The 72,089-nt window shown below is 34.6% G+C and overlaps 1 long non-coding RNA gene across 1 annotated transcript; it reads right to left on the bottom strand.

The window, feature by feature from the left end:
* Positions 1–28,508: 28,508 nt before the first annotated feature.
* LOC112625085 lies at positions 28,509–50,364 on the bottom strand. The gene is made up of 3 exons (XR_003119517.1): positions 50,165–50,364; positions 40,591–40,649; positions 28,509–30,013 (listed from the first exon to the last, which is right to left on the bottom strand). It is a non-coding gene; the product is annotated as an uncharacterized LOC112625085 (long non-coding RNA).
* Positions 50,365–72,089: the final 21,725 nt, after the last annotated feature.

Genomic DNA, 72,089 nt, shown 5'->3' with positions numbered 1-72,089 from the left:
ATATTAACGAGAAAGATGTATTAATGTCCATCTCTATTTACAGATATTCCCCTTGAGAGTTTAGAAGAAAACAGAATTATGGAACACTAGTCTCTCCCTTGGCGTGAAATCACAGAGCAACGTTCAGATAGTTACCCACAGCTTTTTAGCAAGCGTGGAACATTAGTTCTTCTGACAGTCCTTGTTTTACCATTTCTACTTGTGTCTCTTCCTAGGCTTTCAATTCTAAGGATCAGAGAATCTTTTGTTTTTTGTTTTGTTTTGAGAGCTGGTGGTTCTATCTAGCTGGTAGCCATAACTGATTTTAATTTTTAGCTTGTTTACTTTCTATGGCTCAATGAAAATATTAGCAGATGCTGGATTGCATCTAGCAGTTTCCTACTATAATTTTAGATGTAAACCTTGTTATTAAAAAAAAAAAACCCTCCATTTCCTTTTCATCTACTTCAGAATATTATCTGAAAATTTATCATCAAAACTTTCTTTTGTAAAATCTCCTCTGATTCAACTGTATTTTGTTTATAATTTTGAATCTTTGTTCAATTTACTTTAAGGGAGAGAATTCTGAAATGGCCTTATGTATGAAATAAATTTTGTATATTTTCTTCTTGCTCTTTCGAGAATATCTTTAAAATCATGCACAGCTCGGTTACTGAAATTTCTTCATAGTCTTTTTCATCTTATTAATTCTTATTATATTTCCTTATCTGAGAAGATGACTGTTAACTTGCTGATACATAGCTGGTGGCACCCAAAGCAATTCTGATTTTTTTTTTCCAGAAAATTTCTGCCTAAATTCCTGAGGTTCAAAAGGAAAACTTAATTTATGAACTCCAAATTGGTTCTAGAGCAAAGTTTATATTCAGCTTCTATAGAAGAGGCTTCTGGTCTTGTAATTTCAAGGGGATATTGTGCAATGCACTCCTTCTTTTTCTGAGCAAAAAAAATGTCGAGGAAAAGATAATGCATGTGAACACTTAGAATAAGAAGCAAAAGGATGTAATTATAGAGAAGAAATTCAAGGAAAGTATATTTCAGAAGACTTGAGCAGGAATGAATAAACTAGAGAGTTTTTTAAACAAGCTATTCTGGAGTCAATATTTGGTTTTGTGGATTTGGATATTAATTAAAATGCAGATCATTGCACATTTAATATTAATTTTTTCTTTTTCTGAATTTCTTAAAAATGTAATAATTATGAAATATTAACATTATTCAAAATGATAAATTAAAAATTTTTTTAACCATTCACCAAAGAAGGCACAACAGCTGTGAATATAATACAAATTTATGAAAGAGTCACAGATTTTGCCAGGAAGATGTTGCAGTTTTGATGTGGACAAACCCATAATAAACAAAAAAGAACCTCTAAAATCTGTTACATCTGTGTGTTTATAAATGATGTTCTACGTTACCCAACCCAAGTCAAGGCCAGGAAGAGGCGGTGCAACAATGACCCAATAATCACTGTGGAAATGTGAAGTAGAGTGACCTTGTACACAAATTGACATGACAGGACCTCTCTTTGTGATTTTGGAGATGAGCCAAGACACAATTTGATCAAACATCTCAGTATAAATTACCTGCAGCATAATGGTGCTGCAACAATGATACTTTTAGGCTGGTTTGGACTACATTGGAGGTTTATCCAACTGATACCTCCATCCATTTTCTACGGACCACTCCCTGACTCAAGTCACCAGAAACAAGACGATCCATATAAAGCCATGACACAAATCTTTTTCACTAAGAGAAAGACAAAAATAAAAAACAAGCCAAGTTGCTGAAGTCAGCATGTTAGTGGCAAAAATATTTAACATATAGCGCACCACTAAACCGGAACATCTAATATACTAATATTACTTAGCAACAAATTATAACAACATACATTTTGTAATAAGAGCTCAATGAAATAAGTTAGAGTTGAGATCATGTAGAACCAGTTGCACCTGGCAGAAAATCTGAAGGACAAAGGAAACTGGCGTACAAAAGGGCTGGGTAGATTTATTGGTCAAAGATACTATATTACCCTGTTGGAGAAAACTACATTGTTAAAAAAAGAGACCTCTATTCAAAACTCAAATCAGTAAGTTTAATTTATTGCTGATGGAAGTAAAGAAAAAGAGCTATGTTGATCAGAGGAAGCCTCACTGAGCATTGCAAACTAATTTTACGTAGGGTGTTGGGGAAGAGCTTGAGATTGATTCAGGTTGTGTTTATATGGGAGCAAGAATGGATTGATATGAGCTGTAGAATCATATTTTGTGTTAGTTGTAGAGGCAGGAGTGGTTTGTTGTCAATCTTAGAAGCATAGTTTCATATTTTACAAAATAGTGGTTCCATGTCAGCCTTAGAAACATGTTCACTGGAGTGAGTTGACTGCCAGTTGGGTGACTTTCAAGGCATGAGTTAGTACTAATTGACTGGCCTCCAGGGGCATGTTCTCTGAAGCAAATTGTCATTGCTGAATTGTACAGATTTAAATCTAGTTCTGAGTTTTATTTGTTACCATGGCTATGAAACATTAGTTGATTAGACAGGTATAAAACCAGTCCTGGTAGTTATTTTCCCCATAGCAATAGCATAATTTGTCTTTTCTTAACATTTTTTAAAAATGTCAATGTTATACATAAAAACCCATACAATTTTTGTGTTTTTACAGGTCCCAGATAATAATTAGGAAAACAAATCAGTACTGAAGCTCCAGAGAGACAAAAATAAGAATCAGGAATAGAATTGAATATTTATATATCAGGCAGTGTTCGAAACACTGTACATGTATTACCTAAAGCAATTCTTATAGCAACCCTAAGAGACAGGTATTATCAACATCTTTCTACATGTGATATGACTGGAACACAGAAAAGTTAATCAATCTGAACAAGTTCTCATAGCCATAAATGGTAGAAGTCAGGATTCAAACTTGGAGGGTTTAAAACCAGAGCCTCTTTTCTTATCCGCCTGATACAATGAATATGAGAACAGGGACTTATGATGGAGGAATATTTATTCCTCTCTTTGTGACACAAACTAAAGAGGTAGTCTCTCCTCTTTTTCCCATCACATAAACACACACACACACAGACACACACACACATCCATGCCTGCACAAAGGCCCCTTAATTGTTAAGGGAATTAAAATATCAAAGTCACTCAATATTATGGCTAAAGTCTATATATTCACTACTCACATGAGACAAGTATTTAATCACAGTAATAGCAACTTTTAATAAAATATTTACTTAATGAATACTATGTTTCAGATGTTCCATTAGGTACTTAAGTATACTACTCCAATTCTCTGTACCTCTAGCAGTTAAATATTATAATAACCATATTTGTTCATGAAATGAACTATAGATAACTTGGCCAAAGCCACCCATAGCTTGCAAAAGGAAAACCCAGATTTACTATGTTTTGTCATTCATCACTTGGCTATATGCTCAGCAGAAACCAAGGTGGTTTCTCTCTTGTTTAATGCTTTATCCCTGAAATCCAGCATATATGTTCTTCCACAGTAGTACCCCATACTATAAAAATAGTATGTTCTCAATTAATAAAGATTAAATGAATAACAGTGTCCCAAACTCTTGTGTTTCACTAATGTTGTTTTTCACTAATTTCACTAATTACTGAATCTATGAATAGGATAATGATTATGAAGAAAAATGTAAAAGTACAATCTCTTGAGCTGAAGAAAAAATACAGAGTAATCATGCTCTTCATAAGAATTCTATCTAAATGGAATGACGAACAAGGCTGATTTGATGCTTAGTTGCAGAGATACTAGTCAAGTTTATTTTAATACTTTCATTGTATTTTATTTATGTAAAAATATCATAATTCAATGGCTCCTCCTTGCATATAGAATCCAGTTTCCCCCACCAGCATGACTTCTGGCCTGGGCTTTCTAACTTTGTACCTCTAGCACTACAGCAGGCTTGTAGTTCCTAGAATGCATTGATATATTTGTGCATGTGATTTTTCTTTCTAAGATACTCTCCTCCTCATTCCTCTCAGATCTCTCCTTTCCATCCTGCAGATTACATGCTAAAGATTCTCCCATTTGTCATTTGTTTTTAAAATAGTCTTTATTTTTTAGAGCAGTTTTAAGTTCATAGCCACACTGAGATTCCCCAGATACTCCCTGCCCCCACACATGCCTAACCTCCCTCATTACCAACATCCTTCACCAGAGTGGTACGATGATTACGGATGATGAACCTACACTGGCACATCCTTGTCACCCAAGGACCGTCATCTACATTAGGGTTCATCCTGGTGTACATCCCATGAGGAAGTCATTTTTCCCGTTTCATTTTACACCTTGTTATTTCTTCTAATTATTTCTCCTCCTCCCTCTCCTTCTTTCAGTTTTCACTTCTGAGATGTTTGCTGCACTTAATACCAGGTTGTGTAAATTTATTATATACACTATTGAGTTGAATAAATGAAGAAGACTAGACCAATATACTATAAATCTGAGAGATGCCAGAACCTATAAGTAAGACTAGATGGCCCTAATTGAGTTGATTGGAAGAATTCAGGAGACAGGGAGGCAAGAATTCAGTCTCATCTTTTTATAGGATTAGTAAGAAATTTTTAAAAAATGGTAAAAATATTGCTGTATTGGTATTGTCTACCTTCAATTGGATTTCAATATTACGAATTAGTTTTTTAAGATGCAAATTTACTGATTTATCTTTGCTGGTCAAAATCTATTAGCCACCCTTAGCTCTAAGATAGAGGTTTTTGGTGTTTGTTTGTTTTTGAGTTTAAACAACAGGAATTTATTCTCTCACAGTTCTGAGGACTGGAAGCTAAAATAAAGTTTTGATTTCTTAACTTATATAGAAGCTTGTCCTATTTGATCTTTATTCTCTCCCTCAACATGCGTATTGTCATTCTTTTTTTTTTTTTTTTTTGTATTTAAATGATATCAGGCAGCACAGTGTTATTTGGACTGAATAAATGTGCTCACTTTTCAGTACATTTGCATGTAGAGTTAATTCTGCATGGAAGCTTCTTCAATGAGTGCTCAGTTACTAAATGATTCATTTGTTAAATCACTCCTAACATTATTGCCCTGCTGATAAATCCACTCTTACATTAATAATCTTTTAAGCATATCTTCATTATACTATCACATTGTTATATTTCCATGCATCTTTCTGCTGCAAACTCCCTGAGTGGACTGGTGTGTGTATGCATGTGTGTGTGTATGCATTCTCAGCTCTTGCTATGATAATCTAACAGTCTGTAGGCACAAAATAAATAGATTTTTACACATGAGTGAATTTAGATATTTCATAATTACATATTTGTTTTGTTCTGATGAACTTATTTTTCTTAGTGTATTGATTTTAAGCTTCCACAGATTAACAACTGACATATAACCTTGATTTAAAATAACTCATACATTTTGAAAATTAGTCGATTGGGATTTTTCTACCTTTCTATTTGTCTGAAAATTGAATGGTTTTAATCTTTCTGTAAATATTTACCTATAATTATATCTCATGCACAACCATCTGTAACAATATTTACATATTATTTAACTACATTTAAATATAGAACTAGTGCACACCTATGGTCCCTGCTACTTGGGAGGCTGAAGTGTGAGGATCGCTTAAACCCAGAGAGTCAAGGCTTCAGTGAGCCATGATTGCGCCACATCACTCTATCCTGGGTGACAGGGTGAGACCTTGTCTCAAAAAATAAACTGGATAAAGAAAATGTGATATATATACACCATGGAATAATTTGCAGCCATAAAAAATAATGAGCTCATGACCTCTGCAGAAACATGGGTGAACCTGGAGTCCATTATCCTTAGCAAACTAACGCAGGAACAGAAAATCAAATACTGCATGTCCTCACCTGTAAGTTGAAGCTAAATGATGAGAACATATGGACACACAGAGGGGACACACAGAGGGAAATAGGGCTTATCAGAGGGTGAAGAGGGGGAGGAGAGAGAGGATAAGAAAAAAATAACTAATGGGTACTAGGCTTAATACCTGGATGATGAAAAGATCTCTATAAGAAACCCTCATGACACAAGTTGACCTGTAAAACAAACCTGCACATGTTCCCCTGAACTTAAAATAGAAGTTAAAAATATATACCTTTATATACACATATATTCACACATATATATATGAATATACATATTTACATATATAACTTAAAATTTCAAAGTCTCTATTAAAGTCTACCTATGCATTCAGCCATAAGCTGTGGCCCTTCTCATCAGGCACTTGCACCTGCTCTTCCCATGTTTTAAAAAACATCTTCATGTCTAAGATTGCTAATACAAGCTTTCGTATACTTCAGATACAAGCTTAAGTTTTTTCTTAACTTGCCAGACTAGTCAAATCCTTAAGGCACTTTATGCCACCTTTGCATATTCTTGTACCAGTTACACTTTTACATGCTTATTTGATTAATATCTCTTCAAAACTGTGTGATCTCCAAACCCTGGGCCAGGTGTATCTCCATGGTCAGTGGTACCAGAAGCTCTTTCAGGTTCACAATGTAGCCCAGTTTGGAGGCAATGAGAAATAGACAAGTGTGGGAGTTTGGTAAGAAGTCTATACAAGATCTGATCCCTGGAATTAGTTAATTAGTAGTCATTCTATTTTTTTTTTTTTTTTTCTTAATGGAGTCTTGCTCTGTCACCAGGCTGGAGGGCAGTGGTGCAATCTTGGCTCACTCCAACTTCCGACTCCCTGGTTCAAGCGATTCTCCTGCCTCAGCCTCTCAAGTAGCTGGGATTACAGGCATGCACCACCACACCCAGCTAATTTTTGTATTTTTAGTAGAGATGTGGTTTCACGATGTTGGCCAGGGTGGTCTCTATCTCCTGACCTCATGATCTGCCCACCTCAGCCTCACAAAGTCTTTTTTTTTTTTTTTTTTTATTGAAACCTAATGCACCTATTCAATTTGAGGAGCCTCACCCATTTTGATCACTGGTGAACTCACAGGACTTTGCACAGTTTCCTGCATACAGTACACGTTCAATAAATATTTTTGCTACAATAAACAAATTCATACTTTCTCCTCTCTAGTATTTGTAACGGGAACTGAGTAAATATTGTCAATCCAATTTAACTAGCTCTATTTCAGTCAAGATCGTCTCACGCTTCTGGAACCTGATTATTTAAAGTCAATGGAACAAGAGTAAAAAGGATATTGGAGACGAGGGATGGTGCGACCACAAGATCAATGTCTCCTTTTTCCTTGATTGAATTGCCTCAATTTCCATCTGCCTCTCATGACATTGACATTTTAGTTACCCTTTTGAAGTTGATTTATCTTTAAATGCAAATTGACTATACTATACAATGACTGTGTAGGATAGAATTGGGCATGCTGTTAAACAAGTTAAATTTGTTCATGAAATGCAACTTTGAAAGTGAGATGTGTATTTTAATGAATGACAGAGCTTAGGATGAACTTTATGCTGAATATGTAATGTGAATCTATGGCATTTTTCTTTTTGGAAAACACGGAAAGAACTTGAGTAGTAATTTTCTTTGAAATTAATGCCATGGTGAACATTATCATTTCATCACCACAAACACTTAAATCAAATTAGAAATGAGAAATAAACTTTACCCATTGTATTTCTAATTTAATTTAAAACATTGAAACTGGAAGCATAGTTTGAAGCCCATAAATACAGGTATCAAGTGGAATGTCTAACCATTTTCTGTCTTTGGCTGATGTAAGTATGTATTTTGGCATCTAAAAGAAAAAATAGCAGATATTTGCTGGGTTCAACAATCTTCTTTTCCAGGAATACATGAAATGAGTTTCTCCAGGGCCTCCTTTTCGTGGGCGTATTTCCACCTCAATAAATATACTAAATAAATTACTTGTGAAAATGAAACACTAACTCAATTAACCAGTTATCCAGATTATTTCTGTCTCATCATCTCCATAGTTATGTTGAGCAGAATCTGCCAGAAAGCCAAGTCTGGTAGCATTCTGAAATTTTTTCCTATGTTAAATATTCCTTAATAAAAAGGAGGGGCTTGTTTTAAGCCTTCTAGGACAGACTGATATATGGAGAGAATAAATGATTTCTATTACCCATTGTTTGTAGTATATTAAATATTATCTATTTTGAGGATTTTGTAGGTTAACATAACAATAAAGAATTGTTATAGTAGTGATTTAAGTTTTCTGTGACATATGCCTCAAACTCAATCTTAAACACCTCAGAAATACAGTTCAAATCAATTGATTTATTAACCAATAATTCAAAAGTTGTCAAGATTTGATGTGATGCTAAAACTAGCATGTAAATTTCTCCTGACCTACTCAACATACAAATATATTTAATAGAGGCCAGAAGCACAGGAGTCATCCTAAACTTTCCTTCACTAACATCTCTCCCACCCATCTGATCATTCAGTACATGATGCTTGTTTTATATACTAAATATTTCTCAATCCTGTTATTTCATTTCCAGAAAAACTATCCCAGCTGTTATGGCACTAATTCAGGTCATGAATATATCTTTGTGCTATAAATTATCCTGACTAGAATGTACTATTTATGTTCTCCTACAATAATCTGTACAATAATCTACACTGTAGCTGGAGAGACTAGCTAACATATAAACCTGACTATATACTCTCTGTTTAATGGCTCTGTATTGAGAATAAAGTTCAGATGTCTTCACATATTATAGGAGGCCTTCTGTCACCTGGTTCCTACCTAGTTGTCCAGTTTCACCCTGTCATACACTTTACTATGCAAAAACACTGCACTGCTTCTTGTTTTTCTTACATACCATTGTATTTCAACTTTCTCTGCTCTAAATGGATGCCCCTCTTCTCCTGCAACAGGATAGATTGTGTGGGTGAGGATGTGAGGCTTACCATTTCTTCAATGTATACATTGGCTTTTGGAACTTGACTGTTGCAGAGCCAAGTGGTGCACTTCCATTCATAGATTTACATCTGTTTGTTTACATAGGTTTGAAGAGCTCTGAGACAAACCTTACCTCAAGGAAAGGAGTCTACATCAGAAAGTCCCCATCTTTACCGCAGTTTTATGGGCAAAGCCAGTTCTCATCAAAAAGTTGGATGGAGGGTGCATGCCTGTCTAAACACAGCTTCCTGCCAAAGTGACATGAATGTGGCCTAGGGAAAACGGTTGGGTACTAATCCAATGTCTTAGTTCTTTTGTGCTGCTATCCCAAAATACTTCAGACTAGGCAATTTACAAACAACATAAATTTTTTTCTCACAGCTCTGAAGGCTGAGAAGCCCAGGATCAAGGCACCAGGAGATTCAGTGTCTGGTAAGGGCCTCTTCTTCCAAGAAGGCACCTTATTGTTTCTTCTTCTAGAGGTGATAGACACTGTGTCATCACATGGTGGAAACAAGAGAGGCCAAAGGGGCCTAGCTAGTTCCCTCCAGCCCTTTTATAAGGTCTCTAATTTTATTTATGAGGGCTCTGCCCTCATGACTCAATCATGTCCTAACGGCCCAGTCTCTTAATACTATCACATTGGCAATTAATTTTCAACATGTGAATTTTAGAGAACACATTCAGACACAGCACTTCACCTCTGATCCCCAAAGTTTATGTACTTCTCATATATAAAATGTAATTATTCCATCATAATAACTTCAAAAGTCTTAATTCACCCCATCACCAACTCAAAAGTCTGAACTTCAGGGTCATATCTAAATATCACCTAAATCAGATACAGGTGAGAATCAAGGTATGATTCATTCTGAGGCAAATTTTCCCTTCAGCTATGAGTCTGTGAAATTAAACAAGTCACGTGCTTCCAAAATACAGTGGTGGGATAGGCATAATATAGACATTCCCATTCCAAAAGAGAGAAATAGGCAAGAAGAAAAGAGCAACAGCTCCCAGAAAGTCCAAAACCCCACAAGGCAAACAACATCAAACCTGGAAGCTTCAGAATAACCTTCTTTGTCTGCATGTCCCACTTGCTGAACACACTGGGGCACAGTTGGGCCCCCCAAGGCTTCCATCAGTCCTGGTCTCATAGCTCTGCTGAGCATAGCTGATGTGGCACCTCTCATTTGAGTTGGAGTCACATGTCTGTGGCTCTCCCAGGCTAGTGTTGCACACTGGTGGAGGTCTGTGATTGAAGGGGTGCTCCTGTACTCGTGGCTTCACTAAGCATTACCATAATTGCGGTTCTCTGTGGTTGCCACCACCCCATGGTTTTGTTGAACATTGCCCTATCTGGTGTTCTCTGCAGTGGCCTCACCCCTGTGGCTGTTCTGTACCTGGGCCCTGAGGCTCTCTGAGGCATCTCTTGAAATCTAGGTGACGTTAACATGCCTTCATAGTCTATGCACTCTGTGCACCTATGGAGTTGACACCACTGGAACACTGCCAAGATTTACCACTTCCTCCAGCATGGTGGCCTCAGCCACACCTGCATTTACTCGAGTAACAGTTGGGATGGCTAAGGCGTGCTGCAACAGAATGCATGGGGCAGAAACTTGAGGCAGACCTGGGAAGTGAGTCCAAGATCCCACAGGAGCCTTGGACCCATCCCTCGAAACCATTTTTCTCTCAAGACCCTGGCACTCTGGGCCTGTGATGGGAGTGACAATTTTGGAGATCTCTGAAATGTGTTTGGGATCATTCCTCTACTGTCTTGATAAATAGCATCTACATTAGTTCTATCCATACTAATCTCCTTATCAAACGTTTGTATGGCCACTCCTTTGGTGTTCTCTCCAAAACACACTTGCTCATTTTTCACAGGCTGAAAATTCTCCAACTTTTTACTTGCTTCTCTTTTAATTATAAATTCCATATTTAATTCACTTTTTCCTTCTCACATTCTACTATAAGCCGTCAAGAGAAGCCATGCAACATCCTGAACCCTTGCTTAGAAATTTCTTTTACCAAATATGCCAGTTCACCTCTGTCAAGTTCTGCTTCCCACAAAATAATAAGACATAAAGAACAGCCAGGTTCTTTGCTACTTTATAACAAAGATAATCTTCTCTCCAATTTCTAACACTTTTTTTTTCTGATTTCTTTCTAAGACTTCATCATAATTGCCTTTGCTATCCATATTTCTATGACCATTCTGTATGTAATCTCTAAGAAAATTTGGACTCTCCCTACAGCCCCCCTCTTCTTCCAAGCCCTCATCAGAATAACCTTTACCCATTACCTAGCTCCAAAACTGCTTCCATATTTTTAGGTATTTATTATGGTGACACTCCACTTCTCAGTACCAACTTCTTAGCTCATTCATGCTTCTATAACAACATATCTGAGACTAGGTATTTATAAACAACAGAAATTTATTTCTCACAGTTCTGGAGGCTGGGAATTCCAAGATCAAGGCAGGTTCAGTGTTTGGTGAGAGCCTGGTCTCTGCTTCCAAGATGGCGCCTTGAACACTGTCTTCACATGGCAGAAGGAATAGAAAGCAAAAAAGGGACCTAGCCAGTTCCCTTAAATCCTTTTATAAGGACATTAATTTCATTCATGAGGACAGCCCTCATGAATTAATCACCTCCTAAAGACCCCACCTATTAATATTATTAAATGGGCAATTAAGTTCCAACATGTGAATTTTAGAGAACACATTCAGACCATAGAAGCCAGTAAAGCTAAAACGATGGGACTGTGGAAGTGAGAAGAGATAAGAAGGAAGATTTTTCTCTTCCTCCCTATTTCAGAACCACTTTGCTTCACGTAAACAAAGGTGATCTGTACTGAACCAGAGGAAAGTGGAAACACAAAGCAGCCAAGGAACATTGTGGGCTACCCTGTCACCAGGGAATCCTTGGGCTTGACATTACAGACAAATACAAGCAGGGTTCCCAGGAGCAGTAAGGGTTGTATAACTTGACTTTAGGAATGTCTTGAGCTCTATCTTCCTTCTAGGACTTTTATGGTTTTAGGGCTTACATTTAAGTCTTTAATCCTTCTTGAGTTAATTTTTGTATAAGGTGTAAGGAAGGGGTCCAGTTTCAGTTTTCTCATATGGCTAGCCAGTTTTCCCAACACCATTTATTAGATAGGGAATACTTTCTCCATTGCTTGTTTGTGTCAGGTTTGTCAAAGACCAGATGGTTGTAGATGTGTGGGGTTATTTCTGAGGTCTCTGTTCTGTTCCATTGGTATATATACACATATATGTGTGTATTGGTAACAGTACCATGCTGTTTTGGTTACTGTAACTTTGTAGTATAGTTTGAAATCAGGTAGCATGATGCCTCCAGTTTTGTTCTTTTTGCTTAGGATTGTCTTGGCTTTGTGGGCTCTTTTTTTTAGTTCTATATGAAGTTTAAAGTAGTTTTTTCCAATTCTGTGAAGTAAGTCAGTGGTAGCTTGATGGGGACAGCATTAAATCTATAAATTACTTTGGGCAGTATAACCATTTTCACGATATTGATTCTTTGTATCCATAAGCATGGAATGTTTTTCCATTTGTTTATGTCCTCTCTTATTTCCTTGAACAGTGGTTTGTAGTTCTCCTTGAAGAGGTCCTTCATATCTCTTCTAAGTTGTATTCCTAGGTATTTTATTCTCTTAATAGCAATTGTGAATGAGAGTTCATTCATGATTTGGCTTTCTATTTGTCTGTTTCTGGTGTATAGAAATGCTTGTGATTTTTGCACATTGATTTTGTATCCTGAGACTTTGCTGAAGTTGTTTATCAGTTTAAGGAGATTTTGGGCTGAGACGATGGGATTTTCTAAATATACGATCATGTCATCTGCAAACAGAGACAATTGACTTCCTCTTTTCCTATTTGAATGCCCTTTATTTTCTTTCTCTCGCCTAATTGCCCAGGCCAGAACTTCCAATACTATGTTGAATAGGAGTGTTGAGGGAGGACATCCTTGTCTTGTGACTGTTTTCAAAGGGAATACTTCCAGTTTTTGCCCATTCAGTATGATATTGGCTGTGGATTTGTCATAAATAGTTCTTATTATTTTGAGATACATTTCATCGATACCTAGTTTATTGAGAGTTTTTAGCATAAAGGGGTTTTGAATTTTGTTGAAGACCTTTTCTGCATCTATTGAGATAATCATGTGGTTTTTGTCATTGGTTCTGTCTATGTGATGGATTACATTTATTGATTTGGGTATGTTGAACCAGCCTTGCATCCCAGGGATGAAGTCGACTTGATCGTGGTGGATAAGCTTTTTAATGTGCTGCTGGATTCAGTTTGCCAGTATTTTATTGAGGATTTTCGCATTGATGTTCATCAGGGATATTGGCCTGAAGTTTTCTTTTTTTGTTGTGTCTCTGCAAGGTTTTGGTATCAGGATGATGCTGGCCTCATAAAATGAGTTAGGGAGGATTCCCTCTTTTTCTATTGTTTGAAATAGTTTCAGAAGGAATGGTACCAGCTACTCTTTGTAACTCTGGTAGAATTCAGCTCTGAATCCATCTGGTTCTGGAATTTTTTTTGGTCGGCAGGCTATTAATTACTGCCTCAATTTCAGAGCCTGCTATTGGTCTATTCAGGGATTTGACTTCCTGGTTTAGACTTGCAAGGGTGTATGCATCCAGGAATTCATCCATTTCTTCTGGATTTTCTAATTTATTTGCGTAGAGGTGTTTATAGTATTCTCTGATGGTAGTTTGTATTTCTGTGGGATCAATAGTGATATCCCCTTTATCAATTTTTATTGCATCTATTTGATTCTTCTCTCTTTTCTTCTTTATTAGTCTGGCTAGTGAGTCTATCTATTTTGTTGATCTTTTCAAAAAACCTGCTCCTAGATTCATTGATGTTTTGGAGGGTTTTTCGTGTCTCAATCTCCTTCAGTTCTGCTCTGATCTTAGTTATTTCTTATCTTCTGCTAGCTTTTGAATTTGTTTGTTCTTGTTTCTCTAGTTCTTTTAATTTTGTTGTTAGGGTGTCGATTTTAGATCTTTCCTGCTTTCTCTTGTGGGCATCTAGTCCTATAAATTTCCCTCTACATACTGCTTTAAATGTGTCCCAGAGATTCTGGTACGTTGTGTCTTTGTTCTCATTGGTTTCAAAGAACATCTTTCTGAATTTTAGGCATATGAGAAACTCAAAACAAAAACCAATAAATAAATAATTCAGAGTAGATATTCTCTCTTGAGAATCAGAAATGTTTAAGGAGAAGAAAAAATTGAATTTCTGAAGCCAGGCACGGTGGGTCACGCCTGTGATCCCAGCACTTTGGGAGGCAGATCACGAGGTCAGGAGATTGAGACCATCTGGTTAACACGGTGAAACCTTGTCGCTACTAAAAATATAAAAAATTAGCCAGATGTGGTAGCGGGCACCTGTAGTTCCAGCTACTCGGGAGGCTGAGGCAGGAGAATGGCATGAACCCAGGAGGCAGAGGTTGCAGTGAGTCAAGATCGTGCCACTGCACTCCAGCCTTGGCAACAAAACGAGACTCTGTCTCAACAACAACAACAACAACAAAAAATTGAATTTCTGATTCCATTCTGATTCCAAGATAGGAATCATAAAGTGAAAGAATAATGAAAAATACCTCATACCTCATTGCTAATTAAGGTCAGTTACACCAAAAAATTACCTGCACTTACCTAGAATGTTTTGCCTGCCTGATCTGCCTTGCCTGAATATTACTCATTTTGAGTCATTATGTCTACAATAAGTTCTCCAAATTAGCTAAATGCTTTACCTATGGTCTTCCACAAAGATAATAAAGAAATATTGAAGAAAATACGGAAATAAGCAATTAATTCATTCCCTCCTCTTGTGCCCTAAGAACACCATTGATCCATTCTTAGGAGCATCTTTTTATGAGATTTCCTGGTTCTCTGGGGCTCATGTGGCAGGCTTCCTTCTCCATCATTGCTGGAATTCTACTCCCTAACTCCTAGGTGGATGATCTTTTGCTACAACCGGCACTCTTCAGATTTCAGCAACCATCTTAAAATTTATTTTTTCTTTCTGTTATATTTTTTGGTTATCTGTACTCTGAACTTCAGCTACTTTAAAGCTTGTTATCATCTCTTAATAACAATTGCCTGGAATTTGCACAGAAGATAATCTCTGTCGGAAAACAATAGAATCCATGAGATTTAAAACTACAGCAATGATTAAAAAGTATTATTTTTAGCGGAAATACTGAAGTTGGGCAAGGATAGGTGGCTAAGGAGCCTTTGAAAGTGGTCAAAGTCCTCCTGCCGCACTACCCCCCCACCCCACTTTCTGTCTCCCCAGCATGCACAGACAAATAGGAAGCACATCATCTTAACTCTTACTTCAACAAAATTTCTGACAGACATTTTGAAAATGTAATCTTTTTCTTTATTGACATGAACCAGAGGGAAATTGTGATGAAGCCAAAGAGTTAAAGAAATTTTAGAAGATATATTAATTGGTAGAATTGATTTCAAGTTGTTTTCCAAGTATGCTGAGTTTGTAGAATATCTAAATGGCAGTGATTCAAGGATTGTAGCAGTGAAGGTTGTCCCATCAGCACCATGTGGCCATTATTAACAGTTTGTAAGGGATTTGATAGAAATATATTTTGTATTTTCAGAGGGGATCTGTTATGCAATGAAAAATATGTACATCAGCTTTCATGGTTACAGTTTTCCAACTTTTTTACTTAAGAACTCCCAATTTTACATTATGACGGCCTTTTTAAAGAATAACTTTTGGTATAGGAGCATGTAGTTTTTCGAGAAACTATTTTACCTCCTCCTCTCCCCAACAAAAAAAGTTCCTGAAAATAAAATAAATTTTAGCTGATTTATCTTTTTTCTGTTAAGCATATAGGCCATGTAATCATATCCTATCTCTGTACCTATGCTGTAATACCTCTAAGTACAAGCGAGTTTTGTTTTGTTTAATACATAGTTAGAACTTAGCACAAGGATCTTACAACTTGTGGATGCTTAGCAAACATCTACTAATCATGATGATACTTGTCTGAGGCAATAAATCCAGTCCTTTAACCGTCTCATATTACTGACAAAGAGACTGAGATGCCAGGATGTTATGCAATGTACACACGTTTCAGGGCCATTTTCAACCATAATGCTAATAAATATTTGTTTATAGACTGCTAATGTTCATATACATTACAAACCTAAAGAAGATTATTTCATAAGATTTTTATTTCAATAGTTTTAGTCAAAGAATTTGCAGCCAAATTTTCTTCTGGAGTGTTAATGTCTGTTTCCAAAGTGTATCTGTCAGGATCCCAACAGGAAACAGATTGTACGTTCAAATTCGAGTAATTCGAGGAATGCTTATTTACAAAGAAACTACTTACAAAGGTGTGGTATAGGCATAAGGAAACACTTGAATAACTTGGAGTTAGTTGCAGTGAAGTGGAAACTGTTGATACCCAAGCCTTAATGAGAAGAGGAAACTCAAAAGAGAGTATTAGGGAGAAGTTCACCTGGAGAAGCACAGCAGCAGTGTTAGGTGCAGGAACACAGTAGCCCTCAAAGTGACCTTGCAGTAAAGGAGATTAAGTGAACACCCTGACCTCACTCGCCCTTCTCTTCCAATCGAGGGCCAGGATATCCCTATACATCAATCCAGCAGGAAGCCTTTGTTCCTCGTGGTGCACAAGGTCAGTCTCCCAAGGCAGAAACCAGGATGAATAACTGGGCAGAATGTGGGCATGGGAGGCAAACCGAAGACATCTGGCACACAAGGGAAGAGTTGAGTGCTGGGGTGAAATTTTAAATTATACTGTCTCAAATGAAGGATTTTGGGGTAATACATTTGACTCTAACTACATTTCAATTTCTCATTTTTTTTCAATGAAAAAAATTGAAATTAAGTTGAGAGATACCATAATTTGCAGTACACATTTAATTCAGATTTAAAATAGAAAAAATAAATGTTCATCTATACAGCCAAAAATATGAAAAGAACAAATTTCTATGGATTTGGGGTTATAAATTTAATCTACCAGTAGATTTGGGGAAGGTGGTTCAAGGAAAAGAAAGATCCATAATTTATAACTAGAAGACTACCAACCAAAACCACAGAACTTGAAAATTGTTCTCTGGGGAAATGAAATAAAATGACTAAAAGATGCCAGGGTAATTTTATGCATTTTTTCCTCTTCAGATTAATGCCATACTATTTCAGCATTAGTGATGTGGGATAATCCAGGCTGCCTGCGCCTTGTGAACGCACACCCAACTGATGACTAGCAGTCTCAATAGCCTATAAACATGGCCAAGTTATACAATGAGACTTCAAGTCAGAGAAAAGCCTTTGCAGTAAAGGAATCTGTAAATTAACCAGCCTAGCCATTTGTTCATAAATATGAATGAGCCCATAGGATCACTCAATGTTTGAGAAAACCAACAACAAAAAAAGAAAGAATGGGCAACTGGAAAAACAAAGCAAATCAAAACAAAACTGATACTAAGGAAAATAAATATTTTAGAGAACACAAAAAAATAATTCTATTTGATGTAGTATGATGTTGAATACATAAAAGAGAATAGAATCCTTCGATAAAAGGCCATTTAGAGAGTTAAACAGATGTCAGTAAAAATATAAAAGCTGAAATAAAAAGTGCAAGATTTGTCAAGAAAAGTCAAATAAATTTTCCAAAAACTAAAAGAAAGTAAGAAACCTTCAAGAGAAAGGTTGAAACTGAAGGAAGAGCAATGCAGGATTTTGACATTCATACTAGGAAAACAGAAAGAAAGAGCAAATGACTAGGGAAGTAAACAATCAAAGAAATAATAATAATATAATAAAAACATCTTCTGGAACTGAGGAAAATCATGCAAATATGAAGCCAACCTCATTAACTTTTCTCACGTCAAGGATCCTAGCACCTCATGACCTACTTGTTTCAATTGCTCTTTAATACTTTACATCTTTTGTAGTTGTTTTCAGTGGGAGGTAGCTTGATGGGCACTATCCTATCATGTCCTGAACCACAAGTCCGTTAGTCATTATCTTCTTTCTACCTCCAATACTTAGTTAAATTTACAGAACATTTTACCACATGAGTAGTTGCCTGCATTTCGTCTTATATTCATTTCTTCTTTCCCAGTCCCAGTCCTTCTTGTTGAAATCTACTCTTCAGTAGTTTTTCATCATGTGCCATGAGTTAAAAAAATACTAATGTTTGGAATGCCTGAAAATAATTTTATTTTACTGTCATTACAAAGTATCTAAGTATAGTAATATTACTTTTTAAATCTTGTTTGGACTCCAGGTTTTTTGTTTAAATCTAACAATGCATATCTTCCTTTAAAGAACTATATCATTCATCATTACCCCGAATATTGTCTTTTTCCTCTTTCCCTTTCCTTTTATAATTCTGATTAAATTTGTGTTGGTCAACCCATGTTCATCCTGTTTCTTAATTTCCATCTCTATATAATGTGGTTTGAGTCATTCCTTCAGACCTATCTTCCAGTTCTCTCTTCTGCTCTGTCTACTTTAATATTTAATGTATTTTAATGACTATATTTCCATTTCTGTAATTTTTAAAATGATATTGCAAACCCACCTGTTTTATTTCCATAATTTCTACCTTTTGCCTTATGGATTCTATGCTTTTATTTATTGTTATTAAAAAACTGTAGATGATTAAAGTCTTTTTCAGAGAGTCTCTAATATCTGTAATTCTTCATCTGTAAGTTATTCCATTTTTGTATCTATTGTCTCTCGTGGCACTTTGTAAAATTTTACTGAGCTTATCTTTGGAGAGTTTTTAGTGGTATTTACAGGTTCTCTAGAATATGGAGTCATTCCTATTATGCGGTTTTACAATTGTCTTTTAAAGGACCTAACACATTTCACTTTAAGACAAGTAAGGTTTTTATGGTTATTGATATTAATTACACAGTTTGAGATTACTGCAGTGCATGAAGAATTTTGGCTATGGTCCAATTTCTCTCTGAATGAGTGATTCTTTCTCCAGCTGTTACTCTCAATAAAAGATAAACTGTCTTCCTTGTTCCTGGCAGCATCTTGGCACTACTGGGTGAAAATTTTCTGACTCCTGTTTCATGGAAAAAAAGCGACTACCTTTATGTAGAGTACTATTGTTTAGCTCCTGGTCATAGACAGGGCAAAAACTTTGTCTCTGAGTTACATGAGTTTAATAATCCTGAATTAGGAATATTTCACAACTCAAAAGCCAGAACTTTTATTTGTGAACATTTGTGCATTACTCAAGCACTTTTCAAGGCTGCACTTTGTATACCTGATTTCAATGTACTGTGAGATACTAGGCTTTAGGTATTTCTCATTATTCAGATTTTACTTTCTTTTTTGTGGCTGCAATCCAGGAATTTCATGTTCTAAATTTATACATCAAGTACTTATTTTTAAAACTTTTGGTGCATTTTATCTTCCATTTCTACATGTTTAGAGTAGTAGAGGAGTTGTCCTCACTCATGTCTCAGACTGCTGGATTATGTTGCATGACACATTGTAAAGGTAGAGCAAAATAACTTCTCATTCTTTAATTTTTTGTGATTTTTTATCTTTGGCGTACAAAAATATATTATAAGGTTTCTTTTATAAACATTAGTTAGTCTCTGTTTTCTGTTATTCTTGTAATTCAGATGAACTTTACTTCGAGGTTAAGGGGAAAGGGCTGGGCATGCTGTATTACACTCACTTGGCAATGTGATATTTTCTATTAGCTAATGGATTGGCTAAAAAATGTTCAGTCTTCTCATTGATTAATTTTTTAAAAAGTTTCTCCATATCTGACCTGTGTAGAATGTATAGAAATTTATAACCCTGAAGCTACCCAAAAGTACATCTCTGTTTCAACTTTAAGAGTATTAGCATTGGCTAGAACGTCATTAAATAAAAAGTAAAAATAAATATCAATAGTCTTCGTTATTTAGTCTTATTCTGTAAAATTGTTGTTTTCTGAAATAAATTCTAACTCAATTGGTCATATATTCAACCCAAGAAATTTTTTTTGGATTGCTTTAATTACAATTTTGATTGTATTTGATTACTTATTTATGCAAGTAAAATGTAAGCATTTATTATTATAATTTATATTTTAAAATACTTCCATCACTTTCTGGAAATAAATATGTATTTTCTCCTGAAGGAAATACATACTCATAGAAAAGTATAATACAATGCCTACTTTTCATTTTGTGTTACTAGCACATTCATGACTCTATACAATTTTTTCTCTCTCAGTATAGTGGTACTAAGTTTATTGCTCCCTATCCCATTCCTAATAGTAGTAAATAATTATATGATTATATTACAGATGGAAGCATTTATTTACTCTTTTCCAGGTACTTTGACCTACTTTTGTGATTGCCACAAAACCCTGAAATCTGTTTCTCTCCCAATTTTGCTCATGAGGACAGAGAGCTTGGAAAGGTAGTTTCTTGCAGATCACAAAGCTAGCAGATTGCCAAGTGAAGTCCCTAATATAGGCCATCTTTCTCCAAAGATCACGCTCTTTTCCCTATAGTGGGATGCCTCTCATGTTTACCAATTTAAAAATGCTGCACTTTGGTGAAATCACATCTTATTTATCTTGCCTAAGTTAAATTCTAAATCATAATTGTGATTCAAGTAATAAAGTTATGCCACAGTCACAACCCAAATTATTTTGAGTGGGTAGCTAGATGGTGTTTTGTTAAAAGTGGGAATTTTGTTTGATTTTGTTTTTATTGTCATAATGTGTTTTCTGGCTATTACTACAAGCTTATAAATTATCATGATTACATCTCGTTTTTGGCAAAAATAAAATCCAATGACAAACTGGAAACTTGAAGGATGAGCTTACAGCTGTGCCGCATGCATAGCTGACCGAAGATGTCAGATAAAGGCCACTGGAAAATCTGCCTCATTTCTTTTCTAAATGAAAGACAAAAACTTTCATTTAGAGGGCATGTACAGTGATCCAGTAATAATAGGATCTTTCTCGGTGGACCAGATTTTTTTTTTAATTAATGTGATGTGTTGCTAAAGATTCTTCTTCACATATATGTTTCTTCTTATTGGGAACTGTAATGTCACTATGGAACACTCCAAGAATGGCAAAACAGAAGTTTGTAATTTCAGATCTTTCAGTATTTCTTTGTTGATTTAAGTGAATCACAAGACCTAGTTTAGTCCTGCAGTACCAGATTCAAATAGTTATAGGAATTGTAAAGTACCAAGTGCTTACCTTTCTGAGCTTTTGGATTCCTCATGCATTGTCTTTCTTATGTTCTAGAACTCAAGAATAAGGGGGCATGACATCTAGATTAAAATTAAACCAACACATGCCTGATACCCAAGACTACAGCTTCCATTCTAGAATTTCATTCTAGAAGCATTTTGGGAAAGAGCAACTATATTCTGTGCCACTATATACCAAGCGCTGTCCAAGGCTCTTTACTTACAGTGACTTAATTTAATTCCCCAATAAACCCATGAGAGAGGTAGACTAGAGCAAAAGATACTAAGGCTCAGAAAGTTAATAGCCCATGCAAGATCACAAAGTTAGTAACTGGAGGAACTGAAATTCAAACACAGTACAGAATAACTTCTACGTCTGTGTACTGCTAAGCTTTTATCATTAGTTTTCCAAATATCGAACAGAGTTCATTACTACAATGTCTTGGGCCTCATTCAAAATAAAACTTGGTAATGTACTTTGATACTTTGCAATGGTTATTCCTCAAACCTTAGTTTTTGTTTGAGGAATGGACTTTGTTCTCTCTTTGGAAATAAGAAGATAGATGCCCATAGGAGGAAGCGTCCCATTTCTCCCACAACAAAAATAATACACAACAGGAAAAAGATAGTCTCTTCAATAACTGATGTTGGGAAAACTGGATACCCATATGCAGAAGAACGAAATTGAGTCTTTATTTCATACCATATACAAAAATACATTTATTTTCCTGTGTACAAGCTCCTTAGTTTGAGGTAATCCTATTTGTTGATTTTTGTGGCCTGTGCTTTTGGGGTCAAATACAAAAAATTGTTGTCCAGACCAGTGTAGACCAATGTTGTGTAGTTTTTGCTCCTGGGGTTTTCTTATAGCAGTTTTACAATTTCTGGTCTTATGTTTCAGTGTTTAATACATTGTGAGTTTATTATTGTGCATTGTGTGATATAACGATCCAATTTTATTGTTCTACATGTGGATATCCAGTCTTTCTAACACATTTATTGACAAGACTCTTTTCTCATTGTGTATTCTTGGCAACTTGAAAATCAATTGATTGTACATGTGTTGGTTCATTTCTGGGCTTTCTAGTATGTTACATTTGTTGATGTATCTATTTTAATGCCAGTAACATGCTACTATAATTATTATAGCTTTGTAGTATAGTGTGAAATCAGCTAGTGAGATACCTCCAGCTTTGCTCCTTTTACTCATGATTGCCTTAACTATCCAGGGATTTTTTGTTTGTTTGTTTCATATAAGTTTCAAAACTTTGTTTTCTATTTCTATGAAAACTGACATTGTAATATCGATAGAGATTATATTAAATTTGTAGAATGCTTTGTGTAATAAGGTCATTTTAACAATATTAATTCTTCCAATCTATGAACAAAATCCATTAATTTTTGTCATTTTCCATTCCTTTCATTAACGTTTTATAGTTTTCAGCATACATGTCTTTTACCTCCTTGGTTAAATGTATTCCTATTTATTGTAACAATTGAAAATGGAATTTTTCTCTTTATTTCTTTTTCAGATAGTTCATAGTGTGTAGAAATACTACTAATTTTTGTATGTTTATTTTGTGTCATGCAACTTTATGGAATTCATTTACTACTTCTAACAGCATTTTGGTAGAGTCTTTAAGGTTTTCTATATATGAGATCATGTCATTAGTAAACAAGGACAATTTTACTTTTGCTTTTCTCTTTGGATGTTTTTTATTTCTTTCTCTTGCCTAATTGCTCTGACAAGGACTTCCAATACTGTGTTAAGGAGAAACCGTAAGAGTGGGTATCTTTGTTTCAAATCTTAGAAGAAAGGCTTTCAATTTTTCACTGTTGAGTATGTTACTTGTGGCCTTCTCATATAGGCCCTTTGTTATGTTGAGGTATATTCCTTCAACACCTAATTTGGTGTGTTTATTTTAAAAGGATGTTGAATTTTGTCAAATGCTTTGTCTGCATTTAATGATATCATTGTATGGTTTGTCCTTCATTCTGTTAATGTGATATAGCACATTTATTGATTTATGTGTGTTGAAAACCCATTTCATATCACAGATAAATCCCATCTTTTTGATACACTCTTGAATTTGATTTGTCAGTATTTTGTTGAGAATTTTTGCATCTATGTTCATTAAGGATATTGACCAGCAATTTTCTTTTCTTATAGCATCCCTATCTGGCTTTAATAGCCAGATAATGCTGGCCTTGCAAAAAGGAGTTTGAAAGTATTTCTTGCTCTCAATTTTTTGGAAGAGTTTAAGGATTGATATTATATTAATTCTTCTTTAAAAGTTTGGTAGAATTTAGCAACAAAACCATCAGGTCCTGGGCTTGTCTTTGATGGGAAACTTTTCATTACTGATTCAATCTTGTTACTCATTATTGGTGGTGTGTTCCAATTTTCATTTCTTCACAATTCAGCCCTGGTATTTTGTTTCTAGGAATTTGTCCTTTTCTTTTAGATTATCCACTTTGTTGGTATATGATTGTTCATTGTAGTCTCAGATTTCTTTTTAGGTATCATTTGTAATGTCTCCTCTTTCATTTTTTATTTATTTTAATCTTTTCTCTTTTTTTCTTAAGTTTAGCTAATGGTTTGCTGATTTTACATATTCAAAAAATAAACTCTTAGATTATTGATCTTTTGGATTGTTTTTCTAGTCTATGTTTAATTAATTCTGCTTGGATCTTTATTATCTCCTTCCCTCTGTTAACTTTGGGCTGAGTTTCTCCATTTTTTCCTACTTCTTTGAGGAATAACATTAAGTTGATTTTTTGAGATCTTTCCTCTTTTTTAATGTGTTTATTGCTATAAACTTTCCTCTTAGGACTGCTTTTGCCAGAGTTGTTATTCCATAAATTTTAGCATATCATATTTTTATATTTTTGTCTCAAGAAAAAATTTAACATTCCTTTTAATTTTTTTTTTTTATTAAACCATTGGTTGTTCAGGAATACATTTAATTTTCATGTATATGTGAATTTTTTTGAAATTCCTCCTGTTGTTGATTTCTAGTTTGAGACCATTGTAATTGGAAAAACACTTGACATTCAATCTTATGTAATTTGTTAAGACTTGTTGTGTGACATACCATGTGAACTATCTGGAAAAATGTTCCGTGTATGCTTAAGAATAATGTATATTCTGTTTCTGTTGGATAGAATGTTCTGTATGTGTCTGTTAGGTCTATTTAATCTAAAGTGTTGTTCAAGTCAGTCCAGTGTTTCCTTATTAATTTTCTGTCTTGATGATCTGTTCACTGTGGAAAGTGGAATACTGAAATGCCCTACTAGTATTATATCTCTCTCTCTTCATTCTTTAATATTTGTTTAATATATTTAGGTGCTCTGATGTTGGGTGCATGTATATTTACCATTGTTATATCCTCTTGATGAATTGACTCCTTTATTATTATATAATATTCTTTTTTGTCTCTATTTACAGTTTTCTCAACTTAAAGTCTGTTTTGCCTGATATAAGTACAGCTATGCCTGCTTTCTTTTGGTTTCCATTTATATGTAGTATCTTTTTCTTTCCCTTCACTTTCCGACTATGTATGTCTCTGAAAGTGAGGTGAGTCTCTTCTAGGCAGCATATAGTTGGGTCATGTTTTTTGATTCAGTCAGTCAGTCTATGTCTTTTTATCACAAAATTTAATCCATTTACATTCAAGGTAATTATTGACAGGTAACTACTCAATACTACAATTCTGTTCATTATTTTCTGGTTATTGTATAGATACTTTGTTTCTTTCTTTCTCTCTTGCTGTCTTCCTTTGTGGCTTGATGGTTTTTGTAGATTATGCTTTGAATTTTTTCTGTTTTTGTTTTGTTCTTACACTAAAGACTTTGGCTTTGTGGTCACCATGAGGCTTACCTAGAACTTATAACAGCCTATGTAAAACTGATAGTAACTTAATTTTGATTGCATTCAACAACACTACAATTTTACTATCCCTCCCTTTTATGTTTTTGAAGTTATAATTTACATCATTTTGTAGTGTGCATCTCTTGAAAATTTATTTTAGCTACAGTTGATACTCACAGTTTTGTATTTTAATCCTTGTGCTAGAAATAGAATTGCTTTACATGCCATTATTACGGTCCTAAAGTATTATGAATGTGGCTCTATATGACTTACATCTTTGAGTTTCGTGCTTTTGTATGTCTTAGGTTATTAATTAGCAGCATTTTTTTGGCGTAAAGAATTTTCTTTAGTTATTTCTGTAAGGTAGGTCTGGTGGTGATGATTTTCCTTAGCTTGTATTTGTCTGGTAGCATTTTGTTTCCTCCTTATTTCTGAAATACAGATTTGCTGCATAAAGTATTCTTGGTTGTCAGGATTTTTTTTTCCCCCTTGAGCTCTTTTAATATATGATTCCATTGTCAACTGTCCTGCAGAGTTTCTGGTGATAGTCAGATTTACACTCTTTTGTATGTAATGTGTTTTTCATTTCCTGCTGTTCTCAGATTTTTCTTTGTTTTTTTTTTTTTTTTTAATTTTGATTATTATGTGTCTTGGTGAACACCTCTTTGGGTTGAGTTTCATTCGAGACTTCTATGCTTCTTGTACGGGGGCAGGGGAAGATGTTATGGGGTAATTTATAAATTAAAGGAGATTTAAGACACATACAAATCAGCAATAAGGTATGGAATTTACTTGATCCTGTATCAAGCTAATCAACTTTGAAAATAAATTTTGAGACAATCAGGGTAATTTGAACACTGACAAGGTACTTTATGAAATTAAAGAAATACAATTTATTTAGGTTCATATTGATATTGTCATTATAATTTTTAATCCTTTATATTATAGAAGTACAACTTGAAATATTTATAGATGAAATGTCATATTGAGTGAAATTTGTTTTCAAATAATATGAAATAGGAAGGGAAGATTGACCATGAATTGGAAGCTATGCACAAGGTAGTTCCTTATGTAATTGTTTACTTTTGGATATGATTGAAATTTTTCCTAAGAAGAAATTACAAAGAAAACAGAAGGTAAAATTGCTTGATGTGCCTATTTGTAAGCCTATTTTTGCTTCAGTGTAATGAATGAATGTTAATATCCTGGGTGAATGAAAAGAGTAGCAGAGGAGATTTGGGAGACTTGGTTGGTAGGCTATTGATTAACACATATCATCCCCTGATCACATTACATATTAGGAAACATCTTTTACTTTTTCTTATGAATTTGGATTGTGTAGTTACTACACAGAAAGACTCTGGAATTAAATAGTTTAATAAGACTTGGGTTCACATTCTAGCTCTTATACTTAGTAGCTATTTGGCAGCTTCCTGATGGCAATGTAGGGCAATGTAGTTATGAGGTTAAACTCATAAGAATCTTTTACTCTGAACCTAGTCACAGTATATAACAGAAAAACAAAGTTTCCTTTTTATAGATTACTAGGTTCATCTCATTAAGATGAAGAGTAATTTGGTAATGTTGTACCTTGAATTACACACACACACACACACGTTGCTTAAACTTCCACCCTGGAAAATATAAATTTGACACTTTAAGTTGTCAAATAATACAGGGGATTGTAGCTATTGTTTAAAATCCTTCCCTTAGTTTCTTCTATTATTTCAGAGCCAACTCAGTACCCTGGGTAATGGTTGTGGACAAGACTATAAGTTATCCCTTAATTTTGATTATTACAGCAACTCATTTTGCAACCCTGTCTTCTGCCATTGATCCCAGATTTCCTCATTCTTTAAATAAAGTAAATATCTGGAAAGTACAGGAAAGAATTTTTTTTCTTTTTGAATTTGGCAAGTGGAATAAAAAGAAAGCCAAAGAAAAAGTCTGTCAAAAATATTTTCTTCTCAGTTTCATTGATGACATTCCTGTCAGGTTTTTGGAAAGGCCATAACATACAGATGTTAAATGCTTACTTGGAATTGAAAATTCATGTCCATTCCTTGTGGTAAGGAATGAATCAAGCAGTCTGTCTGCAGTCTTGCCCTGATTTTTATGAAACTGACCATATTGAGTTTTATATTAAGTTTTACATTGAGCAATAAATAAGGTCAACATCACCAAAGTTTTGCTGCAAAATAACTCTCAGTGTTGCTTTGTGTGACTCAACAATAATCCATTTTTAATGTATAGTTCAGTTAGAGACTGATGTGGAAAAGTAATCAATGGCTCTATAATGGAAAATAAAAATGACTATTAATTGTGTGGGACAGATTGCTGAAACCAGACAAGGACCCTGTTTTAATAAATTTTGAAAAGTGGCAAGTATACTGATTGCACATGGGAAAACTCCTGAAGAAAATATCTAAGAAAGAAATAAATCATGAGATTCAAAGCCACACTCGAAGCACTGCCATTCTTAATATCTACCTCGTGACTTCAACCAATATAGAAAACCAAAAATTGCATACCCCATGGTAACCATCTCTAGCCTGATCTAAAGTTTTCTAATATTTTGCATGTATTCAAACTTCTTTATGACTTTTATTCTCTTTGAAAAACACTGCATGAAGAAATTGAGATTCCTTCTTTCCTGAACTTATTTATACTGAACTTATTTACACTAAGTAAATCCATCCAGGGAAATTTTTTAATGAATATTCAGTTATTGAGAGCTATCATTTTTTTATTCTGTAGATGAGTATGTGTTCAAAGTTAATCTCTACTAGGTTTACAAACAGGTTTAATCTCAATATGTATGCTAGACATCCTTGACAATTCAGCCTCCCTGTCAGGACACTCTCACTGCCCAAGAATCTCTGCTTCCATTTTCCTTATTCCATCAGCGCTTGGAAACCATGCTTTGGTTGTATTTTCTTGATCAGGTCCCAATGATTCTGTTAAAGGGAGTTTTCCAAGAATGTCAGTAGGTTTTAGAAACTACCAAGTATTAAAATTTTGTCTTCAATTTTTCACACAAAAGTAGAATTTATAAAAAGAGTGCTACTGTTATATTTAGTCATGAAACAAAAAGAGGGATGATTAATTTTGCTTGACCAGATCAAGAAATTCTTTACTGATTTGAATCTTGAGGATGAGAAGATAATTATGAGTCTTAAGTGAGGAGAAAAATGAAACAGAGAGTGGAAAGTTTGCATGATTATTTATGCCACAGGCTTCTCCACATAAACTAACAGGTGCCAATTAGTTGTCTTATCCCTAGCATTCACCTGGACACAAATTGTCTCAAGAGTAGACAATTAAAAAGAAAGATCTTCTTAGATCTATGAAAATGTAGAATGAAACAACATCTGTCAGTAATGTGGTTGGTTGACATTTCATAATGGCAACAAGGTGAAAAGCAGGATACAGAATTTATTTCAGTTACAGAATATGCACAATCACCCAATATTTCTTGAAGAAACTTATTTGCAGGGATTAATTGAGAGACAAAAATCAATGCAACAAATATTCTTTGAGTGAGTAGCACGTAGATATAAGTAAGGAAGCAACAATTAAATTTTAGAGAGTCAGAATGTGTTACAGAGGTAGCAGGTAGCCTGGGTACATTGCTGAGACATGATTTCATTTTTTAATTTTTCAAATGAGCTCAGACAAGGAGTGTTTATGAATAATTAACATCAAAAAATTTAATTCTTGAGGGTCAAAATGATATGCATTGATGTCATTACAGTTCTTTTCAACAAAAATTTGCATTCTAATACAATGAATGAGAAATTAGAGTTGCTACTTCGACTTTTAGATATAGTAATGAACACCTTAAAAGCCTTCAATAAAAGTATTTTATGCAGAAGGTGGAGAAATATAAATAAAATATATATTTCAATTCATTTTCCATAAATAGATCGTTTCTTATCTCTTGATGTGCAAGTGAGTGGGAGACAGAGCACAAAAATATTTCAATTGATGAATATTTCTAGTAAATTCATCTTCTCATTTTCTCCAAGAATGCAACTTGATATAAAATACTTAAGTCAAAAAAATTATATAAATTCACCAAACTTATGACAAATCTGGCCCAGTTATCTTGTGTATTGGTTAGAATTAAGTTTGGTTGTAGCAGAACTCTACCTTGTCTGTAACATAAGAAGAAAACAATAGTATAACTCTCTCTTACAGGAAAGTCTTTGTAGGCATTCAAGTGTTGTATAACACTTTCATGTTACTGTTACTCTAGGCATTGCCTCTACTCTCAATCTACACTCATCTTGCACCAAATCAAATATACTTCCTATGTAAGTTGGTGTCTCCTATTCATCCATCACACTGCTCCATCTTTAGGAATGTGTATCCCTGTAGTTGCCACTTTATATGTGCTTTTTTCTTTTTGGTTCAAAATAGCCCCTAGGCTACATCCAGCTTCAGAGGAGATAGGGAAATAGTAATTTTTCTGGTCAGCCATGTGCCTAGATACTCTGCCTCATTCAAGCTAGCTGTGTAAAACATCACAATCAACAAAATCTTAGTGGTCCTTACCTCAAGAAATTTTTCATCTCATGGATTTGATGAACACATAGTCATATTATTGAGCTCATATGGTGTATTAGTTTTCTGTGGCTCCTGTAACAAGTCACCAACAAATGTGTCACTTAAAACAACAAAAATTTATTCTCACAAAGTTCTGGAAGCTAGAAGTCCAAAATCAAGGTGTCATCAGGACTGCACACCTTCTAGAAGCTGCAAGAGATAATCCCTTCTTTGCCTTTTCCACCTTCTGATGGGGGTTGGCATTCCTTGGCTTATGGCCACACTGTTCTCCACTCAGCTTCTATCTTCACATCACTTTTCTGTTTTCTTCCTGTTTTGTCTGTCTCAAGTTTCAGTCTGCTGTTTTCTTACATGAACACTTGTCATTGGCTTTAGGGCCCAACTGGATAATCCAGGATGATCTCCTCATTTCAAGATTCTTAGATTAATTACATCTGCAAAGATACATTTTCCAAATAAAATAACATTCACAGGTTCCAGGGATTATGATCTAGATATATCTTTTTGGGCCCCACCATCAATCAACCCATATGTTTTTCCAACTACATAAAAACAATTACATTTTTAAGCTCAATTATCCTTCCAGCACAAATTTCAGATAAAGATGTTTTTCATCACTATATATATATACACTTTCCTTGTTCTCATGAACTATAGGTAGTGAACAATTTTACAACCTCTTCCCCAAGACATATTACAAATGTTAATAAGTGAAATAATCACAATGAAGTACATTTAAAACATTTAAATATTTTACTATTTCTTTTCTTTCACCTTCTTAAAAAATAATTTCAAACAAAAAGGGAGTTCTGCAGTTGGGAGCAGAATGCAATCTGTATATATTTCTTTCGTGTCAGGCAAATACATACTCTGATTTATTGGGCCTTAATCTGGGATATTTTAGATTCCAGGACATAACTTGCACTAGATGCAGAAAACATTTATTTATTATTACTTTTAGCTGGAGAAAGAGAGATCTTGAATCCACTCAGTAAAGAAAAGTAAATTAAGTTTGTTTGATGAGGGGCATAGGGAGAGAGAAAAGAGAAAAGAGTTTCATGAGGCAAAAATTCCCAATATTCTTTGCAGCATATTTGGTTAGGATAAGATAAAATTCAGAAAATAATAAAAATTGGAACTTCCCATTCTATAAATAAAGTGGAGACAAATGATTCATAAAACAGCATATTGACATAGTATATTTTACCTTGAATTGTCCCTTGTATGGTACATACTATTATGTAATAGCATAGTAATCATGTTATATGAGAGCAAAATGTAAAAACAAGATAACCATATCTCTAAATTTTTATTATATAAGCTTGTATAAATAACTTTTTTGATCTATCCAATGCTCAAATTTTATGTGATGTTACATGAAGCATAAAAATATAGATAATTATGATGTGGCAAATAAAAGTTATACCTAATTTAACTAATTATAAATATTTATTTTAACTAATATTGAACATTAATATTCTTTAGACCTGTATAACATATATTTAATCTATTGGGACAGCAGGTTCTGAGGTAAAGGAATTCCTCATGGGAACAGTCAGTTTGGTGACTTGGTGAACTTCCCATCTCTGAAAAGAACAGGGATGGTTGATAACTTACTGGTGTAATTGTCAGGAAGATTTGTGACAAATCTAAGATTTTATAATTCACAGCAAATAGATGTGAATGTATAAAAAGAATTTAGCTTGGATTGAAAATACTCTGCATTGGAAGTGAATATTTTGAAGCAAAGGATAATGAAGAAAATCTTTGAGGAATACTCCATTCTCAATTGTCTGCAGATGTAGCATATTGCACGGTATGCTACCTATCCAGCAAGAGCCAAAAGCTTCTACCCTAGCTCCCCACTGTTGTATCTGGGAAATACCAGCTACATTTAACTACCTAATTTAAACTTCACTTGAAAGGGACATCTTCTGTATGAAATTATAATAAGCTTATGAATGTCAAATATTTGGAACTATCTATTATTTCAGAATATCAGCCCCCTCATGTCTTTCAGTGGGTAATTAAGGTTTGACTACAGTTTTATGTCTTTTTCTGTAAAAGGTATTGCTTTCTGACAGCTCCTTAAATTATCACGTGGAATGCAACTGTTGAATGCATAACTGAAACAGAGATATAGGATGTAAAAATCACACAGTATAATTTTCTAAAATGCAAATCACTTATATTCTACAGCTATTATGGAATAAAAATCCTAGTAAGAAAGTTGCACAGGAAGTTTCAGAAAGAAGATGGATAAAACAGATTTGCTCCCTTTCTGTCTGTCTCTGTTAGTGATTTTCCAGACACAGTACAGAGGTTCTGGTTTGAAACAGTTTTAGGCAGGGCTTCAGAGAGGTTTTATTCCATAAAAGCACATTATTTCCATTAAAGTCCACAATAAGAGCTGAAGGATATGCCATTCTTTCACGAGAAGCAACACTCATAAATCTTAGTAACATAAGCAATTCTAAAATCAAATCAAATTGGAGTGCAGAACCATTTGGGGGCTGCTTTTCACATTTCTTTTTTTTTTTTTTTTTTTTTTTTTTTTTTGAGGAGGCAAAGATTTTCAAAGAAATAGGACTGCATTTTCAGCCTACGTACTATCTCACATCAGTAATATCTGTTGTTTTTAACCTTTACTTTGTCTAAGTGATGTGTGAACATAAAGTCACCTGAGTGACCCATTAACGCACCACAAATTTTGTGATAACATAAGCAGACTAATGTTCTTGTGAACCAGTAATGAACATTGCTTCATCAGACTTCTTGATCTCCATAATTTTTCAAGGTCAAAAACTGAAATGTGATTTATAGTTCTATAAATTTCATTGCTTCAGAGTTTTGGTTTTCTCTAATCTCAGCTGTGAAAGGAGAGCTCAGAAGTTCCTTTGCAGATTTTCTTTTAACCAAAGAAATGAATGCATAAATAAAGCCCAGCTAAAACTTTCATGTGTTTAATGTCCTAGAAGAACAAAATGATTGGCTTGAATTAAAGGGAAATGTAATGATTTTTTTTATATGTTTTGCAAGATGAATAATGAAAAGATCGTGTAAAATAGTGTATGGTGTGACAAAAAAAAATCCCCAAAGTAGTATTTCCAATGTCAACATTTTCCCATGGGCTCTGTATTAAGCTCAGAGAAATCCTTTGTATATGCTTTGTAATTTTTAACTGGAAAGAAAAAGTGAAAGAGAAATATGTTACTTGGGCCATTAACTTGGCATGTCTATTGATCTCTTATAAGTAACCTGGAGCCTAGGGATTGCTGTAGTCAATATATATAGAAAGAAAGACTCAACTGGTGGGATTTCTTTATTAAGCAATTACCCTCTACCTTCTGCAGAGTAAATGCCAATGCTGCATGAAATTAACAGAATTCCACAGCTAGAAGTGAACAGAATGATTTGATACGTGTGCTTGGTATTTCTGGAAGGGAAAGATTTTATGAGCCTTGCAAGACAGACCAAAATTTAAAACTTAAAGAAGAAATTTGAGTTACTTTGGTTGAAACATTACTGTCTGCAAGTGTGGCAGTATGCTTTGTTTTTTCACAGCCTGTGGCAATGGGACGGTTTTTAACAGTAGGTAGCTAACCCCTTCAGTGGAAGTGGGAATTGTTTTGTTATCAGTTAGCCATTTGGCGAATATTCTGAAATTAGCAGGGCCTTGAACATTAAAAAGACATTATCATATCTTAAAGCGAATAATGAATGTGAGTTTGGCTACCTAAAAATTTATTTAAACAAACAACTTCTAGGTTTTTTTTGTGTGTGTTTTTTTTTTTTTTTTTGGTATGATAGGACAAATACGGTTTCTCTAACATTCTTAATGTGATACTCAACAAAAAATTCCAAAAGTTAACTCTGAAGTAGATTTTAGGAAGCAAATAACTGCAAGTATTTTAAATTAAATTTGTTTTCTTATAAGGACTGTGTAACAAGTAAATATACATAAAAGATGCTCTAATAGAGTTTTAAGATTTAAAGCAACATTTTAGACCCAAAGTTTGAGGGATATAGCACATTTCTAAAATTTTAAGTCAAGGGTAACAGAGTCTAGATATCGGAAGCTCAGATATTCTTGCTTTGACTTACCATCTATTAACTATTACTGAATAATTCTGTTTTTCCAGCCCTTACGTGTTAAAAAATTATAATGGGTGAATGATATTAAATGACCTTAAGTTTTCCTTCTATCACTAAAATGTTTTAATTATGTTGATTAAAAATAAAACATGATTTAACATACAATATTTACTTTTCTATATAATCCTTAAAATTTGGGCAATTTATAAAGCAAAGTTAAATACATGAAAACTTCCATAGTGTAAACCATAAAGTTTCTGAGACAAATCCCAATCAATTTAGAACTTTATTTGGTCAAGACGGAGGATGCATGGGAGACAGATCTGTACCTTTCTCCAGTGATGATTTTCAGGGCTTCAATATTTAAAAAGGAAAAGCAGGCTGGAGGGGAAATAGGGAGGGTCTGGTCACATTACTGAATATACTTGTTGCAAGATAAAAGAAGTAGTAAGGAAATAGTCAATTATGTATTTGTCTCACGCTCTGTAAATAGGCATTTTACCCAAGATAAGGTGAACATAAAGTGGAGATATTTGACCTTTAATTTGTAGCTATCTGCTTAGGAACAAAAGCAAAGTCAGTTGCTTGCATGACTCAGCTTTCAGCTTAATTTTTCCCTTTTGGCATAATGAATTGGGGTCCCAGTTTTTATTTTCCTTTCGCAATAGAGATTACAGAAATACCTCAATTTTGCTTTAGATTATCATTAATCCAATTATTCATTTATTGTGTCAGACATTCGGTATTATAGGCAGGATCTTGTAATTCAGTCAGAAGATATTCTACAAATACATAATTATATGCAATGTAGTAGATGATGCATTAAAGACAATTTAGTATGGTGAGTAAGAGCACAGACTCTGGAGTCATTCAATCCCTATGTCTGCCAGCTACCTGCTGTGTGAACCTGGTCAAGTTGCTATAATTCTCCAAACCTCAGTTTCCCAAAATGGGGATAATAATGATGATTAAATGAGACAATTCTTTGTCTCATTCTTAAGAAATATTTAATACATGTTAAGCATTGAGCTCAGTTATGCTCTTGGATTTGCTAGAGGAGCACAAAAGGGAAAAGTCAATTGCTATCTGCTTAATTCCAGGAAGAGGAGGTGCAAGGAAGTGTGATATTTGAGCTGGCTTTGAAAGAAGAGAGGAAGTTAATTGTGTAGATTAGAGTCAAGGGAAGTGCAACAAAGATAAAATACACACACATTTACTGAATTAAGAAGAACACATTCTAAGTTAAGGGAATGTAAATGGTTTATTGGCTGGAGAAGTACGTATGTATGTACTGGTATAAAAAGAGAGGGGTTGGAAATTGACTGAGGCTACCGCTTTAACATAAATGTGAAATGCTATGAAATACCTTGTGTACCAAGAATTTGGAGTTTAATCCTTCTGGAAACATCAGTGAAGCACCCAAGGTTTCCACATAGTAGTAGGATGACAGTATCAAAAGACTTACTGATGTAGAAAGGTCATGTTCAAGACAGTATGGAAAACCGATGAATGGAATTGAGATTGGCAACAGTGAGACGCCAGTTAGACTATTCCAGGCAAAAACTGATGGAGGCCAAACCCAAGGTTGAAATAGTAGAAATGGAAGGAAGAGAGATTTAAGAGAGAGTTCTGAGGTAAAAAGATGCATGTATTAGGGATCTCCAGAGAAACAGAAGCAATTGTATGTGTGTGGGAGGCAGGGAGAGAAAGAGACAGAGGGTGGAATTTATTTTAAGGAACTGGCTCACATGATTATGGAAACTGTCAAATCCAAAATCAGCAGGGTGAAATAGCGGGCTGGCAACTCAAGAAAGAGCCAGAGCTGCAGTTCAAGTCTGAAAGCTCTCTACCAGCAGAATTTCCTCTTGTCCAGGGTAGGTTGGACTTTTGTTCTATTCAGACCTTCAACTGATCATATGAGGCTCACCTACATTATGGAGGGCAGTGTGCTTTACTCAACATCTGACTTAAATGATAATCTCCTCCATAAACACCCTCACAGAAACACCCAGAATAATGTTTGACCACATATCTGGGCACTGTATCCCAGCCAAGTTGGCACATAAAATTAACCATCATGGGCATGTATTGATGATTAATTGGAGAAAACAAAAATGAGGAGAACAAGAAGCTGAAAATGAATAAGGTGTCCCTCTTGGTACAGGAAGAAGTATTATCTGAAGTAAGAGAAAAGGAAGAGACCGACTGTGGATGGAAGAGTTAGAGTTGAATCATTTTGATTGATTATATTGAATTTGAAATGACCGTGGATAATCCAAGTGAAATGTTTCTTAGAAAATTTGAGGTATTGGTCTGAAGCTTAGATAAGAAGACAGGGTTAAGATAAAGACTCAGACTAATACCCAGCATCTATATGAAACTTAAACAAATTTACAAGAAACAAACAAACCCATTAAAAAGTGGACAAATACAGAACAGACGTTTTTCAAAAGAAGACATACAAGCAGCCAACAATGCTACAAAAAAAAGCTCAACATCACTGATCATTTGAGAAATGCAAATTAAAACCATAATAAGATACCATCTCACACCAGTCAGAATGGCTATTATTAAAAAGTCAAAAAATAACTGGTGCTGGCAAGGTTGTGGAGATAAAAAGGAATGCTTATACACTGTTGGTGGGAGTGTAAATTAATTCCACCATTGTGGAAAACAGTATGGTGATTTAATGAGCTAAAAACAGAACTACCATTTGATTTATTAGTGGATATATATGCAAAGGAATATAAATTACTGTATCATAAAGACACATGCACACACATATTCCTTGTAGTACTATTCACAATAGCAAAGACATGAAATCAGCCTAAATGCTCATCAATGGTAGACTGGATAAGGAACATGTGGTACATATACACCATGGAATACTATTCAGCCATAAAAATGAATGAGATCATGTACTTTGCAGGAACATGGATGAAGATGGAAATACTATTCAGCCATAAAAAAATAATGAGATCATGTCCTTTGCAGGGACATGGATGAAGATGGAAGCTATTATCCTTAGCAAAATAATGCAGGAGCAAAAAACCAAATACTGCATGTTCTCACTTATAAATAGGAACTAAATTATGGGAACACATAGACATATAAAGGGAAACAACACACCCTGGGGCTTAGTGGAGGGTGAATGCTGGGAGAAGAAAGAGGATTAGGAAAAATAGCTAATGGGTACTAGGTTTAATAGTTGTGCGATGAAATAACTGTGCAGCAAACCCCCATGACCCAAGTTTACCTATGTAACAAACCTGCACATGTACCCCGAACTTAAAATGAAAGTTAATAAAAAGAGAGTAAAAACTCAGAAACCAATGGTCTATTCAGCTGAGAACATAGATAAAATTTATGAAAGTAGTGATTCTCAAACCTAAAGCTCATAAGAATCATCTGTGAAGTATTTTAAAAATACAGATTCTGGTCCCCACCCTTGGAAACATTAAGTCAGAATTTTCAGAGCTGTAGCTCAGGCATTCAATTTAGCAAGTCCCATAAATGCAGCCAAGTTTGAGAGACTCTAGCTTAAAGTTTGAAGACTGCTAGCTTAAAGAACAGATCATGAAGCAAAATAAGAGACCAAGGAAAAAGGATAAAATGTAGAGAGTAGCATATTTTAAAGAGAATAGATTAGGAGAACCCATAAAAGTAATCAGCAGGAAATCAAGGAGGAAGAACGTTATCTGGAAACCAAATTAAGGAAAGCTGGGCTAATAGTATCGAATGCAGAAATTATGTCAGTAAAGATAAGGAATGTGAAAGACATTCAACTTAGTTTTCTGCAATTAAAGCTCATTTTGATCTATTACTAGCAAAAGGAGTATTTGGGTCTTAGGAGTAGTAAACTCCGTTTTCTATTTCCCAGTCCCACTTTCATGTTCCCCAGAACCAAAGGCAGCTTTTTTACCAGATGGCAGCTGGCCAGGACTTTTTTTTTTTTTTTTTTCCCACTGAACTAGGAAGTAAGACAGGCACAAAACAAGATATAAAATCAAAGAAAGAGACTAAGTAAACCATGTCATAGACGTCAGCCTGATCATTATGTTTAGAAACAAGCAGGATGACACGAAAAAGTCACTGTATGTATCTTCCAGCTGGAAAATGTTTCTAACTAAAGAAAGGAGGCCAGAGAATTTTCAAAAGAGTTGTTGAGACTATAAGCAGTAAAGGGAATGTTACAAGTCCTACCTCAATGTCACTACAACAAATATCAGCCTTATGTCAAAAGCATCCTGCATTCACTTTGCCTTACATTAAGACTTTGCCTCAGAGCCAAGTCCTAAAGGGAAGATGCTATGGAACCACAATTACGATATAATCAAAACTTGGCTCTGAAAGCTTAAGTCCATGCAATTAAATTTCCCAAAGCCAACCAGGCCATTGTCTCCTCTGCAGGAGAACAACCATTCATAACATTTTGCCCTCACTCTGGTAGGCCAGTATTGTCTGCATTACTTCAGTCAGGAAATTAATAGAAATTCACTGGAATTGAACACATAATTGCACTCTGATCCACCAGGTCCTACCCACTGAAGTAACCAGTACATTTGAAACATTATTGGGACATTCAGAAAGTCATCCCATACAGAAAGCTGGGATACCTGTACTTTACTAAATCTTTAATTTGCTAATTTAGAGGCATATATATATAAAATATATAATATATACCATATATTATATACTATATATCATACTATATACTATATATTATCATACTATATACTATATATACCATATAATACCATATATTATATATACCATATATAATATATACTACATATTATACTATATATTATACATCCTATATACTGCATATTATACTATATATTATACATAATATATAGCATATTGAATGTATATATTGTATATATTATATACACTATATATCATACTATATTATATATTTTATGACATATAGCATATATAATATAGCAAATGTATATATTCTATAGTAATCTACTATCTACTATATATCTATGATATATAATATATACATTTGATATACTATATATGCTATATAATATATAGTTATATGTGTATATATAATATATAGTTATATGTGTACATATAATATATGTATATATTATATAGCATATATAATATATAATATGATATAATAGTATATATAATACATATATTATATATGCACATATTATATATGTATATATTATATGTATATAGAATACATATATTATATATAATATATATTATATATACAGTTGAGAAGTCTCTTGCTTGAAAAAATGAGTGATTCTGTCTTCCACCTTTTGTGATACATATATTTTTTAACTGAGAGTAGTTTCGCTCTTGTCACCCAGGCTGGAATGCAATGGTGCAATCTCAGCTCACTGCAACCTCTGCCTCCCAGGTTCAAGCAATTCTCCTGTTTCAGCCTCCCAAGCAGCTGGGATTACAGGGGTGATCCACCACACCCAGCTAATTTTTGTATTTTTAGTAGAGATGGGCTTTCACCATGTTGGTCAGGATGGTCTTAAACCCCTGACCTCAGGTGATCCACCCTCCTCGGCCTCCCAAAGTGCTGGGATTACAGGCGTGAACCACCACACCTGGCCTGTGATAATTAATTATATTGGAAACATTTCCTGCTTTGGAAGACCATCTGAAACAAAATTTCACCAATAATAATATATTAATGAGAAAACGTGGCTGGTTTTAATTCAGAAGACTCTCATTACTGCCGATATCTTTATTATACCGGTCAAATTAAATGGTTCTGGAAAGCATCATCAATTCACTCTTTCAGTATTTCTCTAAGTCAGTCAAATGTCTATTTCCTTCTAATTCAGTTCTTCTCCTATGTAGTAGAGGCATAATGCTGAAGCTAATGCTTTCTGTATACCAGAGTTTAATCAAACAAGCAACATTCAGGTACTGATTTGAAAATCGTGGTCTTCCCTGATAAAATGAGCTCCTCCTCACAATTCAAGATTGCACCATTCACTTTCTATGTTTTCCTAAATTACTAAGAGTAAGACCCATACACATGCGGTAAATTCCTACACAAATGGTCTGTTTATTATCTATTAATGACTGCCTTAAATTTCAACCCACCAGGATGTCACTGCAGATTAAAATTGACAGCCAAAGGGGGCTTTGGTGTTCAATTCAAATTTTTGAATTCATAGATTTGAATGAGAGAATTGAAATAGAGAAGTAACTTGTCCAGCATCCCACATCCAGTAAGGGATAGAGCCAGGACTTGAATTCAGATCTTCTTGAGTACACATAAGCTTTCTTTTTCCTACTATGTCAAGGTACTGCTATAATTCTCTAAGCAGTTTATGACTTCATGCTTCTTCCCTGTCTGACAAGTTCACACTGCCCCAACTTGCATACATTTTTTCTTTCTGTGCAGTTCCTTAGCATCTGCCTTTTCATTTTGCCCCTCCAGAAACTCCATTCTTCATCTCTTAAATGTGATTTATTTCTCAGTATGTCTGAACACATTTACATTTCTATCCTGAACTTCAACCCTGTCATCAAAAATAATATTTTGCCTAGTTTTTTTTCTCAGAAGCAGATCAGTTTTGCAGGGATCTGAGGTAATCCGCACTTAAAGTTTTACTCTAGGGTGACCCTAGTCTCTGCAAAAACATATTTTTCTACCTTGGTCTTTGGGTTATGAAATTCTTAGTGGTATGATGGAAAGATTCAGGAGAGCTGAGAAGTTATCATGGATTTAATATATTTTTGCGTGCCCAAAAATGCAGAGCCATGTTATATTTAGACTATTGCCATATAAAATAGTTGTTTATTGCTTCATATAATGTATATGTTATATGCCAACTCTGATTTGAATGGAAGTGTATTTGTTCCATGATAGATGTTCTCCTAATTCTAGAACTCTAAAAAAGAGAATATGACATGAGCAATAACTCACCTCATAACTTCCAGAAACTTGTTCATGTATATTACAGGGTTCCATTGAGCTGCAAGTAACTGTAGAAACAGACATACATATATTGGTTCACCTAGATATAAAAAGTAAGCAAACAGTAATATACATTTATACTATTTAATTATAAAAGCAGGTTTTTTGTTAATTTTACATTAACTATCCAGAAATGTCCAAAGTATTGTTACTGAAATCTCAGTTTTAATTACTAAATAGTTAAAAAATATAAGATTTATGTATTTACACAATTTCATTCCTGTAATCTAGTCAGAAAAGGATAAGGGACCAATGGCTGAAAGCTTGGGAACCCTTGCATCATCCACAGCTGGCTTAAGACAAGAAATCAAACAAGGTAGCTTATAAAAATCAAGAGTGTAATTTTAAAACTAAAAATAAGTAAGTTAAAAATATATTCCTTTATAAAAAAGATAGACTTTCACATTCAAGAAAATTCACTTACAATACTTTTATCCAGTCACTTGAAATTCACTGTGGGAATGTTTCATGTGTAAATCCTCACACTTTCTCTCACTAGATACCTCATAAAAGCAGCAAAACAGCAACAGCAAACAGAGGCCATGTGTACGTCCTGGAAAGCAGCCTTCTCCTTGGCGTTGATTAATGATGACAGTTCAAATCTACCTCAATCTCTCCCATCACATTCTTAATGCTGAAGAGCTGCTTGTATGTTCCCTTAACCCAGCCACAGGGGATTTATGGGTGTGCACACATACCAGGTAAGAAAAACAGAAGGTTGGCAGACCCGAGTAAAGGCAGCAGATGCAGTTGTAGACACCATGGTTAGCATTAACAAGCACAGAAAAAATATTTCTATTTTCCTGTGAAGCTGAAGCACAGACTGAACAAGATAGACATACAGATAAAGAAGGCCAACCACAATAGCACTGTACCAGGAAATATATTAGGTGCCCATCCAATTATCTTACGTGGTCAAATACAAAAGTAATCCGTGTGCAGGGTCAACGGTAGCCTTCATTCCTGACTTTTTCTGGTGAGATTTTCATTGAAACCTGAGTCCTCTTTCCACATTAAAATGTCTGCTTTTGAAACTAAGTTACTACTTATATGAACACATCAAAGAGGCATTAGCATGAAAGAGGGAAAGATCATTATGTCATCCAGCTCACTTCCTGGCCAAGTAATGAATATCGCCCTCATTCCTCTTCCCAAAGTATTGGTCAAATCCTGTTTTTAAAGCCTCAGAGATGGGCATCCATCCTCTCCCTCAGAGGATATTTATTCCACATTTTAATAGTTTTCACAATTAGGAAACTTTTCCTGAAAGTCTGTCCAATTTTTCTTTGCTTAATTTCTTTCCATGGCCATTTAGTAATGGCTTAGAGTTCTGAAAATCTTTCAAAGGCAGTTGATCTGGAAAAGGGTGACGGAAAGTGTGCATGATGAGACTGGGGGGAAGCAAGCCTATCAGGAGCATCTGAAACCACTTGGATTTCCACTATGACTTCTGTGTTTACCTTATCACATTATCATATCTATATATAAAACCATGAACTGGAGTTTGTAGAAATTATCAGAAATCTTCCACAGAACACTGTTTTTTGGCTTGAAAAAAAATTAACACAGGTCATAGAATAATACTAGGGAAAAAATCAGTTATTTGTAGCCAACTTAACCAAGCGTGTGGTCCCGTTTTTTTCCCACTATAGTGGGTGAAGGTTGGTGAGGGCATTAAAGGAACGAGTAAACCAGAGAAATAATTTACTCCTCAAAACAGTCTTAAATACCCAATTCAAGGGAATCAAAATTTGGTCACCTAATGAGAAAAAAATGGACACATTTTGAAGAAGTCATAACTTAATGCTCTACATTCTTGGATTTTATCTCTCTAAGCCCTTCATTTCTCCTACCTTCTAACCAACTAAACACAAAAATAACAATAAAAACTCAAAGCATAAAAATGCCTTAATTGAAACAAGAAGCATTTCTAGTCATTTATAAAAGTATAAATGCCTAGAATACAATTACAAATCAAATTTAATACTTTGTGTCATTTTATGTTCACCTTTTGAGGAATTAAAAGATATCCAATAATAGAAAAGATATCCAATATATTTGGCCATAGAGCATCTTTGGAGGGCATAGTGTTATTTTCTGTATTGCGATTTTATCTAATATATCCACGTGATTTGATATAACATGTGTTTCCACCAAACCCTTAATAAATTTATTAATTTAAATGGTCCCTTGAATGCAATTTAAGTACATAAAATTAGTTTTAAAGTAATTTTGAGCGCTTCTCATTATAAACCATTTAAAATGTAATAGAACTTTCATTAACTGCAATATCAGGATCCACAGTCTTGTTTTCCTAATGATGACGTTTATTCACGATGACTTCAGATACTAAAAATTCTTTTTCATTGTTAGCTGACCTCTGCATAACCTTTCTAAAGCTTATCAGTGAACATTTTCCAATCTCGGGGAGTTCCTAGGTACAAGGGGATTCATCCTGGTGCAACATTCCATGCTCTTGAGGATGCTAATATGCAAAAAGTGTCAGGGTCTGTTAAAGTTGCTGCTAACACAGTCGGCAGGTCATTGTGCAGCCTAGAAAGGGGCACTTTCCTGTGGCACAAATGAGAAATATTGCAAATAAGTACCTCATCTGAGCAGACCAAATAGAGAAAAATGCCTGCTCTTCTGGGCTGAGGCAGAGTCCAGATAGGACACAGAGAATGGTGAACAGAGTGCTCCCTGGGTTTTAGCTCATCGTACCCACTTGGCCAGGTGCCTCTGTTCAGGACATAGGGTACACAGCCTATGCAGTGGCTCCAGATTCCACATATCACCTGAATTACAAATCAATCTGATGATAGGCAATTTCGGAATGCTCAAAAAGGACTTTCAAATCCTGCGTTGCCTAGATTCTGTTTTGTAAAATAGGATCTAGTTCCATTGTAACTTGAAAACTGTGATTTTTAAACTGAAATAATCAGACACAGTATCTTCTCTGAAGGCTTTTATCAGCATAAAATAGTGGAACAATTAAATGCTTGGAAGTTAGGTAAATTTGTAAACCAAACTTTAACATGTGTGGTGAGATATTGGTCAAGTTACTTAAAACTCTCTTAACCTTTCCTGATACATAAAATTGAGATACTAATGGCTGATGGGAGGACTAAATGCAATAAAATATGAAATGCTTGTTAAATAGTCCATGGAACATAGTTGTATACAATACCTGGCTTCAATCCTACATGGAAAAAAGATAGATATATAATCATCTGGCACATAAAGTTGACTGTTCCTTTCATTAAAGCCTGATTTTGAATATGAGTCATTGTGCAGTTGCTATGGAAATCAGTGAATAGTAAAGGTAATTACTTTAACAAATTCTTTCGTAGCACATTCACTGCAAAATACTTCTGTCTCTAAATAGTCTGAGGTATTTGGTTTCTCTTGGAACGTTCTCTTAAATGTTCTAAGTATTTAAATTCCTTCTCTCTTGCCCCCAACCCTCACACTGGACATGATATTTATTAATAAAAACAATAAATTAGATATTCTCAGAGATTCACAGGTAAGACTAAATGAACCCTGTCCTTTTATATGTATGTTTAACTCTGAACAAACCATCTAATACTTTGACTCTGCTTCTTATATATTCTGCAGCACAGTTTAATACATCTTCCCAGTCAATTCACAGATATTGCTGAGTGGATGGGTTGAGGTAGGTGCACATAGTAGGTATTTATTGTCTGCAGGAAATTAGCCTAGCCAAATACATAGTACTAAATAGTTATATAGTGTCTTCTTTTTATAATTTGGTTTTATTGTTATCTTTCTAATAAAATACTTGTTCTTTCAAATTGAGTTTATATTATAAACATATAAAGGTTGAAGAGTGTTTTATGGGCTTCATGACAAATAAGCTATATTAATTTTATACAATATCTTTAAAAGTCATATCTGTTTAAATGTTTCGCGTTTTGTTTTTTTTTTCCTGCTAAATAGAAAGGTTAATTGGTTAAAAAAGTTCTGATAGAGGAGAGCCCTACTGAGAGGCTGGCCTTAGAGGTAGAATAATAATAGTAGTAGTCTGAGAAAGCTATAAAGAAAGCGAAGTATTTTCTTATCTATACTTCTTGGTCCACAACAATCAGTCCTGCCGTGTACATGTAGAAACCAATATGTTGTGAGAATTATCAATGATCATGCGAAAAGTAAGCATTCATGATGATTCACATTTTTTTAAAGCATGTTCTAACATTTTACTTTACAAATATAAAGAAGGAAGAGCTAGATGTTTCTGTTATTCTCTAAGATATTTTTTAATTGTGCCAATATAATTAGAATATGGAGTTTTAATACATAATTACAATACATATTTAATACGCCTGTCAAAGATTCATCATCCTCAGGATCCTTAAAGGAATTTTATAGTCATATGTAAAAAAAAAGAATTACAAAACAAGTTGTGTTCATTGACTCAAAAAATATTTATAGAGTCCTTATAATGCATTGTGACATTTGCGTGAGGACGTATGTTAAGTAAAGTCATCATGCTGACTTCCGCCTTCTTGGGGCTTTCAATCAGGGAAGATCCTTATTAATTACAGGATCACATAAAAACATACAATTGCAATTCTGTGAAATACTCTGAGTGTGTGGCATGCAGTTCAAAGTCCCTGGGGAAGGGAGAAGTATAAGGAACTAAAGTAAACCAGTGAGGCTGAATCCCAGACGGCAGAGTTTTGGCGAACAGGTTACGGCTTTACATAAATATCCTGTAAAAGATAAAAAGCCACTGGAATTATTAAGCAGCAGAAACACTAGATTTTTCTTTTGAAAAAGTAATTCTGGCTGCAGAATGGAGAATGCCTTGGAGAGAGAAAGACTGAAGGCTAATGCAGTAGTTCAGATAAGAGACAACCAGATTTTAATCTACACATCTCCATCAGAACTCTTTTTGCACATAGCTCCATGGCCTTGCTGCCCTAGGCAACAGTCAGCAGGCGGCCAAACATGTGAGTGAGCCACAAGAACAACTTGGCCCAACCCCACATAAATTGTTGACCTATAAACATAAGCTAAATAAATACATTTGTTTAGCAATAAAAGAATAAAAAGAAGTAACTCCTCTTTTTAAGGTCACTGATGACCACCACATTGATTAATCACATGGTCAAGCATTCGTCATATTACCCAACTGCTCAGGGGCATTTGATGCAATTGATCACTCCTTCCTTCTTCTTTTTTTTTTTTTTTTTTTTTTTGAGAGAGAGTCTCACTCTTTCACCTGGGCCAGAGTGAAGTGGCCACAATCTTGGCTCACTGCAACCTCTGCCTTCTGGGTTCAAGTGATTCTCCTGCCTCAGCCCCTACAAGTAGCTGGGATTACAAGCACCCGCCACAACTCCTAGCTAATATTTTGTATTTTTAGTAGAGACGGGGTTTCACCATGTTGGCCAGGCTGATCTCAAACTCCTGACCTCGTGATCCGTCTGCTTGGGCCTCTCAAAGTGCTGGGATTACAGGCGTGAGCTACCGCGCACAGCCCACTCCTTTCTTGTTGACATTACACCCCTGTCCTGCTCTGATCTTCATTGTTGTTCCTCTCAATCTTCTTGGCTGTTGCTTCTTGTCGTCCATGGTAAACTGCAGTACTTTAGGGCTTTTTTTTTTTCCTCACATATTTATCTTCTCTCTTTATACTTTTCTTGGTGATCACATCCAATCCCATGATTTTTAATACATCAACACACTGAAAACTTAAATTTTAACTTCATTTCTAATGTTATCTAAACTAAATTTGTATCATATGCCAGTTATGCCAAAATATATCTTGAATCTGATCTCCACTGCTGACACTTTATTTCAATCATTCAATTCAGGTAACTTCCTACATTGTCTTCATTTTCACCCTTGCTTATATTCTAATTTCAATACAGCATCCAGAGTGAGTCTTTTAAAATATAAATCATCAGGCAGGGTCTTCCCCCCCCCCCCCCCCCCCCGACCCCCTGGCGGAAACCCACCACGCAGCCTTCTCTCCTGCATCAGTTGTGCTGATTGGTTGCAGCGCCGCATCTCTCTGCGGTGGAGCCCCAAGAGAAAAGTAGACCCTTGGCCACAACCACTGCTAAGGTCCCTTCCTCTGCTGTCTCCAAGTTGGGGAGGGCACATAAACCCTGAGATTGCCCCAGAGTTGTGGTGGGCAGCCCGGGAGTGCCAAGCCATGAACGCAGCCAGCTCTCAAGTGGGGAAGGAACTCACATTTTCAGATCATTGATAGGGAGCATGGCTGCAACCTTGGGGAAATGTAAGGGAGCCACAAGACTGAGCAAGAGCCTGCTGACTGACCATTATGCCTAAGCACCACCTAGTGAATCACACTCCAAAGCTTCAACACCAAAAGTACTTCGTTAGCATACCAGCCTGTGTACCAAAGACAAGAAGTCAGCTACAAATGAAGACCCTGCACAAAGCTTTGGCCCTCTGGAAACATCAACAAAATATAAATCAAATCATATTACTCTTTTGCTCAAAACTTGCAAAAGTCTTTTAGTCTTCTGTTTTGTTTTTTTTTTTCTTTTTCTATTTTTTTTCTTTTCTTTTTTTTTCCCTTTTGAGACAGAGTTTCCCTCTTGTTGCCCAGGCTGGAGTGCAGTGGCTGAGATCTTCACTCACTGCAACCTCTGCCTCCCAGGTTCAAGTGATTCTCCTGCCTCAGTCTCCCAAGTACCTGGGGTTACAGGCATGTGCCATCACGCCTGGCTAATTTTTGTATTTTTAGTAAAGACGGGATTTCGCTATGTTGATCAGGCTGGTATCGAACTCCTGACCTCAGGTGATCCACCCTCCTCGGCCTCCCAAAGTGCTAGGATTACAGGCGTGAGCCACTGCACCCAGCTTTCTTTTACTTAGAGTCTTACAAGTAAAATCCAAAATTCCTACCACAACCCACAAAGTCTTAAAAGCTGTGTAATCTAATATCCCTGTATCCTTTGTATCTCTTCCTTGCTAATTCTATTCCTTTCTAGTTCTGAAAAAGCTAAGCAAGCCCAGGGGATTTTGCATTTGCTGTTCCCTTTACCTAAAATGTCCCTTCCCTCCAATGTCACAAAGCCATTTCCTCCAATTCTCTCATGTCTTTCCTGAAATATATTTACATGTAAACTTTATCGACCACTCTTGATAAAATCATACCCCACCTAAATCACCTCCTAATGCTCTTACTTGTTTTTTTTTTTTCATGAAATTTATGCCACTATTTATCTCACATGGAATTTATACCTCACTTTATTTATGTATTTATTTGTTTATTTTATGCCCCCTTCCTTAAAGATTGTGAGCTCTATAAGACCAAGGAGTTCATTTTAGTTGTTACTGTATGAGACAGTATATATTGCAGGCATCTAATATAATATCTGTTGAATAAATAAATGAATAAATATATAAAATCAGGTTAAACATAAATTGCTGAGGATTTTTACACTTGCATAAAGTGTACACTCAAAAGATTACAGTTATAAATAATTATCTATACATATTATTATATTTAACTGTCAAAAGTCCCCAGGAGGTAAAAAATATTAGTCTATTTTGCAGATAAGAAAATTGAGGCTGAAGAATAATTGGAAATGTGTCCAAGATTCCACAGAATGCATGTGTTTGAGTATAAGACCTATGTCTTACAGTTCCTTTTCACACTATCTCCCATAAACAACCTGAATATTGCAAGCAGTTTGACTGGCTTTGTGTATTCAGGTACTTACATTTAAAAATCCTGGCACAAAAGTAAGGTAATTGCTTGTGGAATATGAGAGGGATAGAGTCAGAAAAACTTCCCGTAAAATTCTGGCTCAAGCAATAACCCAGTTTGTGACCTTGAACGCACTTTTCACTTCTCAACTTCAATATTTGCCTCTATAAAATGATAATCTTAAAATGTGCATATTACACAGTGGGATACGAATGATTAATGGTTACTGTCTGCAAAGAATTATCTAAGTGCTAAATAATATTATGGTTACTAACAGGTTTGGAATTCTGGTTCAGAACTTTTGGCTGCTTATTCAAACCTTATCTAAACCATCTTAAAATCTTGAGTCTTTAAGACTGGCCTTACTAAAGCTTTTTCCTTGCTTATAGTCTAAAGTGATTTCTTAAGAAAAGAATTTGTCTTATGAATCTTGTGAAATTTTCAAATTTCTGCTTTTAAAGTCATCCTTCAAAAGGAAGATAAGAGGCATTTATTAGGAAAGCAAAACAACCTACTGAATAAGGGATTGCTTTTGACCTTGACATTGGTGTCAGCATCCCGTGGTAGATGCTGCTAATTTTTTGAATCAGTAGTTGAGCCAAATTTCACAGTATCAGTAAAATTTCTGAACACTTTCTGCTTACAGGAATACAAAATCCAGGTACAGCCAACAGGAGAAGAACCACTGGGAATGGGGAAATTTTTAAAAGCATTCAATGTAGCCATTCAGTAACTTTCCTTTATATGGATTTTAGATAATTCACTGTGGTGTCAGTCTAAGCACTATTTTTCTCAATGCAGAAATTATTTCGACAATCATATCATATCACATATATCACATATCATTTACTTAGATATTTACTGATTGCTTAATGGATGGCAAGGACTTGTTAGACATTGGACATATAGAAATAGAGACATACCAAACATTACATTAAAATGTCAATGGAAGTAAACACAGGAACTGGAATGAAATTACCCAATTTAAACTAAGAATATAACTCCTTTGGCTTTTGAGAAACACAACAGACTTAAGCAACAGAGTCAAGCCAAATTGCCTGGTTCAAGTTCCAGCACTGCCACATATTAGCTGGGTGTCGTTGGACAAGTTATTTAATTTCTCTGTGCCTCATTTCTCTGTTACAAAACAGAGATTTTAATAGAATTTACCTCATAAGGCTGTTGTGAAGATCAAATTAATTATTATGTATAAAACACTTGGAAAATCTTAGCAGAAAAAAAGATTTTATATAGCTAATGGTTTTTATTATTATTTCAAATATAATAGTCTTTCCATGGTAGCAACATAAAATCCAACATCTTAGTAAAAAAAAGGTTGAAATAACTATATAATATCTCTAAGTAACTGATAGTGTTAATACATTATTAACATGATTGAATATTTATGAGTTTTATTCGGGACTTAGCCACTTATTAGTTGTGTGAACTTGGACAAGTTACTCAACCTCTCCATAATTCCATTTTCTCAACTGCAAACAGGGGGTAATATTTGTACTTAGCTCCCAAAGTTCTGATGAAGGAGGTTTAAATTAATTAATAAAGTAAAGCACTTTAACAGAACCTGGCACATTGAGCCACTGTGTTAGTTATTGTTATTATTACTAATGTCAGAAAATATATTACAATCAAAAGGAAAGCGACCAGAGTTCAATAAGTAATTAACAATAATCATCAAATATCAAAGTATGAAGTGCTTAATCTGAGACAAACATAATTATTAGTAAAGAATGATCAATGAAAAATAAATATTTGTGACGCTTATAGTCAATGGAGTAATAAAAAAATACTTACCAGCTGACAGTTAATAGATAGCATGATCTTTTTGGAGTATCTTTTTGTACAAGCTTCTCTGGGTAGACATCAATCTTTTCACATTACCTAGCACCTACCAAGTAGCCTGAAGCACTTAACAAGCTGTTACATGGGGTGGTTTAAAGTAGTAACAAGAAAAGGAAAAAATAAAAAAATAAAAAGCCAGAAGGAAAAAGTGCATTCTGTTTTGCTGAGTTGCACAACCTGGCTGATGGCCTAGGAACTACACTGGAAGTCGCTGAGTCTGGTTTAAATGCTTAACTCTAAGTCCCAAGGAAGTTCGAGAATCCAATGTCTACCAATATTTTAACATAACTTACATAAATCTTCAGTAAACATCAAGTATGTTTGGGGGAGATAAGTTTGATTACTTACTGGCAATGTGTAATTACAAATTCTCCTTATATTTTCACAAATGGAGTTATTAGAATGATCACTTCCCACTTTGATGTGTGTAGAAATTATGACTCCACTTATAGCCCTATCCACTCACCTCTCCTGTTTTTTCTAAACTTACTATATCCTTGTTTACAGCCTCTCACTCTCCAACATATTACTGGCCTAATTTCAGCTCATTCCTAAGAAGAGATAGTATTTCCAGATCTGTGCACACTGAAGATATTCCAAAAAGATTTCACCCTTGTTAAGTCCAGAATGATAGGAAATTTCCTAACATTGCAGTAAATGCACAGGCTTTTATTTACTCATCATGCTTGTTGACAGCCATTTCATGCTGGAATGGACAGTCTAGGGGTGACCTGGCTCAGAATCTAAACACAGAATAGCTTTTGTGGGGCAGCACAAATCTTGCCAAATTATGTGTGGTTTCCCCTTAAAAATTGTTTATTAAAAGTCTTACCAATAGCGAGGTGTAACCCAGAGACTTTGGCAATGAAATTCTACTCATACAAATCATAGAAACGTGTGTCTTTAGGATTTTTAAAAACAAAAATCTCAAATCAGTTTATATTTTTGTCGCATTTACACTTGTTAAAAAAATTTAAAAAGGTAATCAGGGCCTCTTTTTTGTTACACAGCCAATAACGGTTACGGTCAAACGAGTTTTGATTTAGATAAAAGGCAAATTGCATCTCCATGTCTGGGATGAGCTTGTAAAATTCATGAGTGAAGCAGAAACTAATCCTTGATCTGCTTCTCCTCCTTTCTTGTACTGCTGGGGTGAGAACATAGCAGCAGTTATAGAATCTGCCTCTATGTTAAAGAAAGTTGTGAGAAGTTGACATAAAAACTGCTAAAAACCTTATATATATATGTTTATAAAGGTATATAAAATTATAAACCTATATACATACATATGTTTTTGGTTTTCTAACTTTCTTGGTTCCTCAATTTCTACAAACTCTCAGTTTACTTTAAATTAAGAGTTATCAACAACAATAACAAAAAAATGGTAATCCTGTACTCCTAGCTAAGTAGGTTTTTCTACTCCCAATATTATTTTGTCAGTGATAACTCACATACTGCTGCTTGATAAAATAATCTCTTCCAGATAGCCACTTGGTGACATGAAATCATTTAGAAAGAACCAAATAGATATGTGGAAAAATATTCAAGAAAATGTTTAAAAGAAAATAATTAATGTTTCTTAGTAATCGAAAAGTTGACTTTGAAAAAAAAGATGAACACATTATTTTGAAAATGTAACTTTAAAGTGTCTAAATGCAAGCTATCATTATGGAAGATATCTAATTTAAAAGATTAATGTTTACAGTGATCCATGCAAAAGGTGCCTTGCTGAACAATTGCATATAAATTGAATTTCTGAAAGTTGAGTTAATGTATAATTTCTATTTACGGCAGAGATCTTTTATTAAAAGAAGGATCTTTATTTGTTGTTTTTGTTATTTTCTGTGATAATTTTCTATCAGAATATTTTAAAACTAGGCATTTCTATAATATAAAAATGATAAAAATTATGGGACAAATCCATGTTGTAATATCCATAACCTATCAATTAAGTGATTATAATAAAGGGTATCTAAAATTGGAAATGGCTGGAAAAGTTTTCTTTGAACTTTTGATCTCATAGAATTTTCCGTCTTCATTCACAAAAGGCATTTTGAAGTTGATGTGGTTTTGCTACCTGTGAGCAGCTCCAAATTCCACATGACAGTGCCCAAGCTGCTTTCTTGGAAGGGCCTTCAGAAATGGTTTCTGAATCAACAAACATTGAATCTCCTGTGAATAATGGGCCAAACCATTATTCTCACCTGCCTGCAAATAGAAGTTAATGTATTTTCCATGAGGACCCAGTACAATGGCATTTAAAAAAAAATAAGCCAGCATTATGAGGAGTATTAGGAAAATAAGATATTTTTCAACACTGGTAATGTTACTGTTACTTAGATCCTTTCTTCAAATAGTGACAGAATGTACTTTTATTCCAACAAGGATTCATAAAAGTGTAACAGGTACAAAGAATTATAAAACACTCTACGTTTCTCAGAGTGCAGCTTTTACAAGATTGTGTATACTAAGGGCATTAAATCACCATAAGTATAGAAGTACTTCCTTTCCTCCTGGCAATTTGGGCCAGAAAAACTGTAACAGTAATTGGAATATGAGTCACAGGATGTACTTTAAGTCAAGACAACACTTTAGGAAGGCCAAGTCAATACTTTTCTGACTGTGAATGTTTGGGGATTTCTTTTTTCTTTCTTTCTTTCTTTCTTTTTTCTTTGTTTTTGGTTTGTTTTCATTTTTTAATGCATTGATTTTATGTTTTGACTTAAAGTTCTTCACGTTCCTAGAATTTGGGCTAGCAAACACACACACACACACACACACACACACACACACACACACACCCCAAAAAATGAGAGAAAAAAAAAGGCCCTAACCTTTTTTGCTATTATTTTTTGTAATTTTAGAGAATTCCCTTATGTGTGCATATGGTCTAATCTTTCCTTGATCAAAGGACCTCATCCAAAGTTCAAGATTAAAAAAAAAAATTCCAACTTGAGCACATTTAGGAAATTGTGGCCACAGCATATTTTATGGAATAAATTTTATTCAGCAGTTCCAAATTACTTAAATTATGTTTCTAAAGATCTTTTATTGAAATTTTACTTTGAAAATCAGAATTTCTGAGATTGGAAGCCTTTTTACTCATCTTACTGATCTGAGTCAATGTGCAATGAACTTTTGTGGTAATTGTCAGGACATGTATTATGTTTAGAGGCAAGTGTTGATACGATATGTTGTTGGCATGATAGGAGATTTGAAGGCAGGAATCAACATTATGGCTGGTAACATCTCCTTTATTTTCCAAGGCACCTATCACCATGACAATAAGATCTGTAAACAGACATATTAACTTCAAATCTATACATAATATAATGAATCCTGTTGCTGCAGGATGCAAGAACAGGGAGGGAAAGGAAGAATATGCCATGATTGGAAGAGGTGACTAAGAGTGAGTGCTTTCCTCAGTCCCTGGCTTCCCCATGATGGTATATTTTCTCTAAACAGCCTGATCTTGGTTCTTTGGAGAGGGTTGGTTATTGGCAATCAGAACACAGATGAGCCAGGAATTCTAAGTGCATTCAGTAAAAATTATTGCAATTAGTGGTAGTGGCTCATCACTTTGTTTTTCAGCATATCTCATTTGGCAGACCAGGGTCAAGCTGAAATGTACAGAATAACACATTTTCAAAAATTAAAATATGGTAGACTTAATTCTATTTTAGAGAAAATAAGCTCTTTTCACAGGGTATTGACAAGAAATCTAGGGCATGTTATAAAATCTGTATCAGATAATATGAATTAGTAGTATCATCTGTATTAGTAGTTTATCAATTACAATTTTAGAGTGGACAAAATAAAAAATTGTATTTAAATAAGAAATGACTACAGATTATTGTTTAGTCTCCCATAAAGAAGAAAATAAAATGTGCCCATGATTATTTGTTCATCATGAATATTTAGTGATTGCTAAATTATGTCTCTCTACTTGTTCCATAATGTCTCCCTACTTGTTCCATAATATCTCCAGACATGTGGTGGCAGTATGCATTGAAGGATTGCCTGAATGGAAAAAATGTTCGTTCATAAATGAATAACCCAAAGTAAGTCGCTTGATTTTCTCCTCCCTCAGCCCCAGGGAGAGCCATATTGAGTTTCCTAATCTCTAGAATTTCCTTATCATCTTATTTTGAAAAATGAACTGTCTTTAATTTCTGTGAATCTAATATATAACAAATACTGACCTTTGTTTCAAGTTGAAGGAAATGAATTTAGATAGGCATTTTTGGTTGTATTCATCCCTCCTGAAGGCAGAGAAAACTTCTCTATTTTCCTTATGATGTTCCTTCTTTCATTTTCTTGTCCATAGAATGATTGAGGGAATCTGCCATTATATCCAAAATTCTAGTTAACAAACATCCTATCCAGGACTTTGTAATCATCTTAACTCACTGATTATAAATCTTCCCTAAGCATGTCATTTCAACAGTTTGTCTCAGTTCTTCTTGCTAGCATTTAACACAAGAAGACCCCACTCTTAACATTAGTCTTGGTAGAATAATGATGGGGATTTACTCATTATTATGAATATTTCTATTTTATATGCCCAAAAAATTTCCTTTCCTCTAAAAAATCATTCCCCTTATTAGGAAATAATGGAAACTTTGCATTGTAAAAGTAATACGAACTCAAAATAGAAAAATCTGTTTTAAAAAAGTAGAAAAAAAGAATTTTTTTTTAAAAACCCAAGTAAGTCTACCTAGAGACAATCTTTTAATTTGTACTTTTCAATGAATCTTTTTAGATAAAAATAAAAATATTGTGTTATTACAAAATATGCAACATATAATTTTGCATTTTTATTTCTTAATTTATGTTATCTTCTTTTCTATGTTGTTAAATATTCTCAGAAAAGATATGTATATATATTTATATATTTTATATATATATAGTGACAGGGTCCTACTCTGTTGTCAGGCTGGAGTGCAGTTGCACAATCATGGCTCACTGCAACCTCAAGCTCCTGGGCTGAAACAATCCTTCGATGCAGTTAAAACTACAGGCACATACCAAACACACCCAGCTAATTTTTAAATTTTTTGCAGAGATGCAGTCTCACTATGTTGCCCAGGCTGGTCTCAAACTTGTGGCCTCAAGCAATCCTCTTGCTGAGTCTCTCAAGGAACCGAGATTACAGGTATGGGCCACTGCGCCCAAATAGGAAATATTATATTTCATTATATTTGAATGAATATAAAATCACATTGTTTAGATACAGCATTCTTTTACTATGTTTTAATAATTTAATTTTTGCATTTTATTATTAAATATATTTGAGATTTATTTTGTTGTATAATGAAGTGAGAATCTAACATGAACTTTAAAAAGAGTGTTTTCAACCACTTTCTTTTAAAAATACTCTTCCTAAGTGGTTTCATACAACTTTCTTATCTTTGTATCTGACATTCTCAAATCTGCACTTATTCTCCTTTAATCCATGGCATTAACAGAGTGATCTTTTAAAAATGTAAATTTGATTATATGCTACATTGTCTGAGCAATTCATGTGATATAAACAAGATGGCAGAAGGGGTGGACTTTGAATAGAAAATAAACCAGTATATCAGCTTTGAAATTTTGAGTTGCTCGTTAGATTTCCATATAGAGATGCTAATGTTGGTGTTAAGGAATGGGTAACACAGATAATTCTTAAAATACATTACTGTATTGAAAACTTTTTGGACAAGTTCAGGGCCTGAGTCCTAGAGCACTGCACTGCTTAGAGGTAAGGTATTTGAGGAAGAGCTGACAAAGGGGTTGAGAAGGAGCAGCCCAAAAAGTAGAAAGAGAGCCAACAGGGTGATGTCCAGAAGCCAATGGCAAAATGCTCCAAGAAGGAGAAGGTACCAACTGTGGCTGCTTAAGGTAAAGCATAATGAAGTCTAAGAACTGACCCTTGGATATAGCACAACTGATAGCTGGTGAGCTTGGGGCATTAAGCATTTTGGTAGAATGACATTGAAAAATCAATTGGAGTAGGTATAAGAGATCAGGGAAAAGACTGGTAAAATGAGTACAAACCCTTCCAAAGAGTACTGTTGCAAAGGTAAACAGATAAGTGGAGTGATAACTAGAGTTGGCTATAGAGTCAAAATAAAAAAGCACTTTCTTTTTTTAAAATGAAAAATAAGGCATGTATGTATTCTAATGGGAATGATTCAATTAAAGGGAGAAAATTAGGATGCAGAAAACTGAAATGAGTAAAGGGGCACTTTGCTGGGGAAGAGACCTAAAATAAGAGAGAAGAGATAGAATCTATTATACTGGTGAGGAGCTTGGCCTTAGATGAGGAAGAATAGTTTACATAATGTAAGGAAGGAAGCAGAGCATATGGGTGACACAGGCGAGTAAGTGTGAAGATGTGCTGGTGGAGCGCGTGGAGGATGCTTTATGATTACCTAATTTAATTTTGGTCAAGTATAAATCAAGGTCATCAGCTGAGAGTGAAAATAGTGAGGACTTATTGGAGATTGGAGAAGATGTAAGGTCCTGAGACTGACTGAAAGAATAGAACAAGAATATTCAGCCGGTAGCTCTATGGGTATTCCAAATCTATGTCAGCAATTTCAAGTAAGGCCATTCAACATGGTTTTGCATTTTGCACCATTCTATTGCATGGCTATAGAAATTGAGTGGGCAGAGAGTTAGATTTAACCAGGGTCTAGGTTTTGTCAGGCAGTTGTGGCAAAGGTATAGGGAAGACAGGAGTTGGTGGTGTACAGGTGTGATTAGAATGATTGATGCTAAAAGATAAGCTTAGGAAGAGGGAAAGTGGTACTTGGAGAGGGAAGCAAAAATGCTTCATGGACCATAAGTTGCTGGAGAAGCAGAATAATTGTCTACATGTATTGGAGAGAGTGAGATAGAGCAAGTAGGGAGTAGGCGGATAGTGAGATTTCTAAATCTGAGGTCCCACAGGGGATGTTGGTTCAGTAATTTTACATCATTACTTATGAATATTGGAGTGGATGCTTGATAAGGAACTAAGAGGCCAGGGTGTGAGAGGTATCATCTACGTGAATTTCCAAGAATCAAGAATTATGCGAGGAGAAGTATTGAAGAGAATGGTGGTAAGCCAGCTATGATTAATTCTCAAGGAGTCAGAGAGGGGTGACCTAGAGATCTGTTGAGATCATCTGAACTGTGTCATTTGAAAGGTTGTTTAGATATTTTTCTTAACTATGTATTTAATTTTTCCATTGGCTTCAGTCTCTTTTTTCAATCTTCATAAACCATTTTATCATTAACTTTTTTGTAATTTTCTAATGAATTCAAGGAGAGTTTCTTGCTATTGTTCTTCACCTTGCTAGTATCCTGTAATGCCATTTATGTTTTTCATTACCTCAAATGGAGATTTTAATTCTGTTAATCTTGAAATTTTACCCTTATGAATTATCATCATTTTCTTCATTTTTTTCTCACATTTTCATTTCAACTAGTCCTCAGATTACAGTTTTCTTTTCCTATTTCATAGAGTCCAGGTCATCTTGTAAAATACTGAAAATGAAGAACAGCTTCTGAAATATTATGCTCATCTCTATAGTGAATCCTTTCTGGAGGTAAACTCCCCCTTGAAATGTTTGGGTGATGTTTCTTTTGCTTCCTTCTGTAGGACGACATCATAGGCTCCAGGCAAGTTTTCTTTAATCAACTTGTCCTCATTGAGAAGAGAGGTCCTATATCCAGTTTTGTCAGCAGACTATGTGACTAATTGAATCTGTCTTATTGAGTAAATTTACTTGAATCACCTTCATGTCAGCTGGATCAAAGACCAAAATGTTTGCTCTAATTGCCAGTTTAAGACATTCTTTAATAAGCACATGAAAAATTGCTCAAGAGTATTAGTCATTAGCAAAATGCAAATAAAAACAAAAATTAGATAGCACTTCACACTCACTAAGATGGCTATACTAAAAAAGATGGATGATAACATGGCACATGTATACATGTGTAACAAACCTGCACGTTGTGTACATGTACCCTAGAACTTAAAAAAAAAAGATGGATGTTAACATGTGTTGGTGAGGATACAGAGAAATCAGAACACTCATGCCAGCATAACTTGTTTTATCTTGCTTCATTTTATTGCACTTTGCAGATAATGTTTTCTTTGGATTTTTTTTTTTAAGCAAATGAAAAGTTTCTGGCAAATGTGTCAAGCAAATATGTCAGTGCCATTTTTTTCCAAAAACATGTGCTCACTTTATATCTCTGTGTCACATTTTGATAATTCTCACAATATCTAAAATTTTTTCATTATTACATCCTGGTAATTTGTAATCAGTGATTTTATGATACTATTGTAATTGTTCTGGGGTACTTCAAACTGTGCCCATAGAAGACTGCAAACTTAGTTAATAAATGCTGTATGTGTTCTGAGGGTTTCTCAGTCTAGCTGTTGCCCCATCTCTTTCCCTTCTTGGGCCTCCCTTTTCCCTAAGATACAACAATATTGAAATGAAGCCAAGTAATAACAAGATAATGGATGCTAAGTGTTTAAGTGAAGGGGAGAGTCTCAAATCTCCCACTTTAAGTCAAAAGATATCGAAATGATTAGGCTTAGTAAGGAAGACATGTCAAAGGCTGAGATAAATAGTTTAGATGAAGCTAACACAACATTCATTCTGTAGCCCATGAATCAGGAGTCTTATGATTCAAGAAATACATATTGTAAGGCTACAGCTGTTATAGACTGTGATTCCACTGATGAATCTGAGCAGAGTAAATTAAACATCTTCTAGAAAGAATTTACCATTCTAGATGCCATTAAGAACATTCATGATTCACGAGAAGAAGTCAAAATATCAGCATTAATAGTAGTTGGGAAGAAGTTAATTCAAACCCTCATGGATGACTTTGAGGAGTTCAATATTTCAGTGAAAGAAGTAACTGCAGATGATGGAAAGAGCAAGAGAACTAGAAGTGGAGCCTGAAGATGAGATTAAATTGCTGCAACTTCATGATCAAACTTTAACAAATGAGAAGTTGCTTCTTATGGATGAACAAAGAAAATGGTTGTGCAAAATGGCATCTACTCCTAGTGAAGATGCTGTGAACATTGTTGAAAAGACAATAAAGGATTTAGAATATTACATAAACTTAGTTGATGAAGCAGTGGCAAGGTTAGAGATGATTGACTCCACAATTTTGAAACAGTGGATAAAGTCCTATCAAACAAGCATTGTATGCAACAGAGAAATATTTCATGAAAGAAAAAAATCCATTGATGCAGCAAACTTTGTTGTTGTCTAATTTTAAGAAATTGTTTGTTAAGACTCACTGGCTGAAGGCTCAGATGCTCATTAACATTTTTATCATGAAGTATTTTTTGATAAAGGCATGTAATCTATTTTTTAGGCATAATGTTATTGTACATTTAATAGACTATAGTATAGCATAAGCATAACTGAGAAGCCAAAAACATTGTGTGACTCACTTTATTGTAATATTCACTTTTTTGCAGCAGTATAAAACTGAACCTGCCATATCCATGATATATGCCTGTACATTGCTGGTGGGAAAGCAAAATGATGTAGACCCTTTTGCTTTTGACAATCTGACTATAATGTGTTTCAGTGTGTATCTCTTTTAAATTTATCTTACCTGGAGTTCTTTGAGCATCTTGTATGTTTAGAGTCATGTCTTTCATCAAATTTAGAGAACTATGACCGTTCTTTTTAAAATATTATTTTTGCTCTTTTTTCGGCTCTCCCACAGAACTCCCATTATGCATATGTTACTGAGCCTGATAATGTCCCAAAAATCTCTTAGATTTCATTCATTTTCTTTATTTTTATCTTTTTTGGCTGCCTGGAATAGATAACCATAATTAATCTGTTTTCAAATTTGCTGATTCTTTCTTCTTTTTGCTCAAATTAGCTATTAAATTCCTCTAGTGAACTTTTCATTTGAATTATTGTATTTTTTGACACCAGAAAGTTTGTTTGGCTCTTTTAAAATAATTTTTATCTATTGACATTTTCTATTTTGTGAAGCATTATTTTCCTGGTGTCCTTTCATTCTGTGTCCATGGTTTCATTTAGCTATTTGAAAATATTTAAATAGTTGATTTAAATCTGTCTAGTAAATCTAATGCCTGGGATTCTTCAGGAGCCTTTTCTACAGTTTATTTTTTTCCTATGAATAGGTCATACTTTCTTCTTTCTTTGAATGCCTTGTGATTTTTTCTTGAAAACTAGACATTTTCAATATTATAATGTGACAGCTCTGGAAATCAGATTATCTTCACTCTTAAGTTTGTTGTTGTGGGTTTTTTTTTTATTTTTTAGCAACTTTTCTAAATTATGTTTTTATAGTCTGTATTCTTTGTCTTGTGTGACCACTGAAGTTTGTGTTTTATTAGCTTAGTGGTCAGCTAGCATTTTAACAATTTTCTTAAACTTCAGGAGCTGAAAAAAAAAAAAATATATATATATATATATAAATATATATATATATACACACACACACACTTTTTTAGTCTTTACATATCACCTGTTTTTTACACTTTTTCAACTCTTTGACAAACTGTTTACCACTCAGATTCAGCCATCACTTCCTGACTGTGTGGTGCCTGAAGGTGAGCCAGAGGTAAAAACTTAGGGTTCTCTCAGACCTTTTGCTTATGATATTTCAGACTGACTAATGCAATAATTTAGAAATCAATTTATTGTTAGGACTAAAGAGCCTGATCATTACTCAGCAAGCCCTTTTGCTTTTTTGCTGCATAAAAACAATCACCTCGAATCTTAGTGGCTTAAAACAATTTATTATTTCTCATGAGTCTCTTAATCAGCTGAGTGATTCTGCTGATCTGAACTTGTCTCGGCTGATCTTGTCTGGGTTCACTCAAGTGTCTACAAAAAGCTGACAGTTAATCTAGGGTTGATTGGTTTAGAAAGTCCCATGAAGGGAAGCCTCGCATCTACTATAAGTAATGTGTTACTCTTTAGCAGGCTAGCTCAAACTTGTTTTGGAGGTTGATGGCAGGGTCAGAGAGAGAGAGAAAGAGAGAGAGAAAATGTAAAAGCAAGCGAATTTCTTGAAGAGTGAAAACTGTGAGAGCATTCTATTGGCAAAATCAAATCATAAGGCCAGGCGAGATATATGTATCTGGAGATATATATATATATATATATATATATATATATATATATATATATATGTGAGGGGAAAATGTGCTATTTCTGTAACTCAGGGTCTGTAAAGTCATGCAGCTGAGTATAATGCTGAGGGGGTGGAGAATATTTTTATAATCAATTCACCAAATGAACTGGATAAAGCTACATGCTGAACCTGCAAAATACATTATATTCAAGTTGACTAGTATTGTTTTTTTGTATCCAGTGATACTCTAGAAGATTCTGAATTCCCTTTGAAAGATATTTTAGAAGACTCACATTGGAGCATTTAATACTAATTATATATCTCACAATGAATAAATCATGCTGCGGCTGAGCACAGTGGCTCATGTCCATAATACCAGCACTTTGGAAGGTGGAGGCAAGAGGATCACTTGAAGCCAGGAGTTTGAGACCAGCCTGGGAAACAGAGTGAGACCTCATCTTCACAAAAAATAAAAGATTAGCCAAGCATGGCAGCATGTGCCTGTAGTCCTGGCTACTCATTAGGCTTAGATGAGAGGATCTCTTGAGTCCAGGAGTTCAAGGTTACAGTAATCTTTGCATGCACCAATGCTTGCCAGCCTGGGCGACAGAGAGAGACCCAGTCTTGGAAAAAAACATGTGATGACAGAGTCATTTGAAACTGGCTAATTCAGGGTTAATTTCCAAACAAATACTTGGTAGTAAAAAAAAAAAAAAAAGTGTAGGTTTCATAAAGAACAAATATTCTGAGTTTTTGAGAATTCAGTCTGTCAATCCTGCCAAATTTTGCTCTGACATATTCCATGTAAACAGACAACTATAGCAGGCTTGAGCAGGTGCTATTTGTGAAATATAATAGGATTAATTCTTTGTAGTTTAACCAGCACATGCCATATTACAAATCAAGTCAACTCAATGTCAGTCTTCTAAGGAATTATTTAGCTTTAACAAATGATAATCTGTTGCTAAGAGAGATAAAATAATAATAACAATTATAGCAGTGAAATGTTGTAATCTTCTGACAATGACCTTATTGACATTTCAGTTTCTTCCATGAATTAAACTTGTCAAGTTTATATAGACAGCATTTGAACTGACTACATTACACATGTGCTATTGTAAAGCTTATGCTGTATTTTTTAAATAAAATGTAAAGAAGTATGTCAAACAAGGTGGAAAATCCTGGAAGGATATGTGCTAAACACTCATAATAGGTCAAAAACAGCTTTAACTATCTCATTTTAGTGATATAAAACTCAAGACTTAAATGGAAGACAGTTTATGATATAGTTCAAAATTATTTATTTTATCCAGTTTTAACAAATGTTAAAGATTCAACATACTTAATTGAGAAATAAGCTATACAGTATATCCTATAGCTTTACAGAGCCAGAAGTATGCTCAGAACATTTCTCTTGTGGAAAATCAAGAAAGTATACATACTGAAGGTGATTAAATTGAAGACTGACAGACCTGCAGCCTTCAAGAACAGATGACTGACCACCATTTACCCTTGGTATATTACACACAGGATATGCTTCAAGTGTTGTCTAAACAAAGAGAAATTTCACAGTGCTCAACAGTGTCATATTTAATACAAATCTCCTGGGGTAGAGCCTAAGCAATTGGATTGCTATCAAGAACAGAATGTGTTACCTCTAATGAATGTCCTAGCCAAGCACATGGTTACAAATGGAACCCAAGATTACTGTGTTAGGATTGACCAGAAGAAGATGAAGTTTCTACCAAAAGTCAGAATGATTAAGTGAATAAATTAGAAATAGCCTGAAGGGTTGGTGAGTTTCACTTTTAAAAGCCTTCTTAACAATAAATTCAATCAATACATTCCATGCATTAGTTACTCTTCTACACAGTTATGCCAAATAACTAAATGGTCTTATGACTTTGAAAATGCTATTGGTTATACGCTTGGCACTATCAGAGGTTGTACCCTTTTCCTGTTAAATACTACACAAATTGTCTGTAACCTCAACACCAAGCATGTTTTCCACTTATTTAAATAATTGTTCTTCACTTTGATTTACCACTGTGTCTCATCTTTTCTGTTGACTTACAGTTGTCATGATTGAACTACAAAGGGGCCAGGAAATTGTAATAAATGGAAATACACATGCAACAAACAGCATCTGTGTTAGAGAACTACCTACCACTTGGCTAGTTTTATTTCCTGAGAAAATAACTATAATCTTTTTATTATAAACCTTACCAAACTCATGTTTAAGCAGCTATGAAATCTGTGTATTTGCTCCACTAAGGGATGACTTATTAACTATGTAATTCATCTCCTTTCTCTAGCTCTTCATGGCAATAGAAAAGGTTTCAACAAAACACCTAGTAACATAATGTTCAAGTTTTAATACTCAAGTCTGAAAGTAGTCACAAGAGTCTGCTGTGCGATCGTTGTGAAAGCTTGTCCTTGGCTGCTTGACTTTCAATTATACATGTGATCTATAAAAATACAGGAATTTTATTTGAATAAAGAATTGTAAGGTCGTCCAGATTTGTGTATAGGATTCTTAAATACTTCCACTTGTTCTGTGGAATTGAAAGGTAAATGAAAACAGGACAGGATTCTAAAAATGGCACATCATATGCCCTTGTACAACTCCTATTTTTGAATGCTGTGCCCCAAAATACAACCAAGTCTGTATCAAAGCAATATGGTTTAACTAGTAATTTTTTTATGTAAGAAAATTTGTAAGAAGATATTCTTGTGTGCATTATAGTTCACTTAAGTTTGCTTGTACCTTAATTAGTAAACTGAAATTGAACAAAAGTATTAAGTGCATATTAAGTAGCTTTGTAATTATGACATGTTTTATATACCATAGTGCCATAGTTTCATAGTACTTCAGCTTGGGGCATCCTTAATATGAACACCAGGCCATTTCAAGAAACCATTTCTGCCTTCAGTTATGAATTATGTTTTAGTAACTTGACTCCCTCTCTCTTCCTAGTAATTCCCAACAATCTGGATACTTACTCAAAGGTTTGTTCAGGAAGAGGCCAGTTATGTTAGTACTCTACTTCTCTCTGGGTTGTACTCTAGTCATCATTCTCGCAGAGTACCACTGATGAACAATTGTCTTTCCCCACAGTCTGAAATTGGCTGACCATGGAACATCTAACCCGAAAACATGCATATCCCTTTCAGAGGGCAAAAGTAAGTACAGGGTCTTATATTGTCTGGACTGCTCACTGAATCAATTTTAACTTTGATTAGTAGAATGGGATATCATAGCAAAGAATCACGGTAACATACAGCATGTAAATGTTAGTGTTTAATTAGCAATGAAATTACTATTTCAAAAGCTTCTAAAGGTGGAAGTATTGTCATTTTAACGGACAATATACTGATTTTCCACTAATATATTTTGGTATTTGTACTTCCTTTATTGTTTTAAGAAAACTGGTATGTTATGTTGTGTGATTACTTTTAAAAATTCAAACAATAATTTTACTCAATTTGAAATTTATTTTCCTAAATGCAATTTGCATATCAAAGTGATCTCCAGGGATAAAACAATTCATAAATTAAAGTTTTGTACTAACACCTAATAAGGAAAATTGTTTCTTCTAGCCTAACACTAAACTTACTTATTCTTAAAACTCACCACTACATATTTATTTCATATACAGTTGGGTCTCCATGTCCATGGGTTCCCCATTAATGGATTCAATCAACCACTGATTGAAAATACATAGGGAAAAAAATGAATGGTTGCATCTGTAGTAAACATGTGCAGACTTTTTCTTGTCATTATTTCCTAAAAGTGTAGCAAAAAAAACTATTAACATAGACTGTACATTGTATTAGGTATTATAAGTAATCTAGATGTGATTTAAACTATATAGGATAATCTACATAAGTTATATGCAAATACTACAACGTTTCATATAAGGAACTTGAACATTGGTGGGTTTTGGTATCCATGGGAGTCCTGGAAGCAATTCCCCAAGAAACTGAGGAAAGACTATATATTGATAGATTGAAGTTTAAATGAGTGGAAGCATACTTAGTTATACTTACATATGAATTTTATGAAAATTATAAATCAGAGCTGAATTTTAATGACTGATTGATTTCCTTTTTCAATCATCTTCTCAAAATAAATACCTCAAAATCCATTTGCATTGTATATCACAATTTCTTCTTTATTCTATCCTAAGACTAAATCATTAATGCAGTCATTTTATTTTGAGATTTTGAGAAACAATTAGATTCAAAGTTGAGAAACATGAATTTTATTTTGCTTTTTCAATGAAGATAATTCAGTCTTTTAAAACTCAGTTTTTCAGATGGGTAGAAACTATTTTAGAAAAAAATTTGAAAGCACATTTTCTCCCCAGAGTCCCTGTATTTTATTTATTTATTCACACAACAGGATTTTTACATCAGTATTATAAAGTGAGAATGGGTATGTTACTTTCTAAAAGCTAAACCAAATCAAACAAACAGTATGAATATCCCTTAATTTTTAGCATGAGGTCAAGGTACAAAAATAAAGATGCTCAAAATCTAGTCTAGGAAATCCTGAACTACTCTAACTTCTTGGTGATCTTTCTACTACTTGTATGAAACTTTTTTAAGGTAAGAAGCCATTTTCCTTATAGGAAAGAACTGTTTGTTCTTTATCACACCAACAAATAACCACCAGAACCAAGCTGTTAAACATTCAAGTAAATATGTATGTGTCAGTCCATTTTGTGTTGCTATAAACAAACACCTGAGCCTGCGTAATTTATAAAGAAAAGAGGTTTATTTGGCTTATAGTTCTGCAGGCTGTACAACAATGGTACCAGCAACTGCTTGGCTTCTACTAAAGCCTCCGGAAGCTTTTACTTGTGAGAGATGACAGCGGGGACCAGATGTGTCACATGATGAGAGAATGACCATGAGAGAGAAGGAGGTTCCAGGATCTTTTAAACAACCAGCTCTCATGTGAACTAACAGAGTGAGAACTCAGTCATTACCCTGAGGGCAGCACCAGGCATTTCTGAGGGACCCACCCCCATGATCCAAACAGGCCCACTGCCAACATTGGAGGTTACATTTCAACTTGAGCTTTGGAGGGGACATACATCCAAACCATATCAAAGTGAAATCTTGCTTCTGTAACCGCGCCATAGAAAGGCAACCACTGAGTGGCAATCTGTTATTTCTGAGGTCAGCCAATTAGCGGTAAACTTACTGAGTAAATAAATTTCTGCAAGTCAACTAATCAGTGATAGTCTCAATCAACCAGTTTCCTAGCCAACAAAAAAAAAAAAAAAAAAAAAAAAACCAATTCCTAAATATTTCTGCTCCTGACAGTTCATCAGTACTTGAACACCAAGCTTCCCAAGCCCCTTTGTAAGCTCTCGGTTTTCTCAGAAAGACTGTGCCTTAATAGTACAACTACATTCAGATTTTCTGTTGGGTACTGATTGATTGTCTTTTTCACACCTATAATTATGATAAGACAAGGTGGGAAGTAATATCACTGACTCTTTAGGAATAGTTATAATGAGGCTTAAATAAGTAAAGGCTTTTCTATTTCTCTGGTAACAAGGAATCTCAAAGTAGAAAGAACTAGGTTCATAACGGGATCAATGAAATAATTAAAAGTCCAGTCTCCTTCTATTTCTCTGTACAGTAATCATTGCTGATATCTTAGTACAAAGAAAGGAAAGGATGAATTTGGGATAGGCAACTAGAATAGTAGTGACTGCCACAAAATTATAGTGGTTAAGAGTCTGATCTCTATAGTTATATTCCCTGGGTTAAATTTTGGTTTTGCAACTTAAGTTGCATGACGTTGGATAAATTATTTAAGCTTTCTCTAAAGCTTACTTTTGTTTGTGAAAGGACCTACCATAGAGAATTGTAGTAAGAATAAATTACATAATACATGTAAGGCATTTAAAACAGTAACTTAATAATATTTATATTATTATTGCTATATAAATATACTTATGTTCACTTCTATTGGTTTTTCAGGAAAAGTGGCATCACAGGTAATTTTCTATTGTAAGTTTTCTATGTAGAAAAGAATATCAAACTAAGATTTTTTTTTTTTTTTTTTGCCTGCCAAAATGGACATAAAACTTTTTTTAAAAGTGTAAAGAAGGCCGGGCGCGGTGGCTCAAGCCTGTAATCCCAGCACTTTGGGAGGCCGAGACGGGCGGATCACGAGGTCAGGAGATCCAGACCATCCTGGCTAACACGGTGAAACCCCGTCTCTACTAAAAAATACAAAAAACTAGCCGGGCGAAGTGGCGGGTGCCTGTAGTCCCAGCTACTCGGGAGGCTGAGGCAGGAGAATGGCGTGAACCCGAGAGGAGGAGCTTGCAGTGAGCTGAGATCCGGCCACTGCACTCCAGCCTGGGTGACAGAGCGAGACTCCGTCTCAAAAAAAAAAAAAAAAAAAAAGTGTAAAGAAAATTTGCACCAGATCATATTTATAAAAAGTAAGCATAAGATTTTCTGCATTTTACCTCCTTGGCTTTCATCCGCATGTTTTCATTTGTAAAGAAATCTAGTCTAAACACGGTAAAAATTATTGGATAGTCTTACTTCCCACCCTCTTCCAAAAAAATCAGCCCACACTGATGAAAGTTTATGAACCTTGGCAAAATTTTTGCTGAACCAGTCTGAGTTTCACGTTTACTTGAAACTGAAACCAGGTGAGTCTCAGATTTTTTTATGAATGCTTCACAATGTTCTACAAATAAAACATGATTTACGTAACATGAAGTATTTGATCCTTGCCTGTTTGTAAGTCTTCAAAATTTCTCAGTACTTACAGCTGAATTTTATGCTTTACACAGCAATTTTCAGCCTGAATTCTTCTTATATATTTTTAAGCCTTATCATTGGAAACAGTGATAAATATATTCTAATACAATACTATATTTTTGTAGTAAATGAGTCTTTGACAATTTCTAGAAATTCACTCTTTTCTGAAGAAGTGTGTCAATGCGTAAGGGTTTCTTCCTTTTACATAGCCTTTGATAAAATTTTATATAATGTTTTTCAGTCTTTATGCTTAGAATTCCACATTTATTAATCTCAAGTTTATCAGCTGAGATTAATAAAAGTGGCATTCTAAGTATAAAGATTGAAAAATATTTAGGGTTGTTAATTCTCATGAGCTCTCTAGACTTTAGTTTTACACATTCTTGATTTCTTGATAAATATTATACTGATTATTTACTGACACATCTTTTCTTGTTTTAATATGAAGGGAAGAGAAATAGCAACAAATGTGTCATAATGTATATTTCTATTTGTTCAGTAATCTTGTATTATATAAGACCCAGAGACAAAAAATATATTATTTTTTATAATAATGTGTTTCTTTTTATATTAGAGAGAACAAATTAATGAGTAATCCTTGTGAACACAGATTTTATAATTATGTTAGGTGAGTACCTAAATTTTCATGGGCTATAAAATTTTCCTCTCCTAAGTAATATGATATAGGCAGGAAGAGAGCATGCTTTAGTAATATAACAGCTATTCAGTGGATGGTTTTTCTGTTGTAAAATACATGGTGAGAAGGACAGAGGCTCATTTAAAGGCCTTGAAAGGCAACAGTATAACTTGTATGTTAGAAAATAAATCAGTGAGGATGAAATTGTATAATACAAATTAGATATGTACTAAGAAAATATAGTCTAAAAGCAGGAATAAAATCAGTTTGATTAGGTTGCATTAAAAAATTCTCTGTCTCATTAAAGAGTGTTCCAGTATTTATTTTTTCAATGATATAATCTAAGGCTTTTTATTGAAGGATATATATAGACAGAAAAAAGAACAATAAAAAATGTAAGGCTCAATGAACCCTCACAAGGTTAACACTCCCACTTACCAAGCAGTGAAATAGAAATAGAAAGGTACCAGCTTCTTTGAAAGTCCCCTTGAGCCTCCTTCTGATTAGTGCCCATCTCATTTTCAAAGAGTAATTACTGATGTGATTTCTCATATCACAGATTTGTTTTCTCTGGTTTTGATATGAACATATGTGGAATAATTCAACATGGACACATTTTGTGTCTGATTTCTTTTACTGATCTTAGCGGTTTTGAGATTTATATTTGGAGTGTGGCAGTAGGTTTCTTATTCTTGTTTTTGTATAGTATTCTACATTTGTTTTATCTATTCTATTTTGATGGACGTTTGCATTGTCTTTTGATGTATATTTATGACTCTCTATTGTGTACTTACCTAAAGTAGAATTGCTGTCATAAAGCATGCATATATTCAGCTTAGGGAATATTGCCATGTAATACGTTGGTAGAAGTGGGTTTTACCAATTTCATTCTCACCAACAATGTATGAACATTCCTCCTGTTCAGTGTCCTCTCTCACATGTTCTGGAATTTTCATCTTAGCCATTCTGATAGATAGATAGTAATAGTCCATTATGTTTTTAACTTGAGCTCCCTTTCATATATTTATTGGTCATTAAGATATACATTGTTATGCAACACCTGTTAATCCTTTGCCTGTTTTATTAACTGAGTTGACTACCTCTTAAAATTAAATTTTAAGAGAACCTTTCATATTTTGAATATAAGTCCTTTGCCAGAAATATTAATTGCAAATATCTCCTCCTTCGATGTGTCTTGAAGTTTCACTCTCTGAAAGTTGTTTTCTAACAATTGGAAGTATTTAATTTTAATATAGTAAAATTAAGCAAAATTTTCTTCATTATGAAAGCTTTTCTGTATCCTTATTCATTTGTTTGGCTCAAGCCATACAACATAAAATAGCCTGAATATTAAACAAGTGGGCAGATAGTTTGTGAGTTCTGCTAGGCAGTTAGCAAAAAGATTGAAGTGCATTTAAAAGAGAAATATAGTCAACATTTTGTTTTAGATAGACTAATGATATTGACTAAAAGAGATTTGTAGGAGAGAGACTTACATCTGGTAGATCAATTAGAGACTATTTCAGTCACTTGTGAGAAAGATAATAAGGCTGCAAGGTAAGGCAATAGCAGGGAAATAGGGAGGAGAGAATTAATTCCAGAATAATTTAGATAATCAAATTAATAAGACCTGGTAGTGACCAAGGAAAGGGAGAAAGAGAAATCATGAATGATCCTGGGTATCTGGCCTGAGTGATTAGTTAGACAGCAGTATGGTTAACTAAGACCAGAGCCTATATTTTGAAGAGAAGATTTGGGAATATTCATAGCTTAATGTAGGCTATATTGAATTTGAAATGCCTATGAGATATATATGTGAAGATATTCTATTCAAGTATGAAATACCAGTGTATTAGTCCATTCTCATGCTTCTATTAAAGATGTACCTGAAACTGGGTCATTTATAAAGGAAAGAGGTTTAATGGACTCACAGTTCCACATGGCTAGGGAGGACTCATAATCATGGTGGAAGGGGAAAGAAGAGCAAAACCACGCCTTACATGGTGGCAGGCAAGAGAACACGTGCAGGGGAACTCCCATTTATAAAACCTAGATCTTATGAGACTTATTCACTATTACCACAGCAGCGTGGGGCAACCACTCACATGATTCAATTATCTCCACCTGGCCTCACCCTTGACACATGGGGATTATTACAAATCAAGGTGAGATTTGGGTGGGGGTACAGCGCCTAACCCCATATTAACCAATCTAGGTAACTGCATTTTCTTCTTTTTTCTTGTTTTCATTTTCTAGTTTTAAAAAATAATTAACATACTAAATTGGTAATAAGACCAACAAAACAACAAAAATGTATCTTCCTCACCCCTCCTTCCATCCAGATAGTAGAATGTGAAAATGAGTAACAGCTCACTGTCCCAGGATCCTGCTATTTAGTTGTCACTTCTGGAACCCGTGTGCCTGAGGCCTACTCATATCTTCTTCATGGATGATCAGATTCAGGATCCATGGCCCAGCAATTGGTCATTTCTATGCAGTTTGTAAGGCTAAATAATCAACAAATCCTTGTTATTTTCATACACTAGGAAAGCTTTGGCCTCGTTCTCCTGGTCTGGTCTGCTCTGTTGCCTGGTCAATGTTTCCAGCTCTTTCTAGGTCTGTGGCCTCTTCATGAATTTGTTTCCATATGGCTCATTGTCAACTTCATTCTTATAAGCTCCCTCCTCTGGGGTTTAGGATTGTCTCTCATCTTCATAAAACTTTGAAGGAGTAAAAACTAAATATTTGCCTACAAATGGACATTTTGTTATAACTCCCTGCCTACTGTTTACAAACCACAATGTTGAGTGTTTAATGTCTTTTATGTGTAGCATTTCACTAATAATTTACGTTAGTTGCTTGTACCCTTTAGCCATTTCGATTTCTTACCTCATCAAAGCCAATACAATAAAGAAAAAGAACCACTGCAGCATAAATTATAAATTTAGAGAAAACTGTCCAGTATTGTTAGCACATGAGTTGTCCAGTTACTAAGTTGACACTGTTGCATTGAGCAAAACCATATTTCCTGATGAAGCTGCACAGAGAAGGAGTCAAATTCAATTAGTTCTGGGAAAATGGCCATCCTCAAGAGAAAACTGGTGATCTATGTAGCCTCGGAAATACTAATTTCTTCCTGCAATAAAAATAAATATATTTCCTGACTCTTGGAAAAGCACAAAATAGAGGAAACAAAATAAGAAATTTGGAAGAATCTGAATGGCCCTGTGGAGGAGTATTTCAGTGAAAAAATGTTGAGAGAAAATGATAAATAGTTACCTGCATTTTAGGGTTGTGATACCTTGGCCAAGATATTTT

The sequence above is a fragment of the Theropithecus gelada genome, chromosome 5 (assembly GCF_003255815.1).
Source record: "Theropithecus gelada isolate Dixy chromosome 5, Tgel_1.0, whole genome shotgun sequence".
NCBI classification, from domain to species: Eukaryota; Metazoa; Chordata; class Mammalia; order Primates; family Cercopithecidae; genus Theropithecus; species Theropithecus gelada.
This window is presented reverse-complemented; position numbering and strand designations above follow the sequence as displayed.